Here is a 72,089-nt window from a genome sequence, read left to right as displayed (position 1 = left end):
GCACGTCTCGGGACTTCACATATTGTGCAACAAAGGGTGCTAAGTACTTCGAAGCGGTCAATCAAAGGTTGCATGCCATCAAGCAATAGTCGCCGGACGAAATTAGGGTATGACAGGTATTAAGGGAAAACAAAAAAGAAAAGAAAAATAGAAAAAAAAGAAAAGAAAAAGAAAAATAAAAAGGAAAGCAAGTTCTTTGTGGATAAATAAATGACTTAATCATGTACATTTTATCAGAGTTGTTGTAAATATCCGAATAGAAAGAAGTGATAACTTGGTTGAAACGAAAAAGGGATAGGAAGTGATCATTCATTTAAGTTACTAGCTAGATTTTTATGTCTGTTCTCCTATTCTCAAAGTATGTTGAATATCTAGAAAAACTAATATTTTCTTCAAAACCAGGCCCAACCTTAAAAGGCCTATTGATTCATGATGATTATGCAAATTATCTTTGATTTGATGAGAAATCACTTGCAAAATTGATTTATGACATATCAGTGATTGGAATTAAGATGAAACACTTGCCTCTGTGAGAATTATACACCTGTGAAAGGTTTTTCTCTGTTTGAATGCATCCAGTGTTTCCTCTTATGTTCTCTAGAAACAAAATGCGAATTGATCTTAATCTCAGCTTTGGTTCTGTGAATTCCATATTTGTGCTTTCATTTCTCATTGTTGCATTTTGAAAAATGTTGTTCTGATCAATTTAGGGATTGATTTTTTACAAAGCATGTTCATAATTTTTTAAGCATATTTATTTTATAATTATACTATTGTTATTTGTAATTTTTCTTTACTTTGATTGAGGACAAGCAGGATTCTAGGTTCGGGGGAGTTGATAAGTGCCAAATTTCAGTTATTTTTGGGATTAAATTGTTAGCACTTATCTTTTAATTATAATAGTTTTCTTATAAACTACCCTTAAATCTAGTTGCTCTATATATATTGTACATTTACTAATGTTGTTGTTTAAATATGAAAGATTCATCCATGATTTTGTAGGTTTTGAGGGTTGTTTGTTAGATCCAGAAACAAAGCCAAAAGGAAGGGTAAAATGATCTTTTTACAAAGATTTCTAACTCCAAATATAATTTATAAAGATAAAATAATCATTTTAAAATATAAAAGTTTTGTTCGGTAAAGTAGACTCAAAATTTGGGGGAGGAAAATGGATCATGATCCATCATCTTGTATTATGTTTCATTCCTATGTTTACATACCAAATGAATGGAACAATTTCTCCTTTCACTTCATCCTTTTGACCTTCTCCATTCATCCTCTATCACAAATTGTAATGTCTTATTCACCAAAAAACAAAATTGTAATATGTCCTAAAAGTATCAATGACATTGGTACAAAATAATATCAGTTTTGCTGACATTTAAAAAGCTTTCCCTCTCCTCTCCCGGAATCACTCAGCCTCTTCTTCTTGCTTCTGCTTTTCTTCCTTTTCTTCCCTCTTCCGCGAGCCTTCTCCTCCACCGTGAGCCCAACTGCTGCTTCTTTCGGTTGGACGCCATTTCTGTTCGAGGTAGGTGTCCCTAACCTTCCCTTTGCTTTTATTATGCACTATAGTTGTAGCATTTAGGGTAGGTTAGAAGAACCTTAGGTTAGCGGAACCTTAGGGTAGAAGACGAGAGCAGGAGACACCAAAAAAAATGGGGAAAATGGCTCACAGCGGAGGCTTCTGGAAGACCCGCTAGGGGTTGTTCCGAAAGTTCCGGAAGAACCTGTTCCGGAAAGTTTCTGGAAGAAGTGTTCTTCCGGAAGTAACCAAACGTCTTCCGGAAGAACACTTCTTCCGGAAGTCTCCCGGAACACCTCTTCCGGATGACCTTTCAAATTTTCGGAAGAAATTTCCGGAAGAAGTGGTTCTTCCGGAATTGTTCCAGAAGAACCACTTCTTCCGGAAAGTGTGTGTTTTTTTTTAAACAGAAATTGTTTTGTTTTCTTTTTAAATGAATTATTATATATTTTTTGGTTATTTTGTTTTTGAGATTTTATGGAAAATGAGGTTTGGGTTTTTGATGTCATGTTTTTTTTTATAATTTAAATTGTGTATTTTTACTAAATAATAATTTGTAAATTATTTATTTTTTTTGTTTATAAAAGTAGTTGTGCTTGTTTTTGTTTATTGTTTATTTTTTAAAATTAGTGTTTTTTCTTTATAAATGAAGTTGTTTATTTTTATAAATAAAGTTGTGTGTGTTTTGGAAATTTTTTAAAAATACTAATTTTTTTATAAATGATATACATTAAGTTGTTTATTTTATTATAAATGAAGTATTTTTTTTAAAAAAAAGTTGTGGATGTTTACTAATTAATTCTTTTTACATTAGTTGTGTTTATTTTATAAATGAAGTTTTTTATTTTTTTTTTAAAATTAAGTTGTGGATATTTTTTAATTAATTAATTTTACATTAGTTGTGTATTTTTTAAATTAAGTTGTGGATGTTTACTAATTAATTATTTTTACATTAGTTGTGTTTTTTTTTTTTTTATAAATGAAGTTGTTTTTTTTAAACTAAGTTGTGGATGTTTACTAATTAATTATTTTTACATTAGTTGTGTTTTTTTTACAAATGAAGTTTTTTAAATTTTTATTTAAATTAAGTTGTGGATGTTTACTAATGAATTTGTTTTTACATTAGTTGTGGTTTTTTATAAATGAAGTTTTTTTTTAAATTAAGTTGTGGATGTTTTGTAATGAATTATTTTTATATTAGTTGTGTTTTTTTTATAAATGAAGTTGTTTATTTTTTAAAAAAATTAAGTTTTGGATGTTTACTAAATAATTTAGTTGTGTTTTTTTTAGAAATGAATTTTCTTATTTTTTTTAAAATTAAGTTGTGGATGTTTACTAAATAATTTAGTTGTGTTTTTTTTAGAAATGAAGTTTCTTATTTTTTTATGAAGAAAATAATTTGATTTAAATTAGTCTTATTTTTTTTATAAATAAAGTTGTTTTTTTTATAAAGAAAATTGTGTATATTTTGACCGAAAAAAATACGTGTTCGACATGATTTGTAGATCATGGCCAGAACACGAGGTTTAGGTCGTGCCATAGGTAGACTTGTAGGCAGAGATAGACCTGATGACCAAGATGCTGCTGATGTTCCTGAGAGGCGTAGGCCTACTGCCTCAGCCCGTAGGCTACGAGTTCATCAGATGTCTGCGGAGGGACGTGATATGGCTGAGGACGTTGCTGACATGACTGACGATGTCCTTGAGCTGGCTGCGGAGGCACCTGAGATGCGTGCGGACGTAGAGGGTGCTGATGGTGGTGAGGGGTTAGATGGTGATGATGCTGCTGAGGGATTCCCTGGTGGGCCATGTGACCCGTCAGTGCTCACATCATTTGCCGAACATGTTGCACATGCTGTTTGGAGTGGATAGGTATTTTATTTTGTTAATTATTTATCATTGTTGATTTATTTGTTTGTCATTAATTTTTTTTAATAATTATATAATTTGTACTTCAAATCAAGAACGTCCTAATTTGAAGTTAGTGTCACATGGGAGGAAGGTGACACTGATTGGGAGGCCAGTGCCTGAGATTAAAGGCCTGGTGGATGCCACAGGATTAAGTCCACTGATCGATTGCTCAGTTATTACTGACGATCCTGGACTGATATCCGCATTCGTGGAGAGGTGGCACGGTGAGACTAGCACCTTCCACCTTCCTGTAGGAGAGCTAACGATCACATTGGATGATGTGTCGTCACTCCTTCATTTGCCCATCACTGGCGCCTTGCACAGTTTCCATGCTCTTTCTACGGAGGAGGCAAGATTTTTGCTGACAGAGTTGCTCGAGGTGTCTTCCGAGGAGGCCAGAGCCGAGACAACACTCACACGTGGGGCATATGTACGATTAGGATGGGTTCGAGACATTTATGAGATGAGATGTCAGGCCCCGCGGTGGATTGTCGCAGCTCACACTTATCTGCTGCACCTTGTCGGTTGCACTCTTTTTGCTAATAAGAGTGCAACATACGTGCATGTGGTTCACCTTGACGCTTTCCGGGACCTTGCTCAGAGTGGTGGTTACGCTTGGGGAGTTGCCGCGCTGGTTCATATGTATGACCAGTTAGATGAGGCTTGTAGGACCACCACCCGACAGCTTGCGGGGTACTTGACGCTACTTCAGGTAAATTTTGTGTTTTTTAATATGTTACGTTCGATTATGATTTAAACATGTTTTTATGTTATGTTAACCTCAATTATTGTGTAGTGCTGGATCTATGAGCACTTCCCTAGTGTGCATCAGTGTGTGACAGACGATACATACCAGGAGACGTCCCCACGTGCATCCCGGTGGTTGACGTCGAAGGCGCACATGAAGGGAATCACAGGAGCACCTTACAGGGCACATTGTGATGGTTTGACCGTCACAGATGTATCCTGGTTGCCGTACACGGAGCATCGGGGGGTTAGGGCGTTTCAGGAGATTTCATCATTCTAGGGTCAGCTGAGATGGGGTCCTATGGTCGTCACAGCTCAACCGGAGAGGGTGGTACGCCAGTTTGGTTACATCCAGAGCATCCCTTCGCCGCCTGTTAGTGCACGATTGTCACACGATCAGATAGATGACAGGTGGATGCAATTTGCGGAGCACTTACTACCTGTGGGTCAGCTTTGTCTAGTGCCTGGGCAGGTATCTGCGGATTACATGGAGTGGTTTTTCCGCATATCTCACCCATTCATGATACCAACCCAGGCAGGTGACCAACCGAGAGATGCACCAGCTGCAGACCCTGAGGACTACATACAGCCGCCCAGCCCCCAGGTTCCAGTAGCATTTGAGCCCCCTCCACATGTGATAAGATTCTTTGCGCGTTTAATGTTTTATGAGTTGTTATTTATTTTAAATTTCATAATAAATGTTTTTAATGACTTTGACAGGATGATTACAACGGATATAAGGCGATTGCATAGAGGTTGGAGCGTGTGCTCAACCTTAGGATAGTCACTGCAGGCACAAAGTTATATGACATTATGCAGGACTGCCTGACGATCGCGAGAAGGGGACCCAGTGCTGATGGGATTGTCAGGGCTCGTCAGAGACGCCGCACGGACCATTGGTCATTGTATTTATTTTTTGTGTTGTAGTTGACATGAATATTTGTAATTATTACAGTTTTTGTTTAATATAGTTGACGTGTTTTGCACAGTTTATTATTTTATAATATAGTTTATTATTTCGATTGTGGTCCTTAAGCGAAGTTTACAAGTGTTTTAAATTTATTTTTAAAAAAAGTGAACCTAAAATCATGAGTTTTGTTTGTAAGAATTACATAAAAAATAAATGTTTTTAAAATCATTCATAATTCATAATTATGTGTTAGTAAGATTTTTAAAGTAATTGTCATATATAATAAATTATGATTCGATCAGAATTTACACTATTAATATATAAGGTCGTACCAAAAACAAAATATTAAAAAAAATTACATGACAATGAAATCTCCATATAAGATACTACAAGGATGACTTTAAAAAAAATTCATGTTCAAGTACCCATGTTTGGGATTTTTTGCATGGGTGTGTCAGTGTCGTGAGACAATGGAGGGCGGCCATTTCTCATGTTTGGACGTCAAAGAACCCAAAAAAAATAGTCCCGTTCCCCGGTTCCGTCAAATAACACCTAAAAACAAAGCCTGAAAATCCAAAAAAATAGGAAATCGACCCTTTTTCATGTTCAAGTACCCATGTTTGGGATTTTTTTGCGTGGGTGTGCTAGTGCCGTGAGACAATGGAGGGCGGCCATTTCTCATGTTTGAACGTCAAAGAACCCAAAAAAATTAGTCCCGTTGCCTGGTTCCGTCAAATAAAACCTAAAAACAAAGCCTGAAAATCCAAAAAAAAAAATGGGAAATTGACCCTTTTTCATGTTCAAGTATCCATGTTTGGGATTTTTGCGTGGGTGTTCCAGTGCCGTGAGACAATGGATGGTGGCCATTTCTCATGTTTGAACGTCAAAGAACCCAAAAAAATTAGTCCCGCTCCCCGGTTCCGTCAAATAACACCTAAAAAAAAGCCTGAAAATCCAAAAAAATAGTAATCCGACCCTTCTAACAATTAATTTTTTGGACCACTGAAACAACACATTCAACTTTATTATGGGAATTAAACACGCTGTAAATAGATAAAGGTTACATCAACAAAAAAGCAAAAAAATAAACATCACATTCAGTTGTTTAGCGACGTCCCAGTGACCTCGTCTTCGATTTTCACAACATATTTAGTAAATATTTTTTTTCCAATAGTTAGATTGTACTAACACCTTCAGCAGTTCTTCGTTGGTCATCAGCTCATTTATTTCATATTTTATAAGCATATCTGAATACTCAAAGCGAGTTGGTTGGCAGAAAAACAATCGTCTTACCGTTTGTGATTCGTGAATTCCAATAGAGGGAATCCCTTTAGGTGCAACTTGCTTTATTAAATTCTTCAGTTCATCGATAGTACATGTTGAAGGAATTTGAAATTTCTTAGGATTTTTTCCTTTGAACGCGCATCCAACAAATTTGTTCTGCGGTGGCATGTTCCATTTCCCGTTGTAATACAGGATCGCGTCATGAGTACGGGGCATAATAACTCAATCGGGCCAAAACAAGAAAATTGATCATTACACATTAACATTGTGTTGACATCGTCATCATTTATCAATTTCATACACTGAAAGCGAATTTGGTTATTGTGTATTCTGGTTTTTAGGCTAGCAAAATCACAACTATTTGGTACTGAATTTCATTCAAAATTTGTTTGTCGGATAGCTGAAGGGTATTGTGTATTCTGGTTTTTAGGCTTGCAAAATCACAACTATTTGGTACTCGAATGGGCACCGGAGTTGAAGTTTGGAAGTAAACGCCAGTATCATTGTGAATAATTGATTCATTTGGAAAAATGAAAGCCAACCTTGAGTTGACAATCGTCTGACTGCTAGTTTCTCCTAAAAATGCCATACTTTGTGTATCAATTGGGAGACTATTTGAAAGCAAGATAATGTGTGATTTATTAGCCGTGTCTGCCATATATATAGATGGTTGTGACCGAGCGATTTCTTAACTTTGTTTACAAAAAAATAGACACGCGTGAACATGTTTCGTGATTATGTTTCCTTCAGAATGTGTAGTCAAGTCAGCCAATGTGTTATCGCGCTCAAACTGTAATACGCATGCATGTCATTATGTGTTGTCAATTATGACAATGATGTATGCTGCACGCGTAAATGATTTTTGTTGGACCAGCAATTTTCTTGCTTAACCAAACGAGTACTTAATAATATTAATTGGTTAGTAACGGGTTACAACAAATTATATCGCACAATGAATACAATTACAAAGACAATACATATTTAGTCATCAAGCTTGTGTTTTGAATGTCATCAAGCTTGTGTATTGCTACATTCTACTAATATATGGAATTTTCCACTGCCTTGCCTGAGAATAACAATTGCTTGACCACAACAACGCTGGAGGCGGTAAGGGACAATGGTCTTTCAAATAAACCTGTTGTACATGAACAAAGATTATATCATGCGGTGACCGTGTCAAACGAACCAGCGAAGTCATTGTATAATTGTTATACTAACTATATTCAATGTACCTGAACAAAATGATTTTCAAACACGTGACCAACACATATCATGCGGTGGCCAGAAGAATCAGGTGGTGGTTGACTTCTAAGAGGAAAAAATGTCATGCTTTGTTGTCGGGACAACGATACAAGGATTACGTTATACCGTGAAGCAATCACATATCCCATCTCCGTTATATCCATCCCCTTGTCCACACTAACCTGAATGAACCAAACATACACATGTAAGTAATTTAAAGATTGTTATTAAAAAAATTAACCTAAAAACATACCTTTGAAAACCCATCAACAAGTAGGGACAACTTTAATTGTTCAAATCTCTCTATGCCACCGAAGAGGTTCATGTACTCATGCGACCACCTGCCAAGTTCTTTAATCAATTCATTACGCACTAACGGCCACGAATCTTCCCCCATACCTAATAAAGCGGCAATGGACCGATATCCACAGTTACCGTCCGCTTTCACATCCACAACGTCACGAATGAAACCTTGAATGAATGGCGCAAATTGATCCAACATCTGGATGATCCTTGTTGGCTGAGGTGGTTCAGAACATGATGCACTTCGTTTCACTAGAGAGTTGCTGCTTTGAACAGATTGAAAAACATCAACATACTCCTAGTAAGACGGATCACGCTTTGTGGATCTTTGACTTCTTTTCATCGGTTTCTTCGATGCACCTTTAGTGTTGACCTTTGACGGATGAGGGCACATAGAGTTATGATCAGGGTATGCAATTTCTCGAAGTTTACTCTTCAGAGTTACTTTGCCAGCCACATCAAGTTCATCAAACCTTTTAGATATGATCTCTATCTCTTCCTTGATGCTGACTTCCGTCTCACATAACCCTTGGTCTGAAAAGCAAAGTCTCCTCCAGAAAAGATGGACTGACTCCAATGGGATGCTGCCAGCAGTATACCTAGAAAGCTCACATGCACAAGGAAGACCGTGCGTGCTTCTCATCACACAACCACAAGAAGAGAGATTGTTGTCAAGATAATGTAGATGGTCAACCTCAAAAGCAATCTGATTTAAAGCATCCCTTGAAACCATCCCAAGAAGCCTCTTGTATAAGGTTTTTTTTATATACATGCCCAACCACATGCGTACTGGTTTCAAAGGATGCTTTAATTTCGACGTGTTGCAGCGTGATCATGTTGTTCATGGCATCCCAAACACTACATAGGTCTCCAACGTTATTTTGTAGTACTCTTTTGAAAGCCCAATGAGCTGATTCAACCCTACATTTAAAATACACAACAAACATGAAAATATACAACAATTAAATACCATTTATTACTAATCCTTACTAACAAATAAAATCAGTTCTTAATACCTGTTTGTTGTTGTGTTGCCTAGGTGCATGACCTTATTCGTCCATGCTGTAATAAATTTTTCCTTGTGGGAGATAATCCATGTGTCGTTAACATAGTCAATGAACACCGGCCAAGGCAAACAAGCAACTTGAAACTTCTGATGTGACTCATGGAACTGGTGTTCGGACGGACAATCAACCAAAGTACCCCAGTTATCCATTACATAGTCCCATGCATTTTTTTCACCGATTAAAGATTTACCCTTCGCCTTCACATTCTTATCGATATGAAACCTGCACAACAAATTAGTAGACTCGGGAAACACAGTTTTCACTGCATTCATCAGTGCTAGGTCTCTGTCAGTGACAATAACAAGAGGGAGGTGATCGTTTCTTAAAAATAGGCCTCGAAATCGTTCCAAAGCCCATACAATATTATTAACACGCTCAGCCTCTAGATATGCAAACCTAGCAGAGAATGTCATTGCCGTTGGTGTCACTCCAACAAAGTCAAGTAGTGGGAGTCTGTACCTGTTTGTTTTGTAGGTACTGTCTATAAAAAACACCAGATAACATGCATTGCATAACTTTACTGCATCTGGGTGACACCAAAATAGATCACGCACCACAACTTCATCCTTCAATCTATGCCAATGAATGTATTGATCACGTTCGAGAAGCTTCATCAGATGTTGCATTTCGGTATCAGCTCCTCTTATTGAAGAACGATATGCACTTCTTGTATTGTAAATTTGCTTTATCGTGGTGCAACTGTTGGCATTGTGTTCCTTCAACGTTAGCAAGATGTTTTTCGGTTTCACCATCGACTTTGTCATATCAGCAATAATTTTCTTTTCTTCCTTAGTCAATCGCCTGGTGTATGGATGTCCAACTAAGGACTTGACCAATTCATGATTGTGAATCCCACAGATCAACTTCACCATCCAAACTTCCCCTCCATGCAATGGTTTCCCATGAAGCCTGAAGGGACAACCACATTTCCTACTCCCAGTGTCTTTTCTAACGAATTCTTTATTTCTACACTTGTACGTACCACTCCTTTCACACCCAATTAAGACAAATGAACTTCTTCCTCTGCTACCGGTCTCTGTGTCAGATCTCATAATCACTGCAACAAATCCATTTTCATGGGCAACTGTTCGAGCCCATTGCAAAACATCATCTCGAGTAGCGAATACCTACAACGCAACCCTAACATATTAATTTTCATACAAAACATCAATTCAACCAAATGACTCAAATTATCTATGATTATGTGAGACGTATTAAAAGCATTTGAACAATCCACATGTGGTTCATTCACCCCACATTCTTCTTCATTATCATAATCATAATCCATATGAACTTCTTGTGACATCGCATAGTCATACCTCCATTGATCTTCGTCCATCTTAAGGACATATGCATCATACACAAGTACATTTAAATTATCATATTATACCATTATACCTAATTAAACCAATAATCCACAATATATATATATATATATATATATATATATATATATATATATATATATATATATATATATATATAAAATTTAAAACAGAAATAAAAAAATTTGTTAATAATGTAACATTCTGGAAGAAGTGCTTTCGGAAGTTACTAAGGCACATTCTGGAAGAAGTACTTCCAGAAGCACTTCTTCCGGAAAACACTTCCGGAAGTACTTCTTCCGGATTGGGCCTTAGTTACTTTCGGAAGAAGTGCTTCTGGAAGTTACTAAGGCCCATTCCGAAAGAAGTGTTTCCGGAAGTGTTTTCCGGAATCACTTCTTCCGGAATGGGCCTTAGTAACTTCCGGAAGAAGTGCTTCCGGAAGTTACTAACATTGTCATTCTGGAACTTCTTCCTGCTGTGCCTCAAATTTCTTCCGGATACAGTTTTTTACTGTTTTTCTTCTCTAAAAACTAGTCGGAAAACGCAAAAAATACCCATAAATGCGTACCTCCGACGAAATAGGAAGAACAACGACTAACAAAGCTTCAAATACGGAACACCTGCTTCACGGGGACCACCAAATCTTCAAATACTTCACGGGACCACCAATGGAAAGCAACAGGGACCACGGAAAGCAACAACAAGAAAACGAAAGAAAGCAGAGAAGGAAGAAGGCACAGTAAGAAAAGTAAGAAATGGAAGCATGAAATGGAAGCGTGCAACACAGTAAATTTAAAGAAAATTACACAGGGGCAAAATCGTCATTACATATGCATTAAATATTATTTTATTTTTACTTATTATTATAAAATGAAAATTATTTTTTCTTGACATTGTTATAAAATAATAATCATTTTTTTATTATATATTAACTTTTGTAATAGAAATTAAATGTTATCATAATAAAATTTTTATATTTTTAATAAAATATACGAATTAATTAATTTTTATGGTTTAAATTATACTAAATTGTCACACAAATTAATATTTAAAATTACATGCGCATAAAAAACAAATTATAAATATTAGTCATAATTACGTTCACTAATTATTTAATTATTTATGTATAATAATATTAATTATTTTATAATTTATTTTATTCATTAAAAGTAAATTATTACAAAAAAAATCATTTTTTAAAAAAACTAATTTCCGGAAGACCCTTCTTCCGTGAGTAAAAGGATATTTTCCGGAAGAAGCTTCTTCCGGAAACATTCCGGATGACGTTCTTCCGGAAAGAGTTTCTGAGTACTTCCAGAATCACTAATTCTTCTTCCAGAAGAAGGTTCTTCTGAAAAGTTTCCGGAAAAATAGTCTTCCGGAATGATTCCGGAAAAAGGTTCTTCCGGAAATGGATTTCCCTGAAGGGCATTTTCGCCACTTCACTGTTTGCTGGGTGCCCCAACAATAATGCTGAGTGCACGTAGCAACTCCCTTTTTTTATTTGTAAGGTTACTCAAGATCTCATTTAAGGAGATCAAGTTTAATACTACCCGAATCAACGCCTTATTTGTAGGGCCCGTAAATATATATAGGAAAATTCTTGTAGTAAATTTAGCTTTTTTTATATATATATATATGAAAACAAACTTGTATTATATCACTATTCAAACTTTCAGCAATACAATTAGGAATGGCATTGCAGTAGCAGGGGCCAACTCGAAATTTGGTTGAAATTTAGCTTATTTTTTAAACCTTAGATATTCTTCATTTGTGTCATACATGAATATTATTCTTCCTCTTTTAATGTATACTTTTTAATCTACCTGAATTAATCATGTTTTGTTTGTCAATTAATTTTATCGCATAGGACAAGATATTTTTAAAAAAAGTATAAGATAGTTGTTATAATGATAACATGTTTTTGAATTTACCTTTTCAGAAATTCAAGCTGTAAATTTTCCTTAATATTGTTTTTATAAAATTATACGATTTATCTTTATGTAATTTAAATTGGCATCTTTTGAGTTATGTATAAATATTAAGTTGTTCCAATAATTAATAAATTCCATGACAGATCTACTAAATTCAAGTTCAAAAAATAATATTGAGGTGGTCATCAAAATATCCATTAGATTTGAGCTCTGATAAATCTCATAGTGAACTACAATAATTAAGCATATATATCGTTACCGTATGTAATCTGAAATGCTTACCTAATTTAATTAGTATAAAAAATTGTCATTAATGTCATGGTGTAAATTCAATCACAAATAATTATTGATATAATTTTTAAGGTAATTACTATAAAAATCAATAAACTTATTATATATGTGATAAATTGTAATTAAATAACACTGTAAAACTTATTACATAGTTGTTGGTATGATTTTTTAAGATAATTATTATAAAATAAAACTTATTATATATATGATGACTTGTGATTGGATAATAATGTAATAATTTTAGTACATAATTTTTTCTCTCAATATTTTTTAACATATATAGATGTTAAAAAATAATAAAAATTTTGATTGAAAAGTGTAAATTAATATCATGATTCAAAGAGAGATTGTTCTCTCATTTTTTTATTCACCTAAAAAAATTAAAAGCTAATTAGTGTCCTAACACCCTTAGATCGTTGGCTAAGGAAGTATAATTAAAAGATAATTTTTTTTATTAAAATGCAAAGAAATACATTTTTTTATAATTTTTAATTGTACTCTCATATAAATTCCAATAAAATATTTCCTCCAGAAATGATAGATAGACTATTCTAGTAAAAAAAGATATATCTTTTTGAAATCAATAATTCAATTAATGCAAGCTATAGAGTTTAGTTATATTTTCGATTATTATATGATATTTTCAGATTTATTGTAAAAGATTATACTTTTTTTACGGGACAAAAAAGATTACACTTATGACCAACAAATATTAATCCAGTTGATAAGGTTGTCGATGTAAAAACCTTACTGAGTAATCCAGTAAGTACTTAAACATTTTTTAAGTCTTGAGGTTTGTTCTAACTACTAAACCTGACAATCTACTGGTATCTAACTCACCTAAACTTCTGTATCTAGAAAAATTTAGTAAATTACACTTATTCATCCCATGTTTTGTTTTATCGGCATTAAAGATGAAAAAATAGAATATGAGAAAATAAAATAAAAATATTAATCACCGTCATTTAGATCATGTTAAATTAAATTAAATCTATTGAGATTTGTTTCATTTTATTATATTTAACTAGTCTTTCTTTCTTCTATATAATGTTTAAAATCAAAATACTATTCAACTAATGAAATATATTTTTTAATAAGAAAAATGAAATACATTTTTTACGCAAATTTTTTAAATAATAATATAATAATAATATAGTTATAGATTATAACTCTTTTTGGGACTTAAACAAATTTTTTTTTCTTGAATATAACATGCTTTGAAAAGAATCAACAACCAGTATTTTTGAAACTTATTTTTCAATCAGAACACAACAAAAGAATTCTTTTGAAAACATTGAGAATGAAAAACAATGAAGGACTTTCCCAAAACCCAAATGAATTCATATGTTTTTGCATGGACTTGATAAAAAAAAAAAAAGCAACTTTCGAAACACTGATTTGATTTGAATATGGAAACAGGCCTTAAGCTTTAGTGACTGTATACAACCACAAATTTTACATTGAGTGTCCTCATTGATATGCTCAACAATTGGTTTTGCATGAATTTCTAATTGTCATAACATATGATTCATAGATATGATTTAGGCTTTCTTTCTTTACATTTTAAGCCATTGGCCAAAAAACTATCCCAATGTATATTATTTTTGCCATTTGCAAGCCCTTTGAGCCAAACACTTGATATTTTTGGAATAGTAACCTAGGATAAAAGTTTCCTACCTTACCCTAGGTTAGGAGAGCAAAGGTGTTTTGTTGGGGATTTCTATCATTTGGTGGCTAATGTGATGTAAATACTCTATTTTTAATATGGGTATTAAGGGAAAACAAAAAAGAAAAGAAAAATAGAAAAGAAAAGAAAAATAGAAAAGAAAAGAAAAGAAAAAGAAAAAGTAAAGCAAGTTCTTTGTGGATAAATAAATGTCTGAATCATGTACATTTTATCAGAGTTGTTGTAAATATCCGAATAGAAAGAAGTGATAACTTGGTTGAAACGAAAAAGGGATAGGAAGTGATCATTCATTTAAGTTACTAGCTAGATTTTTATGTCTATTCTCCTATTCTCAAAGTATGTTGAATATCTAGAAAAACTAATATTTTCTTCAAAACCAGGCCCAACCTTAAAAGGCCTATTGATTCATGATGATTATGCAAATTATCTTTGATTTGATGAGAAATCACTTGCAAAATTGATTTATGACATATCAGTGATTGGAATTAAGATGAAACACTTGCCTCTGTGAGAATTATACACCTTTGAAAGGTTTTTCTCTGTTTGAATGCATCCAGTGTTTCCTCTTATGTTCTTTAGAAACAAAATGCGAATTGATCTTAATCTCAGCTTTGGTTCTGTGAATTTCATATTTGTGCTTTCATTTCTCATTGTTGCATTTTGAAAAATGTTGTTCTGATCAATTTAGGGATTGATTTTTTACAAAGCATGTTCATAATTTTTTAAGCATATTTATTTTATAATTATACTATTGTTATTTGTAATTTTTCTTTACTTTGATTGAGGACAAGCAAGATTCTAGGTTCGGGGGAGTTGATAAGTGCCAAATTTCAGTTATTTTTGGGTTTAAATTGTTATCACTTATCTTTTAATTATAATAGTTTTCTTATAAACTACCCTTAAATCTAGTTGCTCTATATATATTGTACATTTACTAATGTTGTTGTTTAAATATGAAAGATTCATCCATGATTTTGTAGGTTTTGAGGGTTGTTTGTTAGATCCAGAAACAAAGCCAAAGGAAGGGTAAAATGGTCTTTTTACAAAGATTTCTGACTCCAAGTATAATTTATAAAGATAAAATAATCATTTTAAAATATAAAAGTTTTGTTCGGTAAAGTAGACTCAAAATTTGGGGGAGGAAAATGGATCATGATCCATCATCTTGTATTATGTTTCATTCCTATGTTTACATACCAAATGAATGGAACAATTTCTCCTTTCACTTCATCCTTTTGACCTTCTCCATTCATCCTCTATCACAAATTGTAATGTCTTATTCACCAAAAAACAAAATTGTAATATGTCCTAAAAGTATCAATGACATTGGTACAAAATAATATTAGTTTTGCTGATGATTAATGTCCGTTGAAGAATCTGATCAATCACCTTAAGTGAAGTCTTCCTTTCTAATACTACTCGAATCAACGCCTTATTTGTAGTGTTAGACAAGTGGCCTTAGATATCTTAAGAAGGGGGGGTTGAATTAAGATATTCCAAACTACTTCCCTAATTAAAAATCTATTTCACTTTCTATTCAAGTTATAAATTCCCTTAACAATGAACTTCTTAAATATTGATTCAAATAAAACAATTTGAATATTAATATAAAGCAATAATAAACAAAGGAGTTTAAGGGAAAAGAAAGTGCAAACTCAGATTTATACTAGTTCGGCCACACCCTTGTGCCTACGTCCAGTCCCCAAGCAACTCGCTTGAGAGTTCCACTATCTTGTAAATTCCTTTTACAAGTTCTAAACACACAAGGACAATCCTTCCTTTGTGTTTAGAATTCTTTTACAACAAGAGACCCTCGGTCTCTTAATCCCTTAGAGATTTAGAAGAAGAAGAAGAATGAATCTCTCTAGAAAGAGATAGATTTTACAGATTGAGCACTCAAATAATTCCTTAATGAATTGCAATTGAATTGGCCAAGGAATTCTTAAGAGGATAAAATGATTTTGCTCTTTGAGAGGATAAACACTTGTTGTTCTGAAAAACTATAAGCAAATTCGTGTTATAAGTCACATATATATAGACCATTGGTGGTCATGAAAAAAACCTTTGAGAAGTTGTGACTCTTAGAAAGATTTTTCTGAAAATCTTGTCTGGTAATCGATTACAGGATTTGTGTAATCGATTATAGCTTTTAAAATTTGAATTAAAACGTTTATTAACTGCTGGTAATCGATTACCAAAATTGTGTAATCGATTACACAGTCTAAAATTTGAATTCAAATTTTTAGTAGCTGTTGTAAAGCATATTTGGCCACTGGTAATCGATTACATCCTCTGGTAATCGATTACCAGAGAGTAAATCCTTTGAAAAACACTTTTTAATTTAAATTACTTGGCCAAACCTTTTGCTAATTCAATTCGGAATTCCCTTCCTAATATACTAATGATCTTCTTGATGTTGTGACTTGTATTCTTGAAGTATTGTCTTGAATTTAAACTTGAAAAGCCCATTTGCATCAATTGCATCATATCATCATGATCATCATCAAAACACCAAAGGCATTTGCATCTACATGCAGGGCCCGTAAATATATATAGGAAAATTCTTGTAGTAAATTTAGCTTCTTTTTTTTTATCTATATGAAAACGAACTTGTATCATATTACTATTCAAACTTTCAGCAATACAATTAGGAATGGCATCGCGGTAGCAAGGGCCAGCTCGAAATTTGGTTGAAATTTAGCTTATTTTTTAAACCTTAGATATTCTTCATTTGTGTCATACATGAATATTATTCTTCTTCTTTTAATGTATACTTTTTAATCTACTTGAATTAATCATGTTTTGTTTGTCATTTAATTTTATCGCATAGGAGTCTATTACTTATATTTCTTTTTAATATTTCTACATTTTATTAATATTTTTTTTAAAAAAAGTAGAAGATAGTTGTTATAATGATAACATGTTTTTGAATTTACCTTTTCAGAAATTCAAGCTGTAAATTTTCCTTAATATTGTTTTTATAAAATTATACGATTTATCTTTATGTAATTTAAATTGGCATCTTTAGAGTTATGTATAAATATTAAGTTGTTCCAATAATTAATAAATTCCATGACAGATCTACTAAATTCAATTTCAAAAAATAATATTGAGGTGGTTATCAAAATATCCATTAGATTTGAGCTCAGATAAATCTCATAGTGAACTACAATAATTAAGCGTATATATTGTTACCATATACTTATGTAATCTGAAATGCTTACCTAATTTAATTAGTATAAAAAATTGTCATTAATGTCATGGTGTAAATTCAATCACAAATAATTATTGATATAATTTTTAAGGTAATTACTATAAAAATCAATAAACTTATTATATATGTGATAAATTGTAATTAAATAACACTGTAAAACTTATTACATAGTTGTTGGTATGATTTTTTAAGATAATTATTATAAAATAAAACTTATTATATATATGATGACTTGTGATTGGATAATAATGTAAAAATTTTAGTATATAATTTTTTCTCTCAATATTTTTTAACATATATAGATGTTAAAAAATAATAAAAAGTTTGATTGAAAAGTGTAAATTAATATCATGATTCAAAGAGAGATGGTTCTCTCATTTTTTTATTCACCTAAAAAAATTAAAAGCTAATTAGTGTCCTGACACCCTTAGATCATTGGCTAAGGAAGTATAATTAAAAGATAACTTTTTTTATTAAAATGCAAAGAAATACATTTTTTTTATAATTTTTAATTGTACTCTCATATAAATTCCAATAAAATATTTCCTCCAGAAATGATAGAGACTATTCGGGTAAAAAAAGATATATCTTTTTGAAATCAATAATTCAATTAATGCAAGCTATAGAGTTTAGTTATATTTTCGATTATTATATGATATTTTCAGGTTTATTGTAAAAGATTATACTTTTTTTAGGGACAAAAAAGATTACACTTATGACCAACAAATATTAATCCAGTTGATAAGGTTGTCGATGCAAAAACCTTACTGGTGAGTAATACAGTAAGTACTTAACCATTTTTTAAGTCTTGAGGTTTGTTCTAACTACTAAACCTGACAATTTATCGGTATCTAACTGACCTAAACTTTTGTATCTAGAACAATTTAGTAAATTACACTTATTCATTCCATGTTTTGTTTTTTCGGCATTAAAGATGAAAAAATAGAATATGAGAAAATAAAATAAAAATATTAATCACCATCATTTAGATCATGTTAAATTAAATTAAATCTATTGAGATTTGTTTCATTTTATTATATTTAACTAGTCTTTCTTTCTTCTACATAATGTTTAAAATCAAAATACTATTCAACTAATGAAATATATTTTTTAATAAGAAAAATGAAATACTTTTTACGCAAATTTTTTAAATAATAATATAATACATTTTTTAATTTTGTTCCATTTCAGGTACACAATAATACACACGCTTTTTATTTTCAATTCTCTCCCTGGCACTTACTCAGACATAGTAGAAGGAAAAAGAATTCAAAATCAATCATAGGACAAGAAGGGCGTCAAGCATAATCTTTTAATTGCCTAATTTCAAAATTGAATCCAAAGATTTACAAGATTCACCCACCAATAAAGTGATCATTAGATTAAATTAAGATTTAACTGTTTTTGGGATAAGACAATTAATAATAACCATATCTTATCATATATTTTTGGTATAAATCATGTACAATCTTTTTCAGATCAGTAATTAATCTCATACTTATATGATTGCAAAATCATATCCAAATTAAGATTTACCAGATTTGATCACCACGAACGGAAGCTGTGTTACAGTGTTATATATATATTCAAAGAACAGAAGGTTGATCATCTATACATGCAAATTCCTCATAAAATAAAAGAAAAAAAGCTATCCATGGCTGCGTGGAAGAAGTTGGCAATTTTAGGGAAGGGTTCTTATGCTACGGTTTATCTTGCTACTGTTGCTCTTCCACAAGAATGCAATGAGAAGGTTGTAGCGGTCAAGAGTTCGAGCCCTTTCTCTTTCTCAATTGCTTCAATGCAGAAGGAAAAAAGAATACTGGACTCATTCTTGGGTTGCAAGGAAATCCTTCAATGCTATTTTGACCAATTCACTGTTGAGAGAAATTATGTGACATACAATCTTTTCATGGAGTGTGCTCCTTATGGTTCTCTTCTTGGTTTAGTAAACAAGAAGGGGCCAATATCGGATAGTGAAGTAAGAGTCTACACTCGTATGCTTCTCAAAGGGCTTTCTTGCATTCATCGAAAAGGAGTCGTCCATTGTGATCTCAAACCGGACAACATCCTTCTCTTTCCTTCATCTGATGATCATGCAAGGTATCAACTGAAGATTGCTGATTTTGGGTTGTCCAAGACTAGAGAAGATGCAAATGCTGAGTATGGGAAGGTCAAGTTTAGAGGGACACCTTTTTACATGTCGCCAGAATCGATCGTTGGTCAGATTGAACCAGCGTTAGATATATGGTCTCTTGGGTGCATTGTAATCGAGATGATCACTGGATTCCGTGCATGGAAGAACCTGCGAACCCAAAAGGAGATAATGTTCAAGCTTGTTGTCCTTCAAGAAGCACCTGAAATACCCAATGGACTGAGTTGGGATTGCAAGAATTTCTAGAGCAAGTGTTTTGTGAAGGATCCTAGGCAGAGATGGACTGCTACAATGCTTCTCAACCATCCTTTTCTTTATCCAACATGTTACATGTGTAATTCATCTTTTTTCTTATATGATGTTGTTAGTCATGTGCCCTTTAAGGTATAAGATATACCGGTTGATCGAATGATTTGCTTTTGTATTCAGTGTGTTTGCTTTTCTTAAGTAATTTTTTTAGTAAAGCAATGTAGAAAATAGCTATATTGTTATATATGCAGACTGTTATGCAGTATATGGAGAATTGAGTTTATTTCCAGTATATCATCCTCATTCTTATTGGAGAACAATTACTGGGCCGAGCATGATATGATAAACAATTAAGATTACATGGCCTATAGTTTTGGGATAACAGGGTGTTGTGAGTTATGTTGCTATAACATGGTGGACACTTTGTAACGATTTAAATGCGTTGCCTGCTATTTTGATTGTAACAAACTTTATTTGCAACATTTTGTGGTTCGATTCTTGTATATCAACGTTAAACTTACCTTAAAAAAAATGAGAAAAGATTTAATTTGGTTAAGATTTGTAAACCAAGTGTTAGAATGACCAAGTGTCGTCATGAGTAAATCAAGGAATATTGGTTTTAATTCAAGATGTCTATTTTTTTGTAATTGATCAAAAACACAAATTTCAAGGGTTAAGGAATTGCTTTTAAAAATTAATTTCAAAGTAGAGTGCCAAAGCCGTGAATTGCTTTAGCTAGGAGAACTAAAATGTTAGGGTCCAAATACCAAGTCTCAATTATTACATTAGCTAGGAGAATTCAAAGTAATTCATATAACACAAATTGTTGCAATATCTGCTTTCTCAGTTTCTCACCATCCCCTTTTCTCCCAGTAAGAAAAATTCATGTTTACAGGATAGAGATCTGTTGCAGATGATGAAGCAGCCAATGTGTCATCCATTGAATCTCAGTTAACTTATTTTCTTCTATTATCTCTTGGTAACGCTGTCGCATCGCCTCCAACTTCTTCTCATCCAATGCCTCACTTGACTCTGAAAACACCTCCTGAACCACAGATCTACCTTCAAGCATGCTTACCACCAAGGACATTGTTGGCCTGAGGGAGGCTGTGACATTGGTGCATAAAAGAGACACGTTGATCCTCGCTGTAACCTCTTTTTGTAGAAGTCCAAACCCAATCTTCTATCAACTAGCTCCATCAGATTACCTTACCCTTTCAACATATGTGCCTGGTAAACAGAATGATATAATAATAGTTTGAAAGAACTCGTATCTGCGATATAATTTAGTAAGAAGCTATTCAAACTGCTGGATTCTAGTGTAATTTCTAGTCATAGTAACATAGTTTGACACTCCAAGAGAATAGAATTCCATGTAACATTTGTCACTAGTACGATTCTGCAGTCAATTTTGATATAATTATGGTAACTATGAAAAGTGTGCTCTTAAAGCGGTCAACTTCCAACATATGAAATAAAATGAGATTATGAGTAAATTAAATCTTACCATGTAATAGTTACTCATATACACTACTTATATACTCTTACATACCAAACATATACCACCCTAGCACTATTAGATACTCTATGGCTAAAGGAAAATAGCATTTTCGTGAACACATTATGGAAGTACTTACCCAATCAAGAAGATGGAATGCTTCTTCTTTCTGCCGTTGAATCATATTGCTCCGCCCACTAACAATTTCCAAGGCAACAACTCCGAAGCTATAAACATCTGCTTTGTCTGTCAAATATCCATGCATAGCATACTCAGGAGCCATGTATCCACTGCACAATACAAATTGTCAGCTACATTAATTGTAGAAACATAGTAAATGCTCAGACTTTTTCAAACTCAATATTTTTATTCTCTAACTAGTTGGCTAAATCCAATTCAGAAAGGTATGAAATTTTATAACATCTCTACTTTATTTCATCAAAGTCTAATCATATCATACAAAATATTTGTACAGAAAAAAAATCCCAATATTGAAACTCACTAAGTTCCAGCAATTCGGGTGCTTATGTGGGTATTGTCCTCTTCATCTAGCTTGGCTAAACCAAAATCAGATATCCTTGGGTTTAGATTTTTATCAAGCAACACATTAGTGGCCTTGATGTCCCTCTATGGACAATTTTTAATCTCGATTCCTCATGAAGGTATGTCAAGCCTCTAGCAATACCAACACATATCTTTTGCCTTGTTGGCCAATCCAATTTTATGTGGTATTCTGCTGGACCTTCATTAGTGAAAAAAATGGAAATTACACAAAATTTTTGTGTTGTCATGTATATTAGTTAGAAGATGGAGAATATCATAGAAGTGACAACTGAAAGCAACTAGCCACATATGAAAGAAAGAATTACCAAACAAAGCTCGAGCAAGGCTATTGTTTTCAATATATTCATATACCAACAATAACTGATCTCCCTCGACACAAAAGCCATAGAGTTTAACAAGACAAGGGTGTTGCAAAGCTGAAATCATGCCTAACTCGTTTAGAAACTCGCGGTTCCCTTGCCTTGATTTGGAAGAAAGCTGCTTGACTGCTATTATTGTCCCATCTGATAAATTTCCCTGTATATTGGGGATTGGAACATAGTTACTGGGTTGGAATCTTAATTTTTTTTCTTCTCATAGAGTAATAGCTTCAATTGATAGATGCATGATAAATTGACAAAATATGCTAATACTGTCCAAAATACTTTGTACACAGGACCAAACCCTCCTTCTCCAATTTTGTTTGCTTTGTTGAAGTTGTTTGTTGCTGCTTTGATTTGTCGTAAGGTAAATATACCCATTTGCAGTTTTAAACCCTTTATCTCTGTAAATTCAAACAAAGAAAGATTGTAGATCTCTAATAGTTGAGAAAGTTCCAGATTATTAATACTATTTTCACCATTGGCACACTTGATCAACTGTCCACAGAAAAATCATCACCCGTGGCTAATTACATAAAGTGCTACACAGTTCCCAAAGGTGGAAAGTTGATGTACTTGGTGAATGATTGAAATAATCTAGAGTTATTAATTAGTAAATCTATGTAGTTCTTGGTTACCTGATCTATGAATTCACTTTGTTACTTATCACCATTATGTGTTGGGGAAACCCTAGTGGTCCTATTATGTTTATTTTGTTTGGTGATAAAAAAAATGTGTGAAGATTGCAATCTATATTAAAAAAAATATATTAATAATTGTTGGGTAATCCACGCTTCCTTGAAATAAAATTGTCTACGCCCACAAAGGATCGTGAGAACATAACAAAGATTACACTGTAGAAAAAATAATAACGAACACGAGAATTTAGCGTAATTCGACACTTCTTACCTACGTCCATGGAACCATCTCAAATGTATTTCACTATCACAAAAATGATTACAAGATTGTAACCCACCCTAAATTGTGTATTACTCAACAAATCCTAGTACCACACTCAATAGTTACAAAAAATGATAACATTCACACAAATACGCTTTTCTCTGAACAAAGTAATTTTCTCCACTAATTCTCTTTTCTATTTATAGTGAAGATTTTCACCAACTAAAATAAATAAGTTCTATTAAAAATTGAAACAAAATAATTTTCAATGTATCCATTCAAATAGTCTTTATCTAGCTCGTAAAATTCAATTGTCCATTTGCATTTAAACCACTTCAACTTTAGTGATAAAAATTTAATTTTCATGTATTAAATGCACTATATCTTTTGGTTTGAAATTCTACAATAATAAAGTGTGAAATTTATTTTTCATACACACACATTATATAGTGAGGATTTAGTCACTCTTTATTAAACCGTCCATGTGTTGATTCATTTTTCTTGTCAAGATGATTAACAAGCTTTGAAGGTTAACTGCATACCCTAAATTTAGGTGCATGCTCAAATTAATATCACATGCAAGAGTTCACTTTTGTACATCAAAAGTCACTTTAAGCACAAAGCTTATCTTCATTATATCAATAAATGCATGTAATTATTACCTTTTGCTAAAAAACTTTTCTGTCCTAGACAACCTCTCCTCCAAAGTATACCAAATACCAGCACAAGAAAAACTACTACACCAGCCACAATTGCAGCCACGGAATCTGCAGACATGCTACTTCCATTTTCTGAGGGAAGGATTGAAGTCTGCTTGATTGTTATACGAGCTTATATGGCATGTTTTAATTGTTCCTGGGAATATAAAAAATATTTCCAACTAATTTTATGATTAACCAAACACATTTTTTTATTAAATACTTAAGAATAATATTCTCATGTTTTATTTTCAAGAATAATACTTCCAAGACAAAAAATGTTATCCATGAAACAAACACTCCATTAGTAGTTAAAGATAAGTATAACTCACGGGAATTTACAGATATAGCTGATATAAGATGACCATATACGGACTTAAATGGAATACCAATTGTCTCTTTTCCAGCCCAATATAAGCGGATTTCCAATGTGTTACTACTAATCACAATGGTGAATGATTTTGTGACTGCATTATTAACTCCCCCTACTTCTTCTGCAATATTGAAATCCTTCAGCACCATATTTCCCTGCATGAAACCAATCTCAGCCTTAATGCTTCATAATGGCTACAATTTTAAGCATGCAATGTTAAGATCTTTTTTTAATAAATTGTACTAATTGACTTCATAAATGAAGAATCTAAGTGGGTAAATTTCCCCAACTGTCATATGATATTCTGTTTATTCCAGTAATTTCACATGTATTATTAAAAGAACAACAATTCTACCTCCAATCAAATTTCTTTTTAAAAAGTGAAGATCTGAAATTTGAACATGGCCACGGCCTTTTAAGTATATGAAATACTTGCTTGTCAGAGAGAAAATATAGGTAGACAACAAATATGCGCCTTCCTAGGTTGTTATATGTTCGATCATCAGTGAACATGACCTAAGCAAAGTGTAAATTCATTGTGTAGTTTCCATTTCCCAGGAAAAATTCATATTAAGAGAAATGGGAGAAACACGTGCATCCATGTATAATTCAACATCAGCGATGCAAAGCTTCGATTGATTTAGCCAAATAGAATATTCTGCACGGACATTATCCATGAAGTGACCAGTGCTGCTAAATCCCCATTTTTTTCCACCAAGGTGGAATCTAGCTGGTCCTGCTGTATCTGTATCATCATCATATGTTTCATTTCCATTGACTTTTATTTGCTTCCCCCCACAATTTATATGAAGAGAGTATGATACTGGTACAAGCAGAATAGTGAGTTTAAACATATATGATATATTTGAACTATCATAATAAGCAAAAAATTAGAAGATAGCGAGCCAGTTGTTGTGATTATAGACCATTAAATCTCCAAAGTCTTATTTTGTACTATTGTATCTTGTTATGTGGTTCAAAATTCAAATGATTAACTCATAGTCTTGCAAAACATGAAAATTTGTGTTGGAATACAAGTGTGAGGTGAAATTCCACATTATATAAGAATGAAAAGGTTGAACACCATATATGTGATGAAAAGACCCATGAACCATAGCCTAGAGGTTTTGAATTTAAGTATAACAACAGGTTTACTTATGTGATTGTTTATGCTTCATTGATGAAGATCTCTCTGGTGTTTATTCCCTCGATTTCCCAACAATTTAAAATCTCTGTTATTAGAATATTTTAACTTTATCTGGGTGAGCATTTTTAGTGTGATATTCAAGCATGGAAAACAAATAAAGGTTAGTGAGACTTTAACTGTCTTCAGAAAGTTTGTGAGAAAGAAAACTACCTTTAGGACATGCAACGCTCTTTAGACATGAAATGATCCTCTGAAACAATGATGATAGCGATAAAGTTATTTAGCATGATCTCATCATGTAAAACGTAAAATAACACTTGAAAGGAAAATGTCAAAAGATACATGAAACTTACGAACTATTGTCCATCAAGGAGCTTGCAAACAAGTTCCTATGGTATACAAGAGAAGGTTATGACTCAGATAGGTTCTTTAAGCCACAAATAAATGTTCTCATATGCAAGGATTCTTACACATTTCCCCGTTGACATGGCTACTTCCTTGAGTTTTCCATGGTAAAGTTATTGTATGAGAGATCTGGTTCAAATCATAAAATTTGATTTAGAAAATATAACATGATGCATAACAGAGAAACTTCATGAAATTCTTTGAGAACTAGAAGAAATCTACGGATATTAGTAATCTCAAAGGGTGTGTTTGGGTAAATAGTTTAATTAAATACTCATTTAATAAGCTCTTATCACATGAGAGCTTACGACATAAATTTGATAGTGATATTTATTGGAACAAGCTAAAAGAGTTTATTATGATAGTCATAAGCTCTTATCACAGGAGTTTATGGTAGTCATAAGCTCCCCATAAGCTCTTTCAAATGTCCCCAGAATACAAATTTTTTTTGGTTAAAAACAATACAAAAAATAATGCAAAATCTAATTCCATAGGAAAAAAATTTCCAAAATGATTTAGAAAAGATTATTTAAAAAATTATGTTCGAGTTGAAAGATTCTTGTCTATACATGTTGGTGAGTCAAGGGACTTAGTTTCCTTGAGCATGTAGTCCTAGGTACAATTATAGTATTCATGAAGAAAAAATGATATATGAAGAGGTATTACTCCAGGAAACCAAGTTACTTAGATAGTTAGAACTCATCAACTATTCAATTCAACGAGACATATCATATAAATAGCATTTGAAATAATGCTTACACATTTTTTTCTTTCTCTGTCCAGGCAGGTATTGGTCTCGTGAGGAGATTTCCAGTTAAATATCTACAATTAAAGAAGGGGTTAAATATGTTGAAGTTCTCATATAAATAACCGAATTTTGTTATAGATCTCGATAAAAAATTTCTTTGTTGAGTTTCCGATATATGAAAATTTGTATTTTAAAACTCTGTCATTAGTTACATGATGATGTGTCACCATACAAACTAATCTTTCAAACATCATCAATGGTATAGTTGTGATAGTACCACCTCATCCTTGACAACAATGACTTAAAACAAAAGTTATAATATATCAAAGACTTACAACAACGAAAAATTTTATTTGGGACTAAACATAAAATTCAATCCTTTATGAGGAATCTGAAACATATTTAAGTCATAAAAGAATATCAAGAAATTATCATGCATCTGTAAAACTTGTGATTTATTGATAACCCAGTATCATGGTAAAAATTCTAGTAGTATTGAATCATATTGCAGCTGCAAGATGAAACTGAACTACTTGGGTTCCAGGAAATGTAAGCCCAATTTTAGATTAAGAGAAAAGAAAATAACAAACTTACATATAATCTGTCTTTCTTAGGCCATATTCAAAGCTGCTTGGAATTTGACCACTTAATTTGTTAAAGCTGAGTTCTCTGAAAAAACAATTACATCCATAATAAGCTGAAGAAAAGAGCATAGAAAAAATATTCTAGAATGTCATAAACTCGAGGTAAATATGTTTCTTAGAGCATTGGTATAAACGAAAGGAGTATGGAAAGTTAAAAGTAATACAAGAACATCATTATCTTGCAGTTAAGCATATTATTGGAAGAGTAACAGAAGTTACAAGGTTTGTATACTAGATATAGTCCCAAGATATTCTGGTATTGCCCATTAATGTTGCAACTCCTCAAAATCCTGTGAAATAATAAGACAGACAGCAAAAGGGAATCAGTCTTTTAATTTCGTAGTTCTGAAATAATTGCCTTATTGTGGCATTGTCTCACAAAATGAAGAAGTTAAGAAGTTGGAGCAATAAACTCACAAAATTTCCAAATTTGTCATATTGTTGAGTGTTGGAAAATGAAAAAAGTCAGATCCATTTAGATCACTAATTCTCTTGTACGTCAAATTTTAAGCATAGATAAACACAACTATGTAAAATTAAATTAAATTTTCAAAATGTAGATAACTATATAATTAAGATACCATACATACAAGTCAGTTAAACTTTCTTGTAGTGAAATTCCAAAAGGAATTGGCCCACTTAATTCTGTTCCTTGAATCACTGTCAAAAAAAAATCGTTCAAATTAAGACATTATGTTATTCAAGAACTGTAGACAGTTAAATTGGTGCCAATAAAAAAGAAGAAAAAGTGGACTCTCACAGTTTCTGGAGACTGTCTAGCTTTGAACAAAATCAGGTATCTTTCCAGAGAATTTGTTGTTGCCTAATCGACTGCATAGCATAATGCGATGATAAGAAACAAAGAAAAATTACTAGCTAAAGATGGAACTTAAAATAACAATATAATTTAGGCTATATTTAGCAAAAACATTTTAGCTGATTTCTAAATTTTTTTACTGACTGAAAAGCAGGTTTGACTGTTCGTTAACAAATTTTTATTAGTAACTTCTAGCATTTTTTGAAACGCTACTTAAAATAACATCTTTTAAAACATTACTTCAAATAATATTTTTTAAAACACTAGCATCTAACTTCTAGTTTTTTATAGGTTAAATTATTCATTTGGTCTCTATAGTTTCATGATTCTTATCTTTTTAGTTCGTTTGAAAATGGTTTTTTTAGTTCTTATAGTTTATATTTTAATTCTCTTTTAGTCCCTGTAATTTAAAAGTGTTCTTTTTAGTCCTTATAGTTTGTATTTTAATTCTCTTTTAGTCCCCATAGTTTGAAAGTGATATTTTTAGTTCCTATAATTTGTATTTTAATTACCTTTTAGTCCTTACTACAAAAAAATATGAAAATAATTAACTACAAATTAGTTATAAATTATCATTTTTATTAAAAATTATCTTACGATAAATTAGTTACGAATTGCTTCCTAATATTTTTATAGTTAATTGTAATTGATAATATTACTCATATTTTGATGGTAAGGACTAAAGGGGAATTAAAATATAAAGTATAAGGACTAAAAATACCACTTTCAAACTATAGGGACTAAAAGAGAATTAAAATACAAATTATAAGGACTAAAAAATCACTTTCAAAACTATAGAGACTAAAAGAGAATTAAAATGTAAACTATATAGACTAAAAAAATCACTTTCAAACTATAGGGACCAAAAAGGTAAGAATCGTGAAACTATAGAGATCAAATGAGTAATTTAACCTTTTTTTATATTTTCTTCAATTTTTATCTTTAATATATTTATCAAATTTTCTCCTTATCTTTTAAATAAATCATGATTTTATTGTTTTTGAGTTATTTTACACTTTTAACTACGTAAACTGCTAATTTTATCAAATACTTATAATTTAATAAGCTATTTTTTCAATTTCTAGCTAGCTTTCCAACTTCCAGACAACTGTTTAGATTTTAGATAGTTTTGCCTAACGTAAGTGTAATAAAAAGTAACAAAAATGGGAAACTTACACAGCTTGCAAGGTAGTGAGTCTTGCAAAGGTTGCGGGTAATTCTCTAGTAAAATTGTTGGAGGTAAGTAGCCCAAACATATTAAAAACAAGAATAAATCATGAAGAGAAACCAAGGTATTCTAATTAAACTAATAAACTCCTATTCAATAAGCATTGACAATATTTGATATTTTTAGAGCAAAAATCACTAAATCATGGAAAGCAAAAGACCAAAACAAATTCCTAATTAAAGAAAATGTAAACGGAAAGTAAAATAAATGTCATACAAGCTTTGAAGATTTGGAAGATTCCCAAGCTCAGGAGGAAGATTTCCAGACAGTTGATTGAATTCCAGGGTCCTATTCACATAAAGCTAAAGTTAAATTTCACAACTAATATTTATAAATCTATTTGAGGTGAGAAATACTTATAAGCAATATATTGTATTGTGGATAATCATAAACTCACAAACTTTGGAGAGGGGAGATGTTTGCTACCTTTCCTGGGATCAAACCCGTTAGTGGATTTGCACTTAGAGAACTATCATAAATAAGAAACACCTTGGCATGCATTAGCTTCTTGTTTCAAGAAGTTAGTACATTGCAACTAACGAAATTTCCCTCAACAGTTACAAAAAATACATAGATTGAATAAAATATCATTTACTAAATATACATATATTTCACTCAAGAAATGCTAATATACTATATACATTTTGTAACGCACTTTTCTTAACACGCATTTTATTATTGACTGAAATTTATTAGAAATTATAAATTTTTGTATAAGTCTTACTACTTATTTAATATGTTTTTATGGTGATGTTTTGATTTTCAATAAATTTTAACCAATAATATAAAGTATTAAACGAAGTGTTACTCTAACAAGATTTTAATTAATTGTTTGCAATCACAAGCATCTCCAAAAGTTTTGGGGGTCTTTGCGACCTCAATTGTTGCCCTGATAGAAAAAAAATTTCTATCTACTTGAAATTAACCTAAAAGACTACTACTAAAGCTAAAGAGATTAAGAAAAGTAAGATAAAATTCGGATATTTCATTAATTAATTGATAATAAATAAAGATGAATATATTTATATTATAACTACAAAAAAGTCATTTAACGACGGTTAAAAATGGCTTTCAACGATGGTTCCAAACCGTGTTTATAGCCAATGTCGTTGAAAACCAACATCATCAACGACGGTTTCAAAAAAACCGTCATAGAAAAATCGACATTTCTAAGACGGTTAATTAACCAAAAGTAGAAGAATCACAAGCTAGAGTAAGTTACATATTATTTTATATAAGTTCTAGAGTAAGGTGAACTAGGGAAAAAGGAAATAGAACCATAAATGCCGATTTCATTAATTAATTGACTAGAACCAAACAAGACTAACCCCCAAGCACAACATAACAAAGCACCATAATAACTTTTCCTGCCACATATAATGTTATGGAAGTGAAGAAGAACAAACAAGAACAACAGCAACAACTTGTACAAAATGTCATACACAGAGTTTTACAGTAAGGTAAAAGAGAGAAAGATGAGAAAGAATACAGAGAATTTACGTGGTTCACCTTTGAGTAAGGCTACATCCACGGGAGGGAAAAATAGAGAGCTTTTTATTACTGATGCAATATACAAGTGGAAGCCTTTTAAAATACAGAGCATCCTTGCCTTATATAAGTAGATGACAAAACAAAAAAAAATAACAGAATTAAACTGCTATATGGATTTTGGTCACAACCCAACAATTCACCACCTTGAACTAACATCCATATAAAACACAAATTGCACCCTCCAAGCATACATGAACTTAACCCCAATAATCAACATTGAGCAAGCTTAAATAGTGATCAAACTTGCTCTTTGGAACTAGGTTTGTGAACATATCAGCAGGATTATGCAGAGTGCTGATCTTATGAACCTTAATTCTTCTTTCTGATCGAATGAAGTGATATCTAACATCTATATGCTTGGTTCTATCATGATGAACCTGATCCTTGGCCAAGCATATAACACTAAGGCTATCACAGTAGATGTTAGCATATTCTTGATTAATTCCGAGATCATTTTTCAAACCTCTCAGCCAAATTCCTTCCTTTGCAGCTTCAGTTAGAGCCATATATTCAGTCTCAATAGTTGAGAGGGCAACAAAATGTTGAAGTGTTACCTTCCAACTTACCAAGCAGCCACCAAGGGTGTAAGCATGCCTTGTTAGGGACCTTTTCTTGGCAAGATCAACAGCAAAATCAGCATCAGAATAGCCAGTGAGACAACAATCCGAGTTAGATCCATAGATCAAACCTGGATCTATAGTTCCTTTAAGATATCTGAAAATTCTCTTCACAACCTTCCAATGTTCCTTCTGAGGTTGGTTTAAGAACCTACTAACCATGCTAATAGCATGAGCAAAGTCAGGTCTGGTGCAGACCATGGCATACATGACATTGCCAATAACACTTGAGTATGGAACCTTTGACATATAGTCCTGATCAGCCTGAGCTTGAGCCTTTATCATAGCAGACAACTTCTCTTTTTCTGAAAGGGGAGTGCTGATAGATTTAGAATCAGCCATTCCAAACCTCACAAGTACCTTCTGAATGTAGTCCTTTTGAGATAAAAATAGCCTTTTCTCAGTTCTGTCCCTATAGATCTCCATTCCTAAGATTTTCTTTGCAGCCCCAAGATCTTTCATATCAAATTCACCATTCAGGAAGATCTTTAGATTTTGTATATCACACATGCTTTTTGCTGCAATAAGCATGTCATCTACATAGAGTAGAAGATAGATTATTGATCCATCCTCCACCTTGTTGTGATAAACACAACAGTCATAGAGACTTCTCTGGTGATAAAGCTGTCAAACCTCATGTACCATTGCCTTGGGTATTGTTTCAATCCATACAATGACCTCTACAATTGACAAACATACCTTTCTTTTCCTTGAACTTCAAACCCTTCAGACTGTTTCATTAGAATATTTTCTTCCAATCATCCATGGAGGAAAGCAGTCTTGACATCAAGTTGTTCAAGTTCCAAATCTTGGTTTGCCACTATAGCAAGCAAAACCCTGATGGATGTATGTTTGACCACAGGTGAAAAGATTTTGTTGAAATCTACTCCTTCTTTCTGGCTGAATCCCTTGGCAACTAACCTAGCCTTGCATCTTATCCCTTCCTTTTCTGAAAGACCAGGTTTCCTCTTAAATATCCACTTGCAACCTACCACATGTCTTCCTTTAGGTAGTTCAACAAGTTTCCAGGTTTGATTCTTATATAGAGATTCCATTTCCTCTTTCATAGCTAACAACCAATTTTCAGCTTTAGGATGATTAATAGCTTCTCTGTAGGTGGCAGGTTCATTTGAATCTATTTCTCCAGCTGCATGTAATGCATAGGCAGACATGTCTTCAAAACCATATCACTCAGGAGGCTTAATGACCCTCTTAGGTCTCTGACTAATTCCAGAATTGAACTGTGCAGGCTCGGGTTCAGCATTCTGATGAGCCTCATTGGCACTGGAATCTTTTGATTGCTCACCTTCTTGAAGAACAAGAGATGTATTTGTTTGACCCCTTTTTTTTGAGTCTTTGGTTGTAGATTCTACATCCTTTTCTTGAGAAGAGTGCCAGCTCTATGTTCCAGCAATTGGAACCTCAATTTTTTGATGGAGCAGATGTGATTCATAAAAAATTACATCTCTGTTGAGAAGAACTTTCCTTTCAGAGGGTGACCAGATCCTGTAACCTTTCACCCCATCACCATAACCCATGAACAGACCCTTTCTTGATCTAGGTACTAGCTTACCTTCATTGACATGATAATAAGCATTGCAGCCAAATACTCTTAGATTTGAGTAGCTTGTTGTTTTTCCATTCCAAATTTCAATAGGGGTTTTAAGTCCTATAGCAGTAGAGGGTGTTCTATTGATCATAAAACAAGTTGTATTGATAGCCTCTCCCCCAAAAACTTTTGTTGAGACCAACGTTAGACAATAGGCATCGTGTTCTTTCCAGAAGTGTTTTGTTCATTTGTTCAGCAACTCCATTTTGCTGAGGAGTGTTCCTAACAGTAAGTTGTCTAGCAATTCCTTCCTCTTTGCATAATTTGTTAAATTCTGTTGAGCAAAACTCTAAGCCATTATCAGTTCTGAGTCTTTTAACTTTCCTTTCAGTTTGTTTTTCAATCAGTGCTTTCCATTCTTTGAAGCATTTGAAAGTTTGACTCTTCTGACTCATGATGTAGATCCATGTCATCCTTGAGTAGTCATCAATTATGGACAGGAAATACCTTCCACCACCTAGTGAAGGTACTCTTGCAGGCCCCCAACAGTCAGCATGAATGTAATCAAGAGTTCCTTTGGTGGTGTGAATTGCTTTAGGAAATTTAATCCTATGCTGCTTGCCAAAAACACAATGCTCACAGAATTTAAGTTCATCCAGTTTCTGATTTCCCAATAGCTGTTGTTTTTGAAGTATCATCATACCTTTTTCACTCATATGACCAAGCCTCATGTGCCACAATTGAGTTAAGTTAGGTATGCTCTTATTAGATTTTGACGCAATAGCTACTAGACCATTCTCAATACATGTTATACCTTGAACTATATAGAGATTACCCCTCTTTATACCCTTCATCACCATTGTAGAGCCTTTTTGAATTTTCATGACCCCATTTTCAGTGTTGCATTTGAACCCCTTTCCATCCATAATAACTATGGAGATTAGATTCTTTTCAGCTCTGGAACATGTTTGACTTCAGTGAGTGTTCGAATAATTCCATCATTCCATCATGTATCTTGATTTTTATTGTGCCAATTCCAATTGTCTTACATGAGACATCATTTCCCATGAAGACATTTCCACCCGATTTCTCTTCATAGGTGTCAAACCAGGTTTTGTTAGGACACATATGAAAGGAACAACCAGAGTCTAATATCCATTGATTTTCAGAATGTTGGTGATGATCAGAAACTGAAAGAACAAACTCATTTTCAGATGTGGAACCTTCCTTGGCAACAACAACAGATGGTTTGCCCTTTTTCTTAGGACAATCTTTCTTCCAGGTACCTGGCTCCTTGCAGTAGTTATAGATGTCCTTTGGATTGACATGAGTTTTCTTCTTTCCTTTAACACCTTTTTCTTGATGTTCTTGTTAGAGTTAGAGACCACAAGACTAGATCCATTTGATTCTTCAGAATTTCCAGGTGCTTTAGATCGAAGTTCCATTGAGTATAAGATGGATTTCACCTCTTCCATGGTGACACATTCCTTACCAACACTAAGAGAATTAACAAAGATCTTATATGATGGTGGTAGAGAGGCTAACAGAATCATGGCAACATCTTCATCCTCTATCTTAACATTTATATCTCTCAATTCCATCAAAATAGAATTCAATTCATCAAGATGATCCTTAAGAGATGTACCTTCTTTCATGTGTAAACCAAACAGACGCCTCTTCAAGAAGAGCTTGTTACAGATTGACTTAGTCATATACAACTTTTCCAACTTGAGCCATAAGCCACTTGTAGTTTCTTCATTAGCAACTTCATATAAAACTTCATTAGACTAGGAAAGCAAGATTAGTGAGTGAGCCTTTTCTTCTTGTTCCGCAAGTTCTTCAGTCTTTGAAACAGAGGCCTTTTCTTTTGATTCAGAAGCCACTTCTTTCTTCACAGATGCAGAAGCAACAGGAGCCCAAACACGTTGTTCCTTCAACAAAGCACGCATCTAGATGTGCCACAGATTGAAGCTGTTCTTTTCATTGAATTTCTCAATCCTGATTATGTTTGACAAGATTTCTTGAGTGTTCTTGATCACAGTAAAGCAGGGAAAGATACCAGAAACAAGACTCCCACAGCTTGATCTTCGTATTCAGACAAGAATCTTGAATTCCCTTTATCACAACTTGAGCTCTTGATACCAGTTTGTTATGGAAGTGAAGAAGAACAAATAAGAACAGCAGCAACAACTTGTACATAATGTCGTACACAGATTTGTACAGGGGAAAGAAAGAAAGATGAGAAAGAACACACAGAATTTACGTGGTTCACCTTTGAGTAAGGCTACATCCACGGGAGGGAAAACAGAAAGCTTTTTATTACTGATGTAATATACAAGTGGAAGCCTTTTAAAATACAGGGCATCCTTGCCTTATATAAGTAGAGGAAAAATATGAAAATAAGTAGATATAACACATATAAGTTGTTCTTTTGAGTAATGAAACACTTGTAAATAACCTGGATGCAGTAAGTAAAATAATTTGAGATGTTATCTTTGAAAGAATATGAAAATAAGTAGATATAACACATAGTGAGGATGGAAATAACCTGGATTGATTGGCACCCCTATCCATAAGAGATCACATAATCTAAAAAGGATAATTCCTCAACAAGCATAATCATTTTCATAAAAAATGCTAATTCATAATCAATGTTAATATTAATAACTTACAATTCTCTTATTGAAATCAATAGAACTGAGATGAATAGAATCAGATAATGAAATTCCCATATTTTATAATATATCACACATAAAGGACTGCATTATTGGCAGCCACCACAACATGAACAATAAATAATCTATAATAGACTATGAAGCACCGACAGGCTTTACCAACATCTTGTAATTGCTGTCTCAATGACACTGAGTAGACTACAATAATTCAAACAGGAACAATAAATTCATAATGCTTAAATTTTCCTCACCAAATGAAAAGTTAAAATTTAGCAAAAACTTTTTTACCATCACCAGAGTTCAAACCAATGAGCAAATCATGCCCATCCTTAGCATCTTGATCAAATGCCTGGCACACAGGATTCGAGTTACTGAAGTGAATAGACTTTATGGGGTCATACACGCAACAAGAAACCTCTGATGAGCAAATCCAAAATTCTTATATTAAAATTCATCCCATTTCGACCATTTCTTTTGTTTTTCATTATATGATATACAATACTAGCTAGTATATTTTTCTCTCCTAATACTTGTTTAATTTTGTATGTATTTTGCAAATTAATGATGAGGAAATAAAAGTTTACCATGCATCTTTTTGCAATTCCATGGGTTGACAGGTAGTAATATTTTTATTTTTAGCCATTTTTTAAGATATATCCATTTCCAAGATATGAACAAGAGATGTTGTTTTCATGGAATTTTTTTTCGAAAATATAAATGATTGATAGTATTGCCTTAATTAAATTCATTTTCATTGCTAAAATTCTAAGAAAGATACATTTAATTTAAAGTGCATAATACACATTAAAAGAGACAAACATCGTATCTTCACAAGTATAATTGTGAGTTTATTCTTAAGCTAGGTGACAATTAAGTGAATCTCTCAATTTTTTATTTAATAATTAAGGGAATCATTATATATATATATATATATATATATAATATATATATATATATATATATATATATATTTTAAAAACAGTGACAGTGGTAACTAGTCAAAATATTGGCATTGTATTTCTTTCCTTTTATGGTAAAAAAAACTTCAGGAAAGAGATTTTTTTTTCATATATTTTTAGTTAAATTAGTTTTTTTATTTTATTTTAGATACAATTATTTTTTGAAAATGCATACTAAAAACAAAAATCTTTTAAACTGAAAAATAAAATTTACACACTTACAAATGGAAAATGCTCTATGTTTGCAGCCACTGATGAAACATCATCTTCAGCTGAAAGGAAGAAATTAAGAATTAAGACTATAACCAGGCGCATCTTCAGCTGAATGCAAATTGTTGTCTGAAGTTGCTGGAGGATGGAGACATTCTGATGATTACCACTCTGGATGGAAGAGTTATGCATGGATGGCCTGGCCTGTGGCCTAATTAATGATTAAAAAGAAATCATTCTTTTTTTGCATTAAATTACAGTAAACAACTTCACCAAAAGCTAGCGTTTCTTGTTCATTAGTCAAGAAAACAATTGGATTTATTGAAACCAGGAAGAAGAACAAAAATATGTAAGACAATTGAAATCTTTTCTACAAAGAAGATAAATTCACTTGCTACGTTTATTTTTGTCATTGGTCACTTTTCTTTGACCCCTAGATAATTAAATGTTTGAAAAATAGAAAGAAATAATGATTAAAATAAAAAGAAGTAATGAGTTAAGTAAAAATCCAAGAAGACCCCATTTAAGAAATTTAAAAGAGAAACAAACATATAATAAAACCTTAAAAATAAATGTGTTTCTTTCACAGACATACATCTGTTCCTCTTCAGTCCAACGGGTGTATTTCCTCTTTGCATGAATAGGATTCGCTCTTGCAGCTGCGTTCTCATGATTTTTAGCCATTCGATCTTTTTGGAGTTGAAAGATCCAAATCTTTGGGTGCAGCCAGTGCATGGATGTGTTGTCTTCCTTATACAAGAAATTTGGACTCTAAGATACCTACCTATAGAAGAATGACTATCAGAGTTCAAATTTCTAATTAAAACTTTATTGGACCTATTCTGCTTTGAATTTTCAACAAAATAGTATAATGTACTATATATATATATATATATATACACATAAATATTGGAGGGATTAATAGTATATAACTAGAAGCAATTAGTCTCCCAATGAAACTTATAATAAACTAGAAGAAATTAATCTCCCAATGAAACATGCATCCTTACACATACATGTACAACACTACAACAAGAGATCAATGGAATTTGAAGGAGAGGTTGATTGATTGTGTTTTGGGGCTGAAAATTAAACAGGTATCATTATGTCTGTTGTAATGAATTCGATGTTTCTTATATATAAAATTTGTGTTCAGTTATATATATATATATGACCTGATTTAAAATGTATTTTATAATAAAACCTTAAAATATAACAATTACATATATTTATAAATAATAATCATCACCTAAGAAGAATAAATAATCAAGTTGATCGAGAAAGGTTTTTTTTAGAGTAAATAGGCATTTTAGTCCCTGACTTTATAGCCATTTTGCATATTAGTCCATATCCTATCGAAATGTAAAAAATAATTCCTATCTTTGCATAAGTGTTGCAAAATAGTCCTTGTCGTTACATTCGAAGGTAACATCGTTAGTGAGATGCATTGTTGACAATTATAGTGCCACGTAGACTATCCAATGTGACACTATTGTTGGCAGTATTGCAAAATAGTCCTTCTTCCTTTTCATTCACTCAACCACTGTACTTCTTCTTCATCATCCTTCATCTTCTTCTTCTCTCTCTCCCTCTCCCTTTCTCCCCTTCCCAATGTCATCTCTCCACCTTCTTCCCGGTGCCACCACCGCCCCCAACTCCGCATTGTTAATTTGGTGGGTGAAACTACCTGCATAGATAAAGCTGAAACTGAATCAACACATTAATACATATCTGATATTTTAAAATTGAATTAACTAATCAAGAAAGAGAGGGAAAAGCACACTCATGAATAAAAAGGTGAAAAATGTGGTTCATGTGAAAGAGGGAGGGGCTGGAGTGTACCTAACACCCATGTAATTTGGTTATCTCTGCTTTTGTCATTTTGAGGTGTGCAGGTGTCATATTAATTGGAGGGTGTTTTTATTTATTTATTTTTCAGGAAAGATTATATTGTGTTCTTCAGCTATGTTTTCTTGCAATTGTATGTAATTTCTTAGCCTTAGGAAGGCAATTCTGCAATTTAAAGCCATGTCAAGGAGGGACTATTTGTTGTTTTGTTATTTTATTGTATCAAGCAATGGGGTTGTTGCATGCTTTTATATATGACTTTCTGGCTCTTTTGTTGTTATTATGCTTTCTCTTAGTGTTAAAGATATTTGGTAGATGAATGTTTCTAATTTTCCTGTTCTGAGTTGTTTCTGTAGTTATTGACTTAATTGTTATGTTCATTAGATAGTGTATTTATGTTAACTTCTAGTTCTCATCGAGCATGCTTGTTATCCTACACATGCTGGATGCTTCCTATGCCTTTAGTTTTACAGCAGCTAGGGGCGAAGTCAATTTTCTAACAGGTATTTGATGCAGATATTGAGCTTATGGGTTCTTTGTTTAGTATGGCTAATACCAAGGCCAATCAAAGTGAGTCTAGTGAAATCTCTCAAAATGAGACCAGCAAGAGGCAAAGAATGTCACCTGCCTCTGTTGAAGAATGTCCAAGACTTATTCCTAATCTACCTGATGAGTTATCCCTTTAGATTATTGCTAGACTTCCTAGAATTTGTTACTATCATGTAAGGCTGGTGTCTAGGAGATGGAAAGCGACTATCAGGAGTTCAGAATTATATAAAGAAAAGAGCTTGGAACAACTAAAGAGTGGCTATATCTGTTGGTTACGATTGGACAAAATAAACTCTTATGGCATGCTCTAGACCCCCGTTCTCAAATATGGCAGAGACTTCCTATTATGCCTAGTGTTGTCGATGAGGAAGATTCCCAAAAGGGTTCTCTGGGCTTTGGATGTGGAACATGGTAAAAGGTATCAGAATTGCTAAAATTATTAGAGGTCTGCTTGGACAGAAGGATGCATTGGATGACATGCCCTTTTGTGGTTGTGCTTTTGGAGCTATTGATGGATGTCTTTATGTTCTAGGTGGATTTTCTAAATCTTCGACTATGAAATGTGTGAAGGGTGGCCTGTTAAGCAGACAGGTACCAAATTGAGTGTTGTAGTGAATGGTGAATTATATGCTTTTGATCCTTCAAATTATGTGGATAGTGGAAGGATCAAGGTATATGATCAAGGAGAGGATGAATGGAAAGTTGTTATTGGAAAAGTCCCTGTATATGATTTTACTGAATCGGAGTCTCCATATCTACTAGCTGGTTTCCGTGGAAAGCTTCATTTCATCACAAAAGATGCCAATCATGATATTTCTGTTCTGCAGGCTGATCACTGCAGTAATGTGGATTCTTCACCATCAACCTCAGCACCTCAATCACCCAAATACATGGAAGATGAATTGTTGCGAGAATCAGCCGAAACAAATGAAGTTGTTTGGAAACTAGTTGCATGTAAGGGTTTTGAGCAGGCTGAACTGATCAATTGCCAAGTTATTGATATCTAGACTGATACCAAGCAACAAATTTGACAGCCAAGATGTCAGTTTACCGTAAGCTATGCATCATAATGGTGAATTCTGTAATAGTTTGTATTTAGTTAATATTTTTATCTCAGGTAAATATGTCCCATAGAAATTTTCATCTTTGACAATGATCTGCTTGTTGCTAGGTAAATACTTAAATTTATCAACAGTAGAATAGTATTTTAAACTATTCACTCTGTACTAGAATTAACATTTAAATGGGAAAGTAATGATACTTGCAGAAATTTAACATACTCTCACACAAGTCATGATTTGCTTCGTTTCATGATAGCTTCTATACGATTCAAGTTGTGCACTTAATTGACATAATATTTGCTGCTATCACCTACTAATGTAGAGCAATTTAAATCAGGCATTTCTCTCCGAAATCTGACATATAATAAAGCCACACACTATGTAGATGTACCCAACTTATCAGTTTTGTTCGATTTATACATGTTCTTGCTCAAGCGATTTCCAACAATATTGTTTGTCCCCTAATAATAATTTAATGACTCAAAATGTTGAACCTACTTATGGAACGGGAAATGTTTAATATCTCTATTATGGGATGTTCATAGCTGCTAACATTCATATTGAGATTTTTTTTAAGCAAGATATTATGTATAGGATAGAGGGGACGGGAGATCTGCGTTAAATCGACAATGCTTATCTGAAAGTATCTTGGGATTTTGTACCCAAAATGGGTTGGGGTTTGGGTTTTGGAGGGGAAGATGGGAGAATGGGGGTGGAGGAGGAATGCAGAGTTGGGGGCGGTGGTGGCACCGGGAAGAAGGTGGAGAGATGACATTGGGAAGGGGAAAAAGGGAGAGGGAGAGGGAGAAGAAGAAGATGAAGGATGATGAAGAAGAAGCACAGTGATTGAGTGAATGAAAGGAAAGAAGGATTATTTTGCAACACTGCCAACAATAGTGCCACGTTGGATAGTCTACGTGGCACTATAATTGCCAACAATGCATCTCACTAACGACGTTACCTTCAAATGTAACAGTAAGGACTATTTTGCAACACTTATGCAAAGATAGAAACTATTTTTATCATTTCGATTGGATATGGACTAATATGCAAAAGGGCTATAAAGTCAGGGACTAAAATGCTTATTTACTTGTTTTTTTTAATGGTATCTAAAATCTTGTATTTTTAATTAAATAAATTTAAAAAATACTTAATTTAATTTATTGAATAAAATAAAATATGGTGGCAAGGTTCCCGTGGTGGGCTTACATACATAATCCAGTTAACACATGATAGAGCAACGGGAAGCATGAGAGCCTGGAATCCAATGTTGGAATTAAGAATATGAAAGGCTGCATAATAGGCGCAAAAAGCACTGGCAAGTTCAATAGAGAAAATCTAGACACGAAAGTGTACCTGAAAAATTGACAACATGGCCTAAAGAATTATATATATATATATATATATATATATATATATATATATATATATATATATATATATATATATATATATATATATATATATATATATATATATATATATATATATATATTCCGCTGATCTCTGGTATCAGAGCTTGATGGGGAAGTAGGAATAGTGTTCGTATGGACATATGTTAATTGATTTCATGGATCTGAACTTTTGCACATTAATTATTTTTTAGAATGTATACTTTTAATTTAAGCAATATATGTTTGAACAGTATTTTCTGGAAGCACAGCAGTCTGATATTTTAGTTGAATGATACTGTAGCAGTAAGTCTCGTGGATGAGAAAGGACAATAAGGCTAAGGTGTATTGTTCAGATAAAATATTAAGACATAATATATTGGTGGCTATAGGAGTAGTGTTCAAACTATATTGACCATAAAAAAAACTTTTTAGTTTTTCAGATCCAAGAAATTCAGTGACATATAACCTTATGGAAACATTTTTATGGAACCATATGATGACAAAGATACTAGAGGATGAAATTATCATGTCTCGCCTTTTACATTCCTTTTCTCGTATTTCATTTAGATCCAACTCGTCTTCATCCTCTTCTTCTATGAATTCACTCAAAAATAACAATTTTCTCAATGAGCATGAAAACTAGACCCATGAGGTCACCCCAAAACACAATCTCTTCGATGAGGAAGTCCAATTCCAAGATATAAATCAAAACATGGATGACTGGAACATTCCAGAAATTCCTCAGGACACATTGTATGTTCCTGAGACAATTAAAGACAAACGAGACAATTAAAGACAAACACAACTTTGATTATATAATAAAAACTATAGAAAATAATATTCCTCTAGGACAAGATATAGGGGAAGAATTTCATTTACTTTCATAGAACTCAATCTACGAACATAGCCAAAAATACAATTATTTACACATCGATTGTGTACATGTAGCCATCAAGCCCTTAATTGATATGGGTATAGATGCAGCAATTTTAATGTGCCTTAGAGACATTAGGCATAACAAATTTGAAGATTCCTTAATATGAACAGTAGAAACAAGCCTAGGACAAGGTCCAGTATACTTCAATTGTTATCCAAAAAAAACAGTGAGTCTGATGGATAGAAACATTCTTGACTCTCTGTTCTTAAACATCCACTTTCATGGCCCCGACATGAAGGAAGGATCAATCCCAACAGCTCTAATCTATAGGATCCAGTATAAGGTCATGAACACTCGTGTGTCTAGAGTCCTATTAAAACCTCAAAGAGGAGAAACAACTTTGTTTATTACAGATTTGACAAAGGCCAATGTTTCTCTTCCAAGAACGATAAAATGGGATGAGGTAACTCTTCCTAAAAAATGGGTCATGGATAAGGCCACATCGTCTGTTCCCCGACCCACTCTAACAATTGAACAAATCAAACAGGATAACTTCGGTAAGGTAGAAATAACCTTTAATAGGGGAAATTCTTTTTCGACAAGGATAGAAGCCTCTAGGTCTGAATATGAGTCAGCCAGAAGATCTTTTTTTGTTAGAACCCGTTCAATTCCAGTAGGATTAATCAGATCTGAGTCTCACAACCAGTTTCCTATTGTAAATCTCTAAGGATTAGATACCACATCTAGCATACCCAGAACAACTTACAACCAAGAAAAGGAGGATGACCAAAAGTCGATCCAATCCCCAACTTATTCTTCTATGGAACCTTATGTTGCTATCTGACAACTTTAGCATTGATAAGGAAACCCTTAGGAAAGACTTTTATTCTCCGGAGGATGAACCTCAAAGGAGATGGTTTTTCCAAGACTACAAGGGTACAAATAGAAAACAGATCCAAGACAAGTTCTATGAATTTGTCGAAAGAGTCAAAATTAATGTCCTTTTCTTTGATTGGTTCCATGCTTATACCATCAAAAAGGATATAGATTACCCATGGAAGCAAGACATCATAGGTGATCCAACAACAAATGTTATAACAAACTGGCAAATGAAGGATGCTGAGTTAATCCAATCGGAATTACCTGTAAATTAAAGAGGTACTGATATAAACATGCAAATCAATTTAAATGGCATATTCAGATCAAACAACGGAAATTAAATATTACGAGCGTACCTCCAGCCATTGCAAATTGAACACGAAGCGGCGCATACATGAACTTGAAGGTAGTTTTGTTCTTCCCGACCCTTACTCGCTCTGAATAGATGGTGTATTTTTTCTGAATAGAGAAGTGGGTTTGGTGATACAAAACTGAGAGCACCCCATCCTATTTATAGAGTCTGTCCATCATAGAGCTCAACCAACTTGTTATCAGAACGTGAGATAGAAGTTATCAGTACATGAGATAAAGGATGGGTACGTGATTTGTTACTGAAGGTGGTTGCAAATATGTTGCAAAGATATGGGTTGAATGTGGATGGAAAATGGACCAGATTCAGAAATAACAAAATTTTCCAAAATAATGTAATGGGAATAAAAATTGGAACATGGAATGTGGGCTTCCAACATTCTCCCACTTGGTCCATTTAACTCAACATCAACCGTAACAAGAAACATAATATATGAGTCATGGTGATAGGTCCTCTGATGATGAGTAGTATCTTCCATGTACCATAATATATCAACTCTCTCAACACTAGCTCTCAACTTAATGAATAAACCATATGTTTATTCTATATCTAAACCGAATGATTTTTCTTGAAATAAATAAATATGTGCACAAAACCATATGAGAAAATATCTAATAGAATACGAGTTTCATTGAAAATAATAAATGTACGTACAATGAAATTACATCATAGAACCAAGTCCCATTCGTACTACATGATCCTTAAAATTCTTTGGTGGCATGCCTTTAGTTAAAGGATCAGCAATCATCAACTCAGTGTTGACATGTTCAATGACCACTTTCTTTTCTTTTACACGTTCTCTTATGGCTAAGTACTTGATGCCAATGTGCTTACTTCGACTTCCACTTTTGTTGTTTTTAGCCATAAACACCGCAGCAAAGTTTTCATAATACAACTTTAATGGCCTAGAAATAGAGTCCACAACTCTAAGGCCAGACAGGAAACTCTTCAACCATACACCATGCGAGGTAGCCTCAAAACAGGAAACGAACTCAGCCTTCATAGTGGAAATATCAGTTAAGTTTTGCTTGGCACTTCTCTAAGATACAGCTCCACCGAATAACATAAAAATATAACCAGATGTTGATCTTCGTGAATCAACGTAACCAGCAAAGTCTGAGTCAGAGTAGCCAATCACTTCCAGACAATCAGTTTGTCTGTATATGAGCATGTAATCCTTTGTTCCTTGAAGATATCTCATCACTTTCTTTGCAGCTTTCCAGTGGTCAATACCTGGATTACTTTGATATCTTCCCAAGACTCCAACAACGAACGCAATATCAGGTCTAGTGCAAACCTGAGCATACATAAGGCTTCCAACTGCTGAAGCATATGGAATATTTTTCATGTGTTCCCGCTCAAAATCATTTTTGGGGCATTGAATCAAAGCAAGTTTGCCACCCTTCACAATGGGAGCTACACTTGGTGAACAATCTTTCATGTTAAATCTCTCTAAAACTTTTTGATATAGGTTTCTTGAGACAATCCTAAAATGCCTCGAGATTTTTCTCTATGGATCTTTATGCCTATGACATAAGATGCCTCTCCCATACCCTTCATATCAAAGTTCTTTGAGAGAAATTGTTTCACCTCATATAGCATACCCATATCATTTGTCGCAAGCAGAATATCATCTACGTATAATACAAGGAAACAAATCTTACTCCCACTGACCTTCTGGTATATACAGTGATCCATGACATTCTATTCAAAGCTCAATGAAGAAATGACCTCATGAAATTTTAAATACCACTGGCGGGAGGCTTGTTTCAATCCATAGATGGACTTATTAAGCTTGCAGACTAAGTGCTCACCAACACTAGATAAGAATCCCTCAAGTTGTTTTTTGTAAACCTCTTCTTCTAGATCACCATTTAGGAACGCCATTTTCACATCCATTTAATGCAACTCAAGATCAATATGAGCTACTAATGCCAAAATTACTCGAAGAGAGTCTTTCTTAGATACAATATGAGCTACTAATGCAACTCAAGATCAATATGAGCTACTAATCCCAAATTTAGTTAGATGCCATAGAATCCATCTCATCCCTCATAGCATTATACCACAAATTTGATTCCTTAGAACTCATGGCCTTTGAAAACGTCTCAGGATCATTTTCGGCTCCAATGTTTTAGTCTGATTCTTGTAGATACACTACATAATCACTAGGAATTGCTATCTTTTTTACTCTAGTAGACCTTCTTAATGCTGCTTGGTCATCCTGCTGAGGAACTTGTTCAACTGATTCTTCACCAGTTTGTTCAATATCATCATGTTGTTCCTCACAAACAACTTGATCTACATGATCACTTTCAATAACTTGTGGAACTTCAATCACTGGTTGTCTAACACCCATTTTAACTTGAGGGGTGGGAATGACTACCAATCTATTACTTGTCCCAGAAGGTTCAACTTCATAGTGATCCCTTTCAGAAGAAATGTTCTGAAATTAATCACTCCCACTAATCAAGCCATTTTCAAGAAACTTTGCATTCCTTGATTCCACAATCCTAGTGTTGTGGGATGGACAATATAACCTATACCCTTTAGACCTTTCAGCATATCCAATGAAATACCTAGTAATAGTCCTAGGGTCTAGTTTCTTCTCTTGTGGATTATAAATTCTTACTTCAGACAGGCATCCCCAAACGCGTATATGTCGCAAACTTGGTTTCCAAATCTTGAATAACTCAAAAGGTGTCTTTGAGACAACCTTGGTTGGAACTCAGTTTAATATATACGCAGCCGTTTTAAGAGCATCAATCCACAAAAAGTGAGGAAGCTTTACATTACTCCTCATGCTTCTCACCGTGTCTAATAAGGTTTGATTTCTTCGTTCTGCCACACCATTCTGATTCGGAGAACCAGGCATAGTGTATTGGGCAACAATCCCATGTTCTTGGAGAAATTTTGCAAATGAACATGGTGCTTGTCCATCCTCTGTGTATCTACCATAGTACTCCCCACCTCTATCTGATCTCACGATCTTAATTTGTTTTCCACATTGTTTCTCAACTTCAGCCTTAAAAACTTTAAAGGCATCTAAAGCTTCATTCTTAGAATGAAGTAAGTAGAGATACATATATCATGAATAATCATCTATAAAGGTTATGAAGTATTTCAGACTATTTGCATCCATGTCTGGACAACATATGTCTGTATATATGATTTCTAATAAATTAAAACTCCTCTTTGCACCCTTTTTAGACTTGTTAGTTTACTTACCCTTAATGCAATCTACACAAGTCTCAAAATCAACGAAATCCAAAGTACTAAGTACTCCTTCATTTACTAATCGCTTGATTATCTTAATAGAGATATGTCCTAATCTCTGGTGCCACAACATAGAGGGATTCTTCATTCACAATATATCGTTTTAACCCAACTGAAACGTGCATAGAATTATAAGTAGCGTCGCTTTTCAATTCAATCGAATAAATACCACCAACCAATTGAACACAACCAATAATTTCATATTTATTCAATAAATTAAAATCAAAGTCTGTAAAATTAAAATAGAATCCCAAAGGTGCAAGTTTAGAAACAGAAATTAAGTTTTTACAAAAACTAGGAACATAAAAACTTTCTCCAAATGTAATTTAAACCTTAGGCTTTCCATACCTTGCAAGGTATTAGAAACATGGATTGTAGAACCAGAGTCAATCCACCATGTATTATGATTCACATTAATCATATTAGATTCATAACAAACGAAAGTAAATGGTGTACCTTTCTTCTCAAACCAACTTTTAAATTTAGGGCAGTTCTTCTTTATGTGTCCTTTCTTTTTACAGAAGAAACACTTTGACTCTTTTTTAATTGTTGGTTGAGTCGGAATCCTTCCTTTATTGGTGCCTACAGACTTCTTCCTATTCTTTCAAAAGTAGAAGTAGTCAAATTTACCTTCTCACCCTCTTCCATTATCAATCTCTCCTCTTCTTGAACACACATGGTCATCAGTTCATTAATAGATCATTTATCCTTATGTGTGTTGTAGGAGATTTTAAAGGCTGTATACTGTTGAGGTAGGGTGCACAAAATGAAATGTACCAGGAAGGATTCAGACATGGTAACTTCTAGGGTTTTCAACTGAGTCACTATGTCCCTTAAGCGCATGATATGCTCATGCACACCTCTTATTCTAGTAAGCTTAATGGAAGAGAATTGCATAATGAGTGTGCTAGCAAGCGACTTCTCAGAGGTCGTAAACTGTTCATCAATGACTTTCAACTGATCTCTGACCTTATCATGCTGGTCAACTGAACCCTGGATACTAGCGGATATGTTGGTTTTTATGAACATAATGGAGAGATGATTAGATCTCTCCCACTTTTCATAAAGGTCAACAGCATCAGGTTCGCTAGTTTCAGTAATAGCCAGTGGCTCATCCCTCCTTATAGCATAGTCAATATCCATCCAGCCCAAATGAAGGAGAATTTTTTCCTTCCAAACCTTATAGTTATCACCTTTCAATATGGGAAGGTCACAAGAAATATTCATAGATTGTGAAACTGCAAACAAACACACATGCTCACTAACAAAATTTGAGACTAAACAAATGTCATGTTTTGCCAATGCAAATCATGTCTCAATATATGAATCTAGTGACACAACTTGCTTGTGGGCTAAAGTCCTACTCAATTAGATTCATCATGCAACTTTACAATAAAACTATTAAATCATGTTCTTTTCCTTAATTCCTGTGGGTAAATTAAGAAATATAATCTAATATTTTATCCTAATTAATCATACAAATACAACAAAATTCCTGTGGGTAGATTTCATCACATTACATATGATTAATCACAATTAATATTTCTAATGTGATTATAAATTTAGCATATAATTTTACTCAATTAAAGATGTTGTGGCTACTCTCTAATTTAATAAAATTATATTAATCACTTAACATTCAAAAATAATCTTTGCATAAACATACTTAATAATGCAAACGTGCTCAATATTAAATCATAAAAATTACATGTATACCAATTCAAAATAACATTGTCCGTATATCCATTCAACATGTAATAAACTTTAAAGAATCAAATCCAATGTATACTAGCATTTAACATAATATTGCATGTTCAGCATAACTTAGAGACACACAATTTTAAATAGTTTGTGCATAAATGATTTATCCTTTAGAAGTTATAAATATAGATGAACTGCACCGAATAAATAAGTAAATCACAATAGCTTAGTGGCAAAAGGAGTTATTTCATACTGCGGGGCAAGGGTTCGAGAAAAGAAAACAAGCAACAAAAAGGTTACCAATGAGATTCGAACCCATGATAGAGAAGTAATATAAACCAAATCAACCACTAGATCAAGTCATACTTTGTTTAATATTGCTAGTTTACAATTTATATTAACAATTCCAAGACAGTAAACAAAGCACGCACATATTTGTCTTCAACCTCCAGCCGAGTCATAAAAAAAAATATGATTATTACCTCCAAACCCAATTTCGAAAAACCCACACCATTATATGCATTTTAGACACCCAAAAATACGTTTTAAATCATAGAAAAATTAGAAAACTCATATCATTCCTAATTTTGATGTTATTTCGAATTAAGGAGGCTTAAAACATAATACTCATATACTCAGAAAATAAACTCCATAATTGCATAATAGGAACGACCCAATAAGCAAGGCAGAGGTACAAACAAGCTCTGATACCAAATGTAAATTAAAGAGGTACTGATCTGAACATGAAAATCAATTTAAATGGCATATTCAGATCAAATAGCGGAAATTAAATATTACAAGCGTACCTCCAACCATTGCAAATCGAACACAAAGCGGCGCATACACGAACCTGAAGGCAGTTTTGTTCTTCCAGATCCTTACTCGCTTTGAATAGATGGTGTATTTTTTCTAAATAGAGAAGTGGGTTTGGTGATACACAACTGAGAGCACCTCATCCTATTTATAAAGTCTATCCATCACAGAGCTCAACCAACTTGTTATCAGAACGTGAGATAGAAGTTATCAGTACGTGAGATAAAGGATGGGTACGTGATTTGTTACTGAAGGTGGTTGCAAATATGTTGCAAAGATATGGGTTGAATGTGGATGGAAAATGGACCAGATTCAGAAATAAAATTTTTTTCCAAAATAATGTAATGGGAATAAAAATTGGAACATGGAACGTGGGCTTCCAACATTACCTCCCACAACACAATACCAACTACCAAATGTCAAAGATAGTAACAATAAACCAGTCATGGCCGTTCCATTCAAAACAAAAGATGTCAACGAGGAAGTCCCCTCTAAGGACATTAAAAGCCTAATGGAATAGGCAAATTATACCAACAAATATTTACAAGTTTTTGGAGAATCTATCAAAACTAAGGTAGTTCCTAAACATAAATTAGTTGAGGAAACATCAACAAGTATTCCTATTGAAAAGCCACTATTTAAACCTTTTAAAATTAGTGATAAAGCTAAACGAAAAATTAGAGAACTTAGAAAAAACAAGTCCTTGATTGAAGGAGTAGGTGACAATAATAGCGAATTACTAAATAAACTTGGTAGTTTACTTAAGGTCATCCCAGAAACTCCCCAAACTTCAGAAAATACATAAAAAATGGTAACAAGAAGTACCTCCAAATTAATTAATGTCATTAATGAAGATAGTGACCAAAACTCAGAAAACACAACTGAGATAGATCCCGTATCAGAAAAAGGTATAAATCCAATTAAATCTAAACACTGGAAAACACCTTCCAAGTTATATTATCAGCGTCCAACTGCCCCTGACCTTCTTTTAGAAGAAAGAGGTGAATTTTTTTTAAGAGTTTTAGTGCAAACAACATCTAGGAATGGAACATAGATGCACAAATGGAGTATAACATCATGAATACACTCCAACATATGACCATGGTAGCCACGGCCTACCAAACCTCCCATGAGTGCTCGGAAGAAACCATTATAGATATTTTAGTGGTAGGATTTTCCGAACAATTGAAAGGATGGTGGGATAATTATCTCACTAACGAAGAAAAATAAAAAATTTACAGCGCAGTTTATAGCGCAGTTAAGATGAATCTCAATGGAAAAGTCATTACTAATGACGATGATAAAGAGATTCCTGACGCTGTTAATACATTAATATTTACAATAGCCCAACATTTTATTGGAGATACGTCTCTTTGGAAGGATAGGTTTCCAAAATTATTATCAAAAGTGTAGAACTTTAGCAGATTTTAGGTGGTACAGAGATACCTTCCTAACTAGAGTCTACACCAGAGAAGATAGTCAACAACCTTTATGGAAATAAAAATTTCTAACCGGTCTTCCAAGATCATTAGGAGATAAGGTTAGAGATAAAATCCGTAGCCAGTCCGCTAATGGAGATATTCCATATGAAAGCCTAAGTTACGGTCAATTAATATCTTTTGTCCAAAAGGTAGCCTTGAAAATTTGTCAAGATGACAAAATCCAGTGACAATTAGCAAAAGAAAAGGCACAAACAAAGAGGGATTTAGGATCCTTCTGTGAACAATTTGGACTACCAGCTTGTTCAAAACAAAAGAAAAAATAGACCTCTGGGAAAGAAATCCATGAGAACAAACCTGTTTATAAAAAGAGATTTTCAAGAAGGAGATACTCGCATAAACCTTCAACTAGTAAAGAAGTAGAGAATCCTAGACAAAAACTAAAATAAAAAATAGCATGCTAAAATTGTGGAAAACAAGGCCACATTAGTAAATATTGTAGGTTAAAAAGGAAATTAAGAAATCTTAACCTAGAACCAACTATTGAAGAGCAGATACATAATTTGCTCATAGAAACTTCGGAGGAAGAGACAGAAACTTCATCCTCCGTGCTCTTTGATGAAAATCTCAATATAATCCAACAAGATGACCAATTATCATCAACAGATGGTGATGGACAAATTAATACTCTAACAAGGGAATAAGATCTCTTGTTTGAAGCAATCAATTCCATACCTGATCCCCAGAAAAAGAAAGTTTTTCTGGGAAAACTAAAAAAAACATTAGAGGTAAAACCTAGACAAAAGGATTTTATTATAAACAACAAGTTCGATGTTAGTACCATATTCAAAAGGTTAGAATACACTTCGGCCAAACCAACAACAATCCAGGATCTCCAAACAAAGATTAATAATTTAAAAAGAGAAGTTAGAGAACTTCGTCAACAACAAGAAATCCCCCAAATTATCCTTTCTCAGCTTGAGGAATGCAGTGATTCTGAGAATACTGAAAAGGATAACGAAAATGAAATCGAAAATGTGGAAGATGAAATCTTTATGGGATTAATCAACAAGATTAAAATCCAAAAATTTTACATAAACATTAGAATCATAATTAATGATTTTGTCTTAGATACAATGGCCCTATTTGACACAGGGGCCAATTCAAACTCTATTTTGGAAGGTTTAATCCCAACAAAATTCTTTGAAAAAACCTCAGAGAAATTAAGTACAACAAATGGTTCAAAATTAAAAATTAATTTTAAACTATCAAAGGAAATCATTGAAAATCAAGGCCTTAGGATTAACACAAACTTTCTTCTGGTAAAAAAACCTTAAGAACTAAGTAATCCTAGGTACCCCCTTTATCAGAGCATTATTTCCCCTTCAGATATCAAAAGAGGGAATAACTACAAATCATTTGGGTAGGAAAATTATATTCAATTTTTTCACTAAAACAATTTCCAAAAATATAAATCTTATAGAAAATAAGATTAACCAAATCAACTTCTTAAAAGAGGAAGTATCCTTTAATAATATCCAACTGCAACTAGAAAAACCTCAAATAAAAGAAAAAAAAATCCAATCTTTATTAAAGCATATTGAATCCACAGTATGTTCCGATTTGCCACATGCATTTTGGGATAGAAAGAAGCATATTGTTGATCTCCCATATGAGAAAGACTTCACAAAAAAACAAATTCCCACAAAGGCAAGACCGACTCAGATGAACGAAGAACTTCTTCAATATTGCCAAAAAGAAATTAAGGATTTGCTTGATAAAGGCCTAATCCGGAAAATCAAAAGCCCATGGTCTTGTGCAGCTTTTTATGTCAATAAACAGGCCGAACTTGAGCGAGGAACGCCTTGCCTAGTCATAAATTACAAACCTTACGAACCAAGCATTACAATGGATTAGGTATCCTATTCCAAACAAAAAAGATCTACTCAACATATTAAATTCGGCAAAGATATTTTCAAAATTTGATATGAAATATTGATTTTGGCAAATCCAAATCCAAGAAGCAAATAGGTACAAAACATCGTTCACCGTACCTTTCGGGCAATATGAGTGGAATGTAATGCCATTCAGACTAAAGAATACCCCTTCAGAATTTCAAAAAATTATGAATGATATATTTAATCCTTATTCAAAATTTATCATTGTCTACATAGATGATGTTTTAATCTTCTCACAAAATATTGATCAATACTTCAAACACATTCAGATTTTTATCAATATTATCAAACAGAATGGATTGGCAGTCTCCAAATCAAAGATCAATCTGTTCCAAACTAGAATTAGATTCCTTGGTCATAACATATATCAAGGTATGATTATTCCTATAGAAAGGTCAATAGAGTTTGCCAACAAATTCCCAAATCAAATAACAGACAAAACCCAGTTACAACGATTTCTAGGTTGTCTAAATTATGTAGGAGAATTTGTTCCCTACTTAAATAACATTGTCAAACCATTACATAATAGGTTGAAGAAAAATCCGCCTCCTTAGTCTGACATCCATACCCAAATAGTAAAAGAAATCAAATTCAAAGTCCAGTCTATAAAATGTTTGTATCTTCCCATTCCACAGGCATTCAAAATTGTTGAAACAGATGCATCAGGCATAGGCTATGGTGGTTGTGACACCCTCTACCCCTCACATATATACTAATAAGGAATAAAAAAATTCAAATATTAATTAAAAGTATTTTTAAAACATTTTTTTTAAACAAGTCTTTCAAGGGGAAAAAGGCTCACATTCATTTTCTTCTACATCATATTCAAACTTGTCCAAATAAATAATAAAGTATTCTCGACTCAACAAGGTCGTCTAAGCTTCATACAATTAATATAGAACCTATATCCTAATGTCACATCCTATCAGAGCGTTGTGTTCCGGTGTCCTCTAGCATGAGGTTCTTCATAGTCATCCACCTATTCATCTGCTCCCCCGAACACAAGTTCAAGATCATCACAGGATCCAAACACAACAACACACAGGGAGTGAGTTATCACATTCCTAGCTAATAGAGAAACAAGACAATTAAATATACATATTATATAAATGAGATACCACTTGCTTAAACATAGCTCACGTAACTTCACCACTTCGTCATTCAAAATTCACTTTTCAATTATCAATCACATTACACAAGAATCCCACACTTCGATCAAGATATAATAACACATCAATTAGCAAGCATATGCAATAGTTATGCTAAGACTCAATCCTATATGCAATATGGTACCATGTTAGTGAAAAACCACCCTGGGGCGCTTAGGAGTACAAAACAAGACACACCACACAATGGGTTTGTCAGGTCACTCTCACTAAGTAAGATCATAGGGAGACCAGTCAGGGTCGCGATGTTTTGCGAGAATGCTCCAACCTTATGGGATCAGCATAGGCTTAAAGGAGCACTCAAACCCGGTGACCCCCAAGGCCTACACTCCGAAGAGTCCGTCAGGGCCTCTCCCTCCTGATTCAGGTCCAACCCCTAAAATAATTTTTTTTACATGCAGACACTGCTCATGAATTATACAATACCCACGACCTTACACTCGTGTTTTAAACACGTTCAACACAATTGCGCTACGATTTAACACTGGTTCCTAAATAGGAAACCTACATTTTCTCTTTAACACTGCGCATCAACGCTTTTCTCAAGATAATACTAGTCGGGTTATTGTACAATTCATAGCTTACAACACAAGTAATTTCACATCAAGTGTTAAGTACACACTTATCCACAAGTAGAACTCATTCACAATTTCACATCTCATAGTATCACAATTCACCATCACATGTTTACACGTATCTCACAAATTAACACATGTTGAACTTTACACTTATACTCAATCTCAATAACAATATTATAATCTCAAAGCAACATGTTCTTCTACAATTCATCACATACTCACAATTTGAATCATCATTTCATATCCTCAATATAACAATTTATATAAAAGACTATCACAACATTAGGACTAAAACCCTTCAATAATATTACACAATTTTATCAAAATCATAGGTCGAAATATACAAATATCAAGAGCACAATTTATCAAGCAATTTTCATTAGGACATCAATATTTTATTTATAATCATAAAGGAAAAAATTGCAATTTAATAAACATCTCAAAATAAAACCCCAATTTAATCCTCTAAGGATCCCTACACATGTTCTCACTAAGTCCCAACTGTGAATAACTCATCCCTTACCTCTGAGCGGACTCACGTGTCTTCAGCCAGCGATAGTAACATCTCTAGCGGTTCCCTGAAATTCTTTCAATTATTCCTCTGACTGCTCCGATAGAATTCCCAAACGTCAGAGAGACGGAGAAGAGATTGAAACCTCCACTTGTACTGTCTTCATGCGATTCCTTTTTCTCCCTCCACGAATATTATCTCGCAAATCCCAACGGTGAAAGTGTGCGGTTCAAACAACATATCCAAATTTCATGAAAATCCAACGGCTAACGAAGCTGGGATCGTAGTTTTACCGAGACAGTTTTGGGTTTCTGCGGGAAATTAAAATGCTACAATGCGAAGGGTTTTCCTCTAAGCTCAGATAAGATTTTGAAATTCCCAACGGTGAGAATGTTCGGAATTGGGTCGTGAACATGATACTCAAATTTCACGACGATCCAATGGTGAATGGGTTCGAGATCGTTGTTTTTCTGAGATAGATTTGGTGGGCTGCGGGAAAAAGAAAGGGTTTTGAGAAGAGAAGGGAAAAACGAAAATGAGGCCAAAAAGGAGGCAGCTGACTTAACATAACTATTTATACCTAGGGTACTCAGCCTAGTATTTGCTCTATATTTATTTATTTATTTTTACTAAAAATCTTTTTAAATTTATTTACGAAAAACTGGGATGTTGCAGTGGTATCCTCAAACAAAGAGTCCATACCCAGGAACATGTCATTGCATACACATCAAAGCATTGGAATTCTGCACAAGAAAAATATTCAACAGTTAAAAAGAAGTTTTAGCAATTTTTTTGTGCATTTCCAAATTTCAATTTGATCTATTAAATCAAAAAATTTTAATCAGGGTTGATTGCAAATCAGCCAAGGATATTCTTCAAAAAGATGTTAAAAACCTTGCCTCAAAACAAATTTTTGCAAGATGGCAAGAAATTTTAAGTGTCTTTGATTTTGAAATAGAATATATTAAGGGCACCTCAAACTCTCTGTCTGACTACCTCACACGTGAATTCTTACAGAGAAACACTGATGCCGCCTAAGGCGACGAGCTCCTCTGGTAGAGGAGGAAGGTCTAGCAAAGGAACAATACTGGCTCTACCAGAGCCAACCACCAAAAAGGCATCCTCAACATCTTCTGGGACACCTACCCACGCTGGGTCATCTACCCAGAAATCAAAACTTGAAGGGTCATTAACCCAACTAACAATCAAACCTGAGTCATCAACTCAGGAGTCCCCAAAACCAATCACCACCAAACAGACCATGGCAGATTATGCCTGGTCAATCCAAACCCTCCAAGCCCTTGAAGAAATGGGCCTCACCAAAGTCCCAAGGTTAGCCAAAAAGACCTCGCAGAAATGGCTTCCGAATCAGATGATGATTCTAAAACAGAACTCCGAAAACAAATCCAAATTGTCAAGCAAACCAAGACGGTTAGCAACCCCAAAGGCAAACAAACAATGGTTCAACAAGACCTAACACCTAAACCAGCTAACAGCTATGTTTCAAAGAATAATTTTTTTTTTTTTTGCAGATGGAGCCGGAGTATTGGGAGAAGAATCCCTTTAAGGCGACTGCAAAAGCTTTCCCGGAGGGATTCCATTACAAACCGACGACCCTCAACAAAACTAGAAAATTCTATGAGTTCATCTTAGTGGATACAAATTCAGTATCCATTAAACACTTCAAAGACCCCAAAGATCCAAACCTGAATACCCATTCAACCATTCAAATTCTAAAAGTAATGCAACCTCGGCATTACAGATCAAACCTAAACCAACCCAAGAAATTTTCTGCTTCGTTTGACCCAGCAGGAGATACTTATTGGGATTACATTGATGCCTGAACCAATGTATTTTGGCATCAAAATAATAAATTTAAACATTCATGGTTAATCTACTTTAAAAACAACACAGTGTATAAATTCCCGAACTGGTTCCTCTAATGGTGGAATTATTTTGGACCAATTTAACAAATTTATCCAGATGAAGTCCAATAAGGATTTAACCAATTCAACAAAAGGTTTAATAACCAGGAATCAAGAATTCTAGCTGATTTAATGTATTTCTCCAGTTTTGCTTTGTCATGGATTTTCTCATGGCAATACAAAAAGACAGAAAACAGCAAACAATTTCCACCTTTGCAAAGACACGCTTTAGTCAAATGGTGGACTCAATTCAACACTTCAAAAGCCTCTCCAGACCAGGTCAAGAACTGGTTCCAAACCCACCCGGAATTTTTAAGACCTGCTGATCCGGAAACATCATTGTTTCTAAATCAAAAGTCTCAGCTAGCAGCATTCTTGGCATTCTTGAGAAAGCATCAAGAATCTGCCAAAAAACAACAAAAAGGGCAATCATTTACTTGTCCAGAAATGATTTTTTTAACAAAAAATATATAAAATGGCCTAAGTCAGTGAATTAATGAATTGATAACTGCTAGTGATGTAAAGAACTCAAGATAGTCAAATTGTGAAAAATTATTAAAAGGCATAGTGGAAAGTCGATGTATATCTTGAAATTAATGAATATAACTAATACTTCAAAGCACCGAGTCAATAAAAAGCATTGTATTAATCACAAAAGGCATGCATTTATGCACTTTTTTCTTAACAACAATGTTACACTAGAAAATTTCTACATTAATATCAGTCTTCCAACTCCAAGAAATTCTTCAAGTCCTTCAAAAATTTTGAGTTAAAAAATTACAATAAATAGATGCTAACCTCACTACGATATTTTTGCAACTAGTTGTAGTAGCACAAATTCCTGAAGACATTAGTTACAACACGAATGCTGGTCAACAAATTTGCAGGAATTGTTGGATTTATAGTGACTTTCTTAATCACTTCCATTAGTATGTCTGATATAACACAAGAGAAAATCAATGAAAGATTATACATCAACACTAAAGTATAGGAAGAAAAATAAGCTCCAAATTTCAATCAGTAATTGTACCTATTTCTTATAGAAATCCAAAGATCAAGAAAGTATATGTGACAAGGGGTGGAAAGGGGCACAATGTAGAGAAACATAATTAAGACAGGGAAAACACAACTAACTACTAAGGTGGGGTGGGGTGGGAAATGTAAGAGAATGTTGTACATGATTTGTTAGTGGAGTGATGCGAGGGCAACCTGTATTAAATTGATTAATGTCATAATCTAATGTCAGAAAACAAAAAGATGGCTATGATGATACCATTTTCTGCTTCAAAATGCTTGTGAAGTAGAACAACCCCATCAGGATGAAAAACTAGCATCCTTACAATATCAATGACTGCATAGAGAAAACACGTTGAAGTGAGGAAAACCAGACTTAAAAAGTTCACTGATTAAGGAGTGAGCATAAAATGAAAAAAAAAATTCTTCCAAGGGATTTTCAAATTAACAATGAAAATTTCTTTAAGTATAATAAAAAGGAGCAATGCAAGAGACAATAACTAACCAGGAAAAATCATTGCGATTAGCCATGAACGAAGCAGATTCAGACAAAGTTATATCAGGGTCTGCAAATTTACTAGAATGATAATGTGAAGTATCTTTCAGAATTATAACAATGGCACCCAGTCTGGAAACATTGATCTTAGGAAAAGACGATTTCTACTTTTCCTACATGAGATTGACAATAGAACCAAATTACTCGATATTTGAATTGATGTAGCATCACAACACTAAGTAACGACACTAACAATTGAAGCATTCTTGCCAAAACATGCAACTTTATTTTATTAATTCTTATACATAGAAAATGTTGGAAACATGGTTTGCTGATGCAGTGTTTTTCTTTAGGAGGGTAATAAGTCAAGTGCATCATAACATGTAGATCGCAAGTCAAATCAAAAGGCATTTAAAAGTTTTGGTAGTCAACCTTATCCAATGTGAAGTTAGATCATCAAGTATATTGGAGTTTGAAATGATCATGGATAAAGTAGATTTAAAAGATTTAAAAATTTCTACAATCCTGACCGCTACAAGTGAGTTCATGACAACAAATTAAAGTTCCTTTTACCAAAAGAATATGATTTTAACATATCACAATGTAATAACTAAAGAATAAGAAAATCCCAACCATGCAGGCTACCTGGTCAAATTGTAAAGCATTATTGAACTTGGTAATTTTTTTAAGTATGCTGTCAAACTAAGCTGCATCAAAAAGAAGCATTCCTTTCTAACAACAGAAGAAAGAACTGGGCATGGGCTACCAAATTACATGATTAACTTGAAGAGGGAAAACATATGAAGTCACACAGAGGAGGTTTAACATAGGACTTGGTCTTAAAAAAAATATTACACTAGCTTTATATCACTAACCACTTCTAAGTGGGATCAAATTACTTGTACATGGAACAACATTCTATAAAGATGAAATACTAGCCTATCTGACTGTTTTTGCCTTCTTACAACAACAATGATGACAACTTTAAGTTCAAATTACAAAGAAAGCAAATTAAAAGTTAATACAATTACTCGTTAAGCAATTTCCTGAAGAGAAAACCTATTTGCAACTCAAATAAAACAAGGGCATTTATCAATCATTTCTTTGGTTCTTCCTATTGAGCTCCATCTAGAACCCTATTAGCCATGTACTGAATCAAGGAATCCTTATCTTTAATACACAGATACATAGACCCCGATTGCTGAAAAGTACAAAATTTGCAAATTCATTTTATGAATATGTCAATATCCATATCAGATGCAAATATTAAAAATTTACATTTAGGACACAAAATATAGCATGCTAGGGCTAAGAACATTGCCTCATAGCCAGGGTTTAGCTACCAAATGTAACCCAAGTTACCAAATAACAATGCTTTTTTTATTTTTAAAAAAACATAGCCACATGTAAAAGGAATAATAGATCATCTACATTCTCCAGACATGAGAACTCCCAAGTCACTCTACCTTAGGTTGATCTGTTAATTTGTAAAGGAACCTAATTTGGAACAATTCACACCATTTGACACACACACTACATCACATGCTCACTAACAGAATTAAGCTCTCAACATGTAATTCTAACAGCATCTTCAAATTAAAAACCAAATCACATGATGGTAATATTTACATATCAACTACATTCAATTTTGCAAGAAAGAGCTGCAAAACAAGTTCACTTCTACATTCACACAAACTTGCCTTCACTAACACAACAATGTGGCATCAATCAACATAATTTTCAAGTCAATTGTACATAAGCCATAAGCAATTGCATCCATTGATTACAAAAGAAATTGTAAAACATGGTTCAAATCAAACATCATCAACCATACTTCCAATTGCGACATTATCCCCATAAAACAAACTCTCACTTAAAAATCAAGTTGCAACACCAAATTTCAAAAACAGACATAAAAATATGAAAGACATACACCCACAATCAAAATATCAATTTTTTTTAACTCCAAACCTTTATGCATATTCTAGGATTATAATGAAAATCAAAAAATAAACGCCAATAAATTTACCAGTGGTCTCGATATTAGAAATGTCATGACAGCAAGTAAGTCTTTTATCCTCAAAATATCAGCAGCAGCATGTAATGCTAAAGCTATTCGTTGCCTACCTAGCCAACCAGCATCAACATTGTCATCTCCAACACCCATTTCCAGAATATACAATGAAAATAAAGTAGAAAGGGACTCCTAAAAATTATCAATAAATCATAAGATGAAAAACACATAGCAACAAAGTGAAAATTATAAATCAAACATACTTGTATAGAATCAACATGTTCATCCAAGGCAGCAGCTAATGCTTTTGCAGCTGCCACACAAACATTGTAGTTAATGTGAGAAAATACTCTGTAAAGTCCAGAAAAGTCAGTTCCAAAATCAAACCCATAACGATCCCATATGTCTTCTGCCAAGCTTTAGCACCACACTAAGGTATGTACCAAGGAACTTGGTATTGCTGGACTCATGCATTATGAACCCATTCATATGCATTTCATATAGAACATGATCCTTTTGTGGATACTTTATAGGCAAAATGGCTCCATTCTCCCATTTAAATTTGAAATTTTGATGCACCAACCAGATTTTAAGAAAAATAAAATGAATTAATTAGTTAAACATTTCCAAATAACGTATAAGAAATATAGATATTCAAATAAATGAATGAATGTAGTTTTCCAACCTGATTTTTGTTCTTGTGAATAGGGCTGTTAACAGGACTACCAAAATTCTCAGGTTGACAATGAGTTGCAAAATGGCAAGTGTGGGAGCACAAAAAACACTTATCCTATCAACACAGCTACACATTGCAAATACAAAGCTTTGTGCAAGGTCTTCGGTGCAGATAAGGGAGTAATAAACAAATATATATTACTGTTGAAATAAACGTCATTAATTTACCAAAGTTGTTTATAATGTTAACAATAAACATGTTACGTTGCAAACAATTTCGTCCTGTATTATCTAAATCTTTGTAAATGGCATGTTTTTAACTTGTAAAACATATGTTGCCCATTTCTTGTGAAGTGTTGTTATGGCCCCGATGTCTAACGTTGTTCCATCATAAAACTACTACAAAATTTAAAATATACAAATTAGTCACGTACATGAAACAATGAATTAGAAATTGATACCAAACTAACAATTGAATCTTGTTATAGTAAATATACCCTGCTTCATTCATTCTTCAAACCCCCGCTGACTATGTTCCACATGCAATGCATGACATAATATCCACACTCATAGCCTCTGGTTTGAACATGGCTCTAAATTCAATATGAAATATATTTAACATGTTCTACTTACAAAGTTACAAAATGACACTAATCAGAAAGACCTATTGATTAAATAATGACTAACCTTTACTTCAATCCACCGAGGTACAGGTTGATCCGATTTACCTTCCAAACTAGTGATTAGTCTTCATTGCATTGGTTAAAAAAACACATAAACATATATAAGATTAAAATTATGTTTGCGTTTCCTATAATTGTTATATAGTAAATGAATTATAATTTTATCCATAACCTGTTAATTGCAACTTTGATGTTAATATTAGGCTTCTTACGTAAAAAGCAAAACCAAACAACAATATGGTCTCGTGGACTAACAACAAGCTACCAATGTGCCCTGAAGTCCACAAATATAATTAGGTACGTATAATGCATATATTTTTTGAATGTACTAGATAAATATTACTTACTGATTCAAGTAAGCTCCTAAGTACATGCCTCGTTATGATTCCTTCACTCATGTTTGAATGTAATGTCGAGGCTCGAGGAAACCATACATCGAACCATTACCTAAGCTTGTACTTTAGTCATCCATAAACCTATTTGGAATATTTCACATGAATATTTTAAATCATATATCATAAGGAATATCAATTATGAGTGAATATAAAATAGATGTTGTAATTCCATTTACTTACATTATCCATAACTATAGTATAGATATGCTCAAACATTTGTCACCTGATATTATTTCAGTTACATCTGCATCTGTGATGTAGAAGGATGCTTGTACATTAGGAATCCCAAATTTTGACCCATCCCATGACAACTCACCAAGCTTCTGGTAAACATCAAACTAGTTCTGAATCAGTTCTCCCAACGGATCAACTCCAACAACTGTATTGAACCTTTCAACAGCTCCAACCGGTTTCGGCACACGATTACATGAATCCTATATGGTTAATGAAAATAAAAATTAAGCTAATTTTATGAAACATTTTTTAACAATGTAACATTCATTAAATAACTTTGAATGGAAAAAATACCATATCAGATACAAGTTTTACGAGATGTGTCGGTCATCCAATGAATGTGTGAAGGACCTGTCTAACATACTAAATCTCAGACGTCAGAAAAGGGACCGGAGCACCATCGTCATAAATGTTGCAACACTCACCCTAACCACATCATCTACATAATGGACATTGTGTATAGTGGTCACATTGTCATACACTTTTCCCAAGGGCACTAGGCGTGTACACTGATCACCTACTATGCACAACCGCATAGTAGCCACATCAACGACAGAAGGCTCTTCACCTAATGGATTTGCAATAGCTTTAGCACAACTCCCCTTGGTGCTCACACGTGCAACGAATACTTGTATATTTAGCACCTCAACGGGGGGTGAGTGCAACGATGCCATTTGGGATAACTCATTTTTTATCGTCTCCTTCAACTCTTGTTTCATTATCTCCAAACTAAATTTGTTTTCCTCTTCTACTTCTCTCCTCCACTCTTGCTTTAGGTTTCTGATGATGTCAACATATTGTTGCAAGCTGATTGATGTAAAGGAAGTGTTGGAGCCACGTGAGGCCTGTCCAAAGTACAGACTGATTGTGACACCAATCCCCACTACACGAACACAAACACTGACTATATAGGTCGCCTGTTCTTGTAAAGAGTCTTGTAACAATCACAAGATGGATTTAGATATATATATCAACTTAGGTTCTTATTATACAAAAAATAATGCTTCAAATTCAGCCTTAACATGAACTCACAATTTTGTCAGATATTTCTTGTGCTTCCTTAGATGTCATTTGCCTGTATCGCTTTGTGCAGACCATCTTCCACTTCACATGTCTTACAATCAAGGATGGAGGGTTGACAATAATTGTTGAATCCTCAACAAACTCAGTTTGTTGTTGTCATGTCTTCCATTTCGCGTCCGTGAGTTTTTTTTAGAAGATCATAACCCCCACAAGACAGTAAGTTGGGGTAGCCATTGTATTTTTGAATTTCCTAATCCTCTTTTCCTATTCGCTATGATAAACTATAAAGAATTTCCACAAATTAATTAATTTAAGAAACATATTTGAAATCAAATTTAAAGAAAAATCCATAAACATCAAACTTACCAATTAGGGGTTTGGCGGCTTTGTGCAAATTCCTCCTGACTTTTTGGATCCAGACCATACTTAACAAAAAGATCATGTTTATGTTAACTCTCATTGTCAACATATACATATTTAGTGGTTGGGGAAGACTTAAATTGCCTCCATCTAGTGGTGATCGTTGACATCACCTTCTTGTTTGCATTCGAACCTTCAAGGATATCAAATTTTCCCTGCAATTAGAAATTGTTATGTAATAGTTAGTCAATGACGACATTTTCAACTTAATTAAACAAAATAAAATACAAATGATTAGTTAACTGCACTTACCAAAATGTCTTCCCATATTAGGTTCTTTAGAGATCCCAAGACAACTTTCCAATTGGAATGGATAATTGGAATTTTTCTCGTGCTACGACCCCAAATAACTATAGAACTATTCTTCATGGAGGCCTGATGCTCTCCCATTGAATTGACGTTAACCGTTGGTCATGGCTAATCCAAGCTTCTGATAGTCAACCTTCTCAGTCGGGTGGGTTGACTAATCCTAGACGTAGTCTCTAAAGGAGCATCTAAATGTGGAAGGGACCTTTGGAGTGTTGCCATGAGTCTGCGCAAATAAAACAAATTCAGTAAAGATAAAGAAATTAAAACAACATATAAGTATGAAATTGTAAATATCAACATTAATAAAATGTATTACAATTAATTTAATATGATATACATTACTTTGGTATACCGCAGTTACGTAGGAATGTTCTCCCATAAACCTTCATAATGATCATTACGATTTGCATGTACGTCATCTTCCTCATGTTCAGCACTTATGGAGGGCATTTGTAGGGAGAAAGCAGACATCTTATTAACATCAAGTGTTGAAGAATCAATTTGGTGACCGATACCACTTGTTCTTCCTTGTAGAACCATTGACCATCTTGAGTCACACAAATCTTGGACTTAAAACACTTGTCTGGCTTATGCTACCATGATGAAAGGCTCATCTTGTAACCCACCTTTTGAAGGTCTACTAAAGTAAATCCCATTTTGTCTTGACACACATAGATATTTCCATTAACCCACTGACACTTAAAGACAGAGACTTTAAATTCACCGTCATCAAGCTCCCAGATTTCTTCAATCACTTCAAAGTAAGGCATGGACGCTCGAATTGGGTTGTTATTTGATGCACTACAAAAGTAATCCAAATGAGCATCAAGACTCACCCGACTGCTCTACATGCTACTTTTATCATCTTGTGACTTTGTGTAGAACAAATACTTATTGATATCATATCCCTTCTAAGTAAAGACATTGAGATTTGACCCAACAACTAACAATCTTAATGTTTTGGAAGCATTGTCATTAGCGAAGATTGTTTTTCTAAACTAGTTGATGAATGTTCTATTGTGTTCTTATATAACACCCTCATCATGTTCATTTTTGGGTGAGTAACTGTGACATTTTGTTTGTGAGCATCTATGTATGGAATAACCTTTGGTGTGTTAGTTAATACATACAGATGCACTTGTGAGACGTCCCGGTGATCCATTGTTACAACATTTAATCCTCGTGTACCCCTACCTTCCCATGTGCAGTCATGAAAACTTTGAGGAAGCCCAACAGGTGTAGCGGTTTCTATATACTCTGAACAAAACTCAATAGCTTCTTCAGCAATGTACCTTTCAACAATGCTTGCATCTGGTAGGTATTGGTTCTTCGTATAACCTTCAACACCTTTAGGTAGCGATCAACCAGATACATCCACCATAAAAAAAACAAGCCCACACAACCTAATTTCATGTACAAGATGATCAATTAAGTGAATTATTATGTCAATTAAGAAAGGTGCCAATTAAAGTATCACATACATTTTTCTCGACATGCATTATTTCTATACAATGTCATACATCTAGATCACACCGGTAAGGAAGATCAAAGAATATTAACCTTTTCTTCCGAATGTTCTTCTCAGAAGCATCCTTCTTTTGTGTCTTCCCAAAGATAGTTATGATGTAGTTGGCCTGATCAACAATTTGGTGTCCAACTAAGGGTTTTGGTACACTTTCAATCTCCTGGCTTCCATTAAATGCTTTCTTCAATTGCCGATAAGGGTGATAAGGTTTCAAAAATCTTCGATACCTCGTATCTACTGTCTTTTTTCCATGTTTCAATTGGATGCAACTTGTCTCTTTCTCACAGATAGGACATGCATGGTGTCTTTTGAATATTCCCATCATACACATCAACCCTTAGGTTTCTTGGATATTCTCCAAAATTTGGATAGAAGCAATCAATTGTCTTCCATTGGGGAGAATCAAAGGGATGTTGAAGCAATCCATCATTTTTTCTGTCATCTGCATGCCATGTAAGGTTTTTTGCACCATCTCCATTAGCAAAAAATCACTTAAATCTCGGTATTATTGGAAGATACCAGCACACCTTTGCTGGATGACTGTTGTTTATGATTGTATCATCATTGCATTCATCATCATTCACTTTGTTGTGTGATACCCCACATGTTGGGCACTTGCGTATTTTGGCAAACTAACTTTTGTACAAAATACAATCATTAGGACATACATGTGTTTTTCGATACTCCATACCCACAACACATAATATTTTCTTTGCCTCGTAGTGATTCTTAGGTAGCGTGTTATCTTCAGGAAGCATACTCTCAATAACAAAAACAATTCAGTGAAGCTTTTGTCACTCCACCCAAATCTTGCCTTCAAGTTCACCAAAGCTAACATTATCGATAACCGTGTGAAGGTTGTGCATCCCAAATACAATGGCTTCTTAAAATCACTTTGTAATTTTCATAATAAGGTGCATGAGCTTGCTAAAAACCCTTTTGCCCAAGATCGCGCATCATGTCTTCTATACGATCTCCAATTTGTACATTAATTGCCTCAGCGTGAGGGACTGTTGACATGTGTGGCAATTCACCATGCCATATCCATTTTGTATAATTCAGAATGATCCCCTCACATAAAGATGAGATCTTATGTCATTCACTGACTGTCGTCTCCCATTCCCACATTTAAGACATGGACAAAAATATTTGCCACACATTACAATTGCATTTTGTTGCGCAAATTGCAAGAATTCTTCAACCCCATTCTCATACTTGTCACTTATGTGTGATGCTTTCATTCAACATCGATCCATGCTTTGTGTTTTGTGATACTGACTAGGTTATCCAATATGCATGAAAATCTTACTTTTTCATAAAATAGGTATGGCCCTATCCCATTTAGGAAGGCATTTTTAATACTTGATTCATACATATCAGTTAAGTACGATACATTAAATTTGATGAAATTTTGGCAGCATTTCGCATTGATCTTCAAGTATACGACATGAAAGCAGTAACCATCAAGTATGCATCCGAAGAACAAAGCAATTTGCACTAAACCAAAATTGCATGAAATTTAATGCAACATATTTAACCTATGATTCACTCACAATGCACATAACTTTAAAATTAAACAATACTCACAGACGAACAAACATGTATCGCAGACATAAGTGTGATAATGACATACATACCTCGAAAGATGCTCACAAACAACAACAATGAGTGTGGTGCTGGCAGTGGTATATACAAGTTTCTCTTTGCTAAAGCAACAACAACATAAAAGTGTGACTTAACTTCCTACACCATAGAAATACTTTTACCTACAACCAAAACCAATTGTTAAACATTGAAAATTAACAACTATTGGCATAACTAGATTAAGTACAATAAAGAATGTAGTGAATATGAGTTTTGTTGGATTTCCCCTGCTGTTACTATTTGGTCCAATTTTTCTTTATACAAATATGTTCAAGGGAAATCTGATTCACTGGAAAGTGCACCAGATCGTCAAGTATTTAAAATTAAAACGGATGAATCTGAGTATCAAACTCAGGGAACTAGTATTAGACAAGGTTAAATTCAAAAATAAGGCATTGTTGAAACAAACATTGATAATTGATTGTTTAGAACAGAATTAAACTAAGTCTAGGCTAAAGACAGTAAAAATGTAAGTAAGATTGACAGCAGTAGGTAAAAGTGTTGGGTCTTTCTAACAAACAAGCTGATGTATATTTAGATGTTTCTCATTATCAATCATGCTTTTGTGTTCTATGTTGTAGCCTAAACTACTAAACCTCGATCCCTAGTTAGGCTGAATCAATCCAAGCTTCATCCGCAGATCCCTCTTGTTGGACTAGCCTTAATTTAGACAACCCTCATAGGTTTAGACTAACTTAAACTAAGCTTCGTCCGTAGATCCCTCATTTAAGACTAGGCTCAGCTTAAATAGCTTACGAAAGTTTAGACTAATTTAACCTAAGCTTCGTCCGTAGATCACTCATTTAAGACTAGGCTTAGATCAAACAACATTATTGTAACAACATATTTGAAACCAAAACTTAATCCGCAGATCCCTCATTTAAGACTAAGTTTCAATCCTTCTTCAATCAAGTTCTAAGGAAACAATACATTTCCCAATGCTAAAGTCACCTAACTATGCATACAAATGGGTGATCAGACCAAGAGCATACAGAATTTAAGCACTGAAGGAAGCATTGAACACAATAAACACAACCAATTAGATATTAAAGGAATTACACCAGCTATTCTTTAGAAATCCCCAACAAAGGTGTTTAGCCATCCATTACAGAAAAACCCTAACAATAATGAGATTAAGAGTAGAGAATAACAACTCCTTACACAAGAAGGGGGATCCCTCCTCCTTTTCTCAGCATCTCACAATCACTCTGCAACTCACTAATCTCTCTCTAATTACAAAACCTAGGTCTCTCTGCAAAAGTTGCTCCTCTTGCTGCCTCCAGAGCTCTTTTCCTGAAATAGGCACTGTGGTGTGCTCTGGAATTCTCTGCAAAAGTTATCTTCTCTTTTTATGTCTCTGTTTGCCTTAATTCTACACAAGACAAGCTTTCAATAGGCTCTGAATCTGTGACGTTGCACTTAGCGCCACCCTTGCGCTTAGCGTGAGTAAGTGGATTTGAGCTTAGTGTCAGTCATGCGCTGAGCCTAGCTGAAGACAACTGTTGCGCTTAGCGCGCAGCCTTGATATTGATGCTCTACCAGATTCTTCTATCATGCTAAGCATGCTGAAGCTGCGCTTAGCGACTAATGAGCTGAGCTCAACTGTCACTTTTAGCACTTCATGACTTAGCTTGTTTTTAACCTGAGAGTGCACAAATTTCATCATTAAATCCAATGGAAATATTCTAGAGACAACTTTAACAATAAAACAAGATTTATTTACAAAATTACTACAAAATAACCATAAATTGGGGAACTATACAAGTTTTGGAAAATGTTTTTTATACAAAAGTTAGTCGTATAAGACGACTAACAAGTTTTCATACAACATTACTATCAATGTATGATCTCAATTAATTGATTTTTATACAACATGTGTTCAACTTTTTTATTTAATTAACCAATGAGGTTCTGTTTAACCTATAAGGTTTTGTTTAATTGCTTTCTAACTTTTTGATTTTCTAAACAGTTTTTTTAAAAATAATTCTACCCTATTCAGCCATCTATATCTCATAAAAAATAGATAAAATTAATTTTGAATATTATTTTCAAAGTAAATATTCTTTTATTGTCTTATAATTAATAGTGCTAGCATAAAATTATAGATCAATATCTTACATTAGTGTTGTATGTGATCATGAGACATTGCAGAAATTTAATCATAATCTAAAAAATTAAAATTCGGTTTTCAAACACATGCTAAATTTTGATTCTTCTCTCCCTCCTAGTCCTCTCTCTTGATGCTTTTCTCCTTTCAATGTATGTTGCAAAAAGGGAGCCACTACAATAATGAAAGTGTTATTGTTGTGTGCCCTTTCTTATATGAGAACAATTAGTACAAAGGCTCTTATTACCAATTTCTCTTGTGACAAATCCGTTGGTGATTTCATTGCTAACAAATTAAATCGATATTTTCATGGTTTCTTTGGATGGAGAAGGCGTGACACATATAAAGGGATAACTTTGGCACTACTGCAAAGTGAAAATTTACTTCTTCTCCTTCCATCACAGGTAAACATGGGTTGTTGTAAGAGGCTGGTCATGGTCGTTGTCCCTAACACACAAACCAAAACTTGCGCTGTGATCATGCCCTTGAGTTTCAGCCTGTTTTGAGGCGGGAGAACCCAAGTATCTCTCATAAGCGATTATGGTGACTATGTTAGTATGTTAGAGTTTAGACTATAGTATAATATAGTTGAATAAGGTGATAAATCTCCTTAACTTGTGATGTCCTATTTTTTTTGTCATGCATAAAATAATGTTTGCATTGACAATGTAAAAAAAATAAGTTCATACATCAATTTAATAACAAATTTATAATATATTATCTATTACCTATTAAATAAGACTAATGGAGAATATTATCTCTATATATATATCTAACGATAAGGCACAGTTCATAATGGGATCAATAATGCATGGCTATGGATGTAGGATTTATTGTATGATTTGTATCGTAGATTTGACTTTCATTCATTAGTTATTACTTGTGACCTTCAAATTATTTAGCCAAAAGGATATCCAATATTTCTTCTATTTCTCTGTATAATCCTTCTAATTCAAATAACCTCTCCAACTGTTATAGTTGCTCTGATGCTAGTAATGTTCAAGATGTACTACAAAAGATGGAAGAAGTAAAATACAACCAATCAACGAATAGAGGTATTTTCTAAAAGACATGGATCCCTTCAAACAAAGAGGTATCATTATTCTGAGATAAAGAATGTGACTAACTTTTTTAGAAACAAATTAGGCCAAGGGGGATTTGGTAGTGTATACAAAGGAAAGTTACAGGGGTGGACGTTATGTTGTAGTGAAGATCCTGAATGAATTGAAAGAAATGGTGAGGAATTCATCAATGAAGTTGCAAGTATCAACAAAACTTCTCATATTAGCATTGTAACTCTTTTGGGGTTTTGTTACAATGGCTCTATAGGAGCTTCATTTATGAGTTTATGTCTAATGGATCACTTTAGAAGTTTATCTATGAAGAAGATGTCCTAATGATAGATTGCCAATTGGATTGTACGTCAAACCATGTTCCACATTGCAATTGATGTCATTGGAGGACTAGAATACCTGAATAAAGGTTTCAATACTAGAATTTTACATTTTGACATAAAGCCTCATAACATTCTCTTGGATGAGGATTTCAACCCCAAGATTTAAGATTTTGGACGAGCAAAAATTTGCACAAGAAAAGAAAGTATGGTATCAATATTTGGCGCTAGATAAACAACAAGCTATATTGCTCCAGAAGTTTTTTCTAGAAGTTTTGGTGTAGTATCACACAAGTCAGATGTTTACAGTTATGGAATAACGATCTTAGAAATGACTGGAGGAAGAAAGAATTTTAAGGCTGAAGTAGACCCATCAAGTGAAATATACTTTCCCTATTGGATCTACAATCGTCTTAAATCAAATCAGGAGCTTGGCTTACAGAACATAAGAAATGAAAGTGATGACAAGTTGATGAGAAAGATAACAATAGTGGATTTAGGGTGTATACAAACCCACCCTTCAACTCAACCAGCCATAGGTAAAGTGGTGGAAAATTATAGAAAGCAAAGTTGAGTTATTGCAAATTCCACCTAAACCATTTTTGTCTTCTCCTTCAACCTCACCGGTCCATTTATCATGTGAGAAATTGTAGTTTGCAACTAGTGAGAATACTAAAAAATATGATGCAGTGACTCAGTGGTATTTGGCTTAAAATTCTAAAAACATCATTCACCTCTTAATTTGCTTGCTTCCATAACGTCTGTTCAAATCCTTTGTAGTTTATTTTGAAGTCAACAATGATTGCAACCCTCCGAGATTCTCAACAGTAGATTAGAAAGGTAATTTATGCAAGATATGAATATAATTGAGATTTTAGAAATAATTATTCTCTAAGTTTATTGCTTAATTTATATAGTCGGTCAACATGAATACAAAAATAGAACTAGTATAGGTATATCAACATGAATTCCATCAAAAATTCATGACTAAAACACAAGAAATTGAGGAATAATCCAAAGGTAAATT

General features: G+C 33.6%; 1 protein-coding gene and 2 pseudogenes across 1 annotated transcript; 2 read left to right on the top strand and 1 right to left on the bottom strand.

Moving 5' to 3' along the window:
- The first annotated feature begins 19,096 nt into the window (after window positions 1-19,096).
- LOC102663520 (mitogen-activated protein kinase kinase kinase 20) lies at window positions 19,097-20,121 on the top strand. Its single transcript, XM_006582606.1, has 3 exons — window positions 19,097-19,777; window positions 19,841-19,978; window positions 20,095-20,121. The coding sequence occupies exons 1-3, from the start codon at window positions 19,097-19,099 to the stop codon at window positions 20,119-20,121; spliced, it is 846 nt and encodes a 281-aa protein (XP_006582669.1).
- A 573-nt stretch (window positions 20,122-20,694) lies between these two features.
- LOC100794311 (probable leucine-rich repeat receptor-like serine/threonine-protein kinase At3g14840) lies at window positions 20,695-29,725 on the bottom strand (annotated as a pseudogene).
- Window positions 29,726-39,178: 9,453 nt separating this feature from the next.
- On the top strand, window positions 39,179-40,189 carry LOC100793255 (F-box/kelch-repeat protein At1g22040-like; annotated as a pseudogene).
- The last annotated feature ends 31,900 nt before the right edge of the window (window positions 40,190-72,089 follow it).

The sequence above is a fragment of the Glycine max genome, chromosome 6 (assembly GCF_000004515.6).
Source record: "Glycine max cultivar Williams 82 chromosome 6, Glycine_max_v4.0, whole genome shotgun sequence".
In the NCBI taxonomy this organism is placed as follows: Eukaryota; Viridiplantae; Streptophyta; class Magnoliopsida; order Fabales; family Fabaceae; genus Glycine; species Glycine max.
Note: the sequence above shows the minus strand (reverse complement) of the source record. Positions and strands in the feature narration are given on the sequence as shown.

Coding starts and splice junctions, on each gene's coding strand:
- LOC102663520 (XM_006582606.1), top strand. CDS start 19,097: ATGGCTGCGTGGAAGAAGTTGGCAATTTTAGGGAAGGGTTCTTATGCT. Junction 19,778..19,840: donor AGGAGATAATGTTCAAGCTT/GTTGTCCTTCAA, acceptor AAGAATTTCTAG/AGCAAGTGTTTTGTGAAGGA. Junction 19,979..20,094: donor TTAGTCATGTGCCCTTTAAG/GTATAAGATATA, acceptor TTATATATGCAG/ACTGTTATGCAGTATATGGA.